The sequence below is a fragment of the Saimiri boliviensis genome, chromosome 18 (genome assembly GCF_048565385.1).
Source record: "Saimiri boliviensis isolate mSaiBol1 chromosome 18, mSaiBol1.pri, whole genome shotgun sequence".
NCBI classification, from domain to species: Eukaryota; Metazoa; Chordata; class Mammalia; order Primates; family Cebidae; genus Saimiri; species Saimiri boliviensis.
The window spans coordinates 41,536,847-41,608,935 of NC_133466.1; the positions used below are offsets into that span (position 1 = coordinate 41,536,847).

The window sequence follows — 72,089 nt, forward strand, 5'->3', positions numbered from 1 at the left end:
ATTTTCCTAGGTGACCTTGAATCTGGGCTTGCATTTGCTTATAAAAACATTTTTAAAAGGTTTAAAAGCCAAAGACTTTCTTGTTCCTATTTTGTCTTCATTATCATCTGCCAAGCACCAGTGATTCCAATCTTTTTTCCACACCCCTTTCTAGTACTCCACCTAAAGTTTTAAACTTTTTCTGAAAATTCAAGCTACCTCATTTGAACAAATCATTTTTCTTTCTGTTCTCTCATTTCAAAGACAAGATGAAACGGTGAGAAGGTCACAGGCTCTATAATGGAGAAACGGCTTTGAATCCTTAACTACCTACTGTTATTTAATTTATTTTTCTAGTTCTATGATATCCTGTTTTTCAGATGTAGGTACAAAAAACCCTCAATCTCAAATTCCACCCAGTGTTTCAAAAATATAATTAGATCTTTTATGTGCTCAAACTGCAGAAAATTCAGGCCTCTGTCCCTCTTCAGGATGTTACTTCTTCATTTGGCAAATGTCATCCATGTGTTTATCTAAATCACAAGTGCTGTTTACTTCTGTCTCAGTATTTGCGCCAGGTTTTTGAACAACCACTCCTGAAAATTTGCAAGTTCATAACTACTTCTGGAAGTAGGTGGCTCCGAGTGTCCTGCTGCATCGTTCGGTATAGTCACAAAGCTGGAGGTATCCAGAATGTTCACTATCTAGAGAAATTCCTCCCAAGTGCTGCCATTGTCTTTACCCTGGGGGGATGAGGTCATCCAGAATGCTCCTGCCCCAGGGTCAACACGGATTGCTTCTGCTATAACGTAGGAACGAGAACTTAGCTCTGCCCTCTTCAGCTGGTAGACTCCTCAACTACAAATAAATTATTTATGCTGCTGTGCTGTTACAAAAGGCAGTAATGCTGAAAATGGGGGATTGGGGGGAGATTTGTCATTTTACATTGACGGTTTTGAGCAATAAATAAGCTGCCTTCGCTGTTGTCAGTTCCTATACCAACCTCATTATAGCTCAGCATAAACAAGTGTTCCATAATAAAATTTACTTAGACTTTTAAAGTTCTAATTCTCTGTCCTCACTTTCGATTATTTCTCCAAAGCACGTTCCTTCTCGGAGAAGATGCTGCTGAGGCCAAGCTTGGAGGTCTGCTTAATTCCTGCAGTGAGTTTGTCTGGTGGGCATTTGGTTCCACATACATAGTTTTGTTTCACCGCCTTTGCCTTAACTGAAAGGTTCCTATAACTATGAATTTCCGAAAGGAGTGATTATATACTAAGACCATTTCTGCTAGTAGATTACTTGCAGGTTTTATGGAATTTTTAGTCTCTTGCTCCAATAAACTTGAAAATTTGCATTCTGAAAGTTTCTTAATTTTTCCTCATCAACAATCTTCCTGACTATCATATTTAGATTTTTCATGATCACCTTCATCAATAGCAACCACAATAGCAGCTCTCAATTATGTCAGCAAGTCATCCAAATGGATATGTTTATGATTGCTTTTAACTCTAACAGTCTACAAACTTTGTCCAAGACTTCAATATTATATTAATCAAAGAATGGACTTTATAACATAAAGTTACTATTTCTCAATTAAAGAAGATTTTAAAAATTAAAAATGAATTAAATAGCAATAATTACTAATAAATTATAAATTATTTCATTTTTAACCTGTGTTTTAATTCATTTAACATTCACTACTAATTCATGCTTTCAATATTATTTCCCTTCTAATTAATTTATTTATATAGTGGGTTTTTTTGTTAAATTTTTATTTTTAGCTCTGGGGTACACATGGAAGCTGTGTAGATTTCAAACGTGTGCTATCATGGTTTGCTACACCTGTCAACCCATCACCTAGGATAGTCATGGTTTAACAACTCATGTTTTCACATATTAGTAATATGCCAATCAACAAGATATAAGGCCTTTTTCTCATGTAGCAGAGTACCATACAGTCCTCTTACATGTATATGTATATGTGTATGTAAAGGGGATAAAAATTAGTTTAAGCTTCCTGTGCATTTTAGGAATTATTTTAGTAATCATTATTCAGGATTTTAAAATGTTTTTTGTTGATCTTGTATAATTTCTAGCACAATACGGTTTTTCCCCAAATATGTCATTGGCGACTAATCATTTCCAGTGCTCTAATGTAACAGACAATGGAATTACTTAAAAGCATAAAGAATAAATGTTTGGGGTTTCTGGCTTTTATTTTCTCTTTACACCAAGTGGCTTTTAGAAGTAAAGACCCTTAAAAGTAGATGAAAATATTCTGTTAGAAATAAATATGGTAGTAAACTGTTTCTTCTTCTAACAATATAATGTGTACAAAAAGACACTATTGTCATTTTATGTTACAAAACTATAAAAAATGTGTAGATAAGCCATCTATAAATGCTAATATGGCAGAAAATTTGAACAATTTTTTCTCTACAAATATTTTAATTCATTTCCTGTATTTAAAAATATGTAGCCTTGCATAAATACACCATATGCATATCCCAAAATTAACTCTTTTGTTGGTTGGGAAAGATTTATCTCATTGAGTGAAAAAGAAATCTGCTTTCAAATGAGACTTTCTGTTTTAGAGAGGACACATACGAATTTTGGAAAAATACTAAATACACTCTTCTCTACCTGTGTACATTTCACAAAGGAGATGAATTCTGTGATAGGTTAATGTGTACTCCAGCTGCTATGAAAATCTGAGAAAGAAAAATTCTTGTGATTTTTACTATCAAAGTATAGTGTAAATAATTCATTCTCAACATTCTCAACATGCAGAAATGCTTCAGTCCCATAAGCAGTATCATTTTTTCTGGGTTAACTGTTTTAAAAGAAGAACACACATCCTATTTTATTTTTGAAAACTTGTCTACATTTCTGGAATTCCCTCTCATAAGCTCTGTAATACACAGTAAGGGGAAACAGTAACAAAGTAAGCTTCTCACGAAAGCACTTAAATTTTGCTACATAAAATTTTTTATTAAGATTCCAGACTGTTTGAGAATGCGATTAAAAATCTACAGAAATCTGTCCATTTAAAAAATGCTCTTAATTCCACAAGTTTAACATTCTACATGTATATCTCTTTACTGAAGTACACATAGTATTTCTCCATTTAGGTAGAACATATGTAATATTTTAAACATACATATCTTCCATAATAATTTTACCATGTGAAAGGCCATCAACTATCTGAAAATGAATTAAAAAGAATGTAAGTTTGGCAAAAAGTCTATTCTTTTCAAATGTTAGTTCAACTTGAAGACTACCTTGGATATGAATTGAAAACTAGGATGCTCAAGGAGATATTTGACATGTAAATATACATACTATCTTTCACATATAATTAATTTTTAACAGTTATTAATACCTTAAATTCACATTAGGAGTATAAATTATATCAAAGTTCCCAAATCACCATGTGAAAGTTGTCATAGGATTGGCATATAATGATAAAGACAAGATTTTCTAAAGCTGAGTTAAATTTATATAACTTCAGTTTACTTTCCTTGTGTAGATTAAATCATCTTTAGGAAGGCATGCATTACTAACCCTGACTATGTCCACAAGGAAAGGATTTTCAATGAACATTTAAATAATACCATATGTGGAAACCTAAACTTCTATTCATTTCTCATTGTTTCCAAGAGTGCAAAGTTATTATTGCAAGTAAACTCACCAGGATTTCTTATTCTTAACTCATTGCTACAGAAGATTTTCTTCCATAGTTCTTACATCTACATTCAGATTCTTTTGCCAAAATCATGACTTGGCTAAAGAATACATAGTTTTTAAACCATATCATAAACAGTCATTGCAAGACTTTTAGCTAAAAGGTTTGTCTCATTGATGTCTAAAAATACTTGAAAATTAAAGTTATAAATATCTTTGATTTCAAATGATGTGAGACTCCTTTGTTGTTCAAAAACAAAACTCTTTATAACATAATCAAATAAATCAAGACCAAACATCAAACATCTAGAAAGCCAGTACATATATAAGTTTTATGGAATAATAATACAGTTAGCCTCCATTTCTTGCCAAATGTTCTTGAAAAAGTAGTGATGATTTTGAAATTATGGAAAAGGAGAGGAAGTAGGGACAAAATGCAAGATTTTGTTGAAGATTTTTATATTATTTTGTTGCCAACCCCAATTTAGAAAGCATTGAAATATTATAGTACATGAAGCTCCTTTCAGTACCAAAGGGGGAAAATAAAACATATCTGTTGTCCAAAATAAAACATTTTTTCATCCCTGTAGAGAAAACCACGCTATTTTCTTCATTTTTTTAATTTTACTAACAGATAAAACTTTATTTCTTGTCACCATTTCAAAGATTGGAAGTTGCTAAATGTTTTTTAAAAATGCTAACAGCACTAAACAATTTATTTTCTCTGTATTACAAACAGAACAGCTCAGAAAATTGTAAAGAAAAAATTGAATCAAATCAAGAAACAAAAAATTAAAATGTAATTGCGGGTTGGTATTGTCTGTCTCTGTGTCCCCCACTGAAATCTTATCTTCAATTATAATCCAAATTGGAATCCCATGTGTTGGGAGAGAAAGCTTGTGGGAAATGATTAGATCATAGGAGCAGTTCACCCATGTTGTTCTTGTGATAGTGAGTTCTCACAATATCTGATGATTTTATAAAGGTCTTTCCCTGCTTTGCTCTGCACTCATTCTCTCTCCTGCCACCCTGTGAAGAGACACCTTCCGTCACGATCGTACGTTTCCTGAGGCTTCCCCAATCATGCAGAACTGAGTCAATTAAACACCTTTTCTTTATGAATTACCCATTCTCAGGTATTTATTCATAGCAGCATGAGAACAGACTAATATACTGGTAATATGAAATTTCATATTTAAAGAATAATTGTTTTAGGCTGGGCATAGTGACTCACTCCTGTAATCCCAGCACCTCCAGTTTTGTCCAGTCTTACATGTTGCTTTCAAAATTCTGATGCCAAACTCATTTACTTTAAAGTTTCTAAAACATTGTGCTTTGAAACCTACAGGATTAAAGTTTTACCTTTAAGTCCCAAAGGTTTCACTTTGGATTCTTGAAGTAGACCATCCCAGGTCAAATTTCCCACGTACAAGTAGGGTTGTTATAAAAACCTAGATTCAGATCTATTGTTTTTCAAATTTTTTCTTATACTTTATCTTAAAAATTAGAATCCTTAAACTTGTTTTAATTCTTCAGAAACTCCAAGATACACATGTTGAATATTCTTATGTTGTCACTGTATCTATAATTTTCTGAGTCATTTTACCTCCCAAATATTTTTTAAATATTTTCTACTCTATTAGCTATTTTATTAATTTTCTCAATTCTTCCAATTAAATGTTCAATAAAGTCTATTTTCATTTGGTCATATTGAAATTTAGTGTTAAATTTTAAGGGATTCTTTTTCATCTATTCAGTTCTTTAAGTTCAGTCAACTATCATTTAATATCTTCCTGCTTTTGTTAAACTTCTGCGTTTTTCATATGAGATTTTTTAGACTTTTGATTTAAGTATAAATGCCTGTTTGAGGATATTTGATTCATGTTTCAAATTTTTTTAAGAGAGTTTTGCTCTATTTTGAGTGTTTTTGGAATTTTAGTTTGTTGCCAAAATGTTTGATTCTTTTTTTTCTGTGTAGAGGGGTTTGGAGAAAGTAGACTGAAAATAATCAGTAAACTTCCTGGTCAGGCTTTTTAAATTATATTATTCCTTCCTCCTTTCTGACTTTCTTCTCTTGTCTTCCAGCAAGAATCAAAGGATTCATCTGAGATCCATAAACCCAGGGATGGTAAAATCTCTACCAAAGTACTGGAGTGAATATGTTGTACAAAAAGAAAAAAAAAAAAAAAAAAAAAAAAAAAACTTCTTCCACCTGCTGTCTACCTTTGGACTGTGTTATAAATTAATAGCAAACCTTCTTTCAAACCTGATTCCCAGTCTCTATACTCCCTAATTCTTCCATCATTTTTTAAATTTAATAAACATAGACATGGTGTTTACTATACACCGGTAGATACTTTGAAATCTCAAATATCATATATCTGGAAGTGTTGGCAGCAGTCAAGTTTGACCATGCTGATTTGCTCTCAAACATGATCATTGTACTGTTCTCCATTGAACTCTTTTCTCCAGAGCTTCTATATCATTCATATTTTAATATATTGCATATTAATATGTTTGAGGAAATAGAAATTTAATTTTGCCTTGTAAATTTTCAGTAAAAAGGGACTCTTTTAATATTACTTTGAGAATGTATGATGCTCCCTTCAATTTTAATAATTCATTTCCATCTTTTATTCAGGTATAAATCTACTAAGATCTTTCACTTATCTGTTATTTCATATATAATTAAGAATGCATAATGTGCACTTGAACAATGTAGGTAAATAATGAGGAATAATTTCGATCCTTATAAAATATAACATTTGGAACAATATAAAAATAGTTTGTAGATAACTGAAATAAGCTGTACTATGCAGAAAATATTTTTATTTCTCAGTAAAAAATCTTTACCTTTTGGAGATTTTTGTTTTGTTTTCTTGAGGCTTTCTGGTTTTTGTTTTGTTTTGAGAAAGGATGTGACATTCTGATCTTTGGAGAGAGAAATAGAAAGCTCCACCAGTTGTCCTTGATGTCCTGGCAATGACATCAAGTTAATAACTAGCTACTCAGAAAAACACCTTCAAAATAAAAAAAATTAGGTGAGCACTAATTTTTAAAACCAGTGCCTGGTTTTCAATTTATGTCTCTGAGAGAGGCACTGAAGAGATAGGGAAAGAGCCCTGGATCTCAGATGCCACCACTCCCCCGTCCCCAGCTGCGACTGTCCTGGTACAGAGAGCTTTTCTGGGTACTACAGGAGAAGGAGCACAGCAGTTGTGAGGCGCTGACCTTAGTGCTGTTCTGTTCAATCAGAATAGAAAACCAGACTCAACTCAGCTGATGCTCAGCTGAAGGAGGGTTTAAACCAGCCGTGGCTAGAAGGGAACTGCCGATCCCAGCTGTCAGAGTGCTTGCAAACCTCATCTCCAAGAGGCACAGCACTCTTCATTTCTAAGCAAACTTGAAAAACAATCTATTCCATAAGGACTGTAACTCTAATGAAGGTTTTAGTGCCGAACTAGGCCAAAGGGTAATGGACTGAAGGGGCACTGAACATACAACTGGGGCAGCCAAGAAAGCCTTAGTATCACCCCTACCCTAACCCCAGGCCGCACGGCTCTAGGATTCAAAGAGGCTCCTTCCTTCCGCTTGAGGAGAGGAGACGGAAAATGGGGGGGGACTTTGTCTTGTATCTAGGACACCAGTTCAGCCACCAGCAGAACAGGACACATGTCAGAGTCATGAGGCCCCTGTTCCAGACCCTCGCTCCCAGACGATATTTCTAGACACACCCTGGTCCAGAAAGGAAGCCACAGCCTCAAAGGAAAGGACCCAGTCCTGACAGCATTCGTCAACTGCTAACTGAAGAGCCCTTGGGCCATGAATCATCAGAAGCACAAAAAAAGCACAGAATATTATCGCACTGTAACTGTGGTGTGTAAACGACTTTTATCCTAAGTAGAAAGAGTAAACCAATCAAAATCATAACTACAACTTCTACCTAAATAGTAAACCATTCAAAAATAAGGACTACAACTACTTTTCAAGACATAGCATAATAAGATATATATAGAAACAAAAACAGTTAAAAAGTAGGGCAATGAATTTAAGATGTAGAATTTTTATTAGTCTTCTTTTTGGTTGTTAATTGGTTTATGCAAATAGTGTTATCAGATTAAAATAATGGGTTACAGGATCATATTTGCAAGCCTCATGGTAACCTCAATGCAAAAAAACACAACGGAGACACAGAAAATAAAAAGTAAGAGAATAAATCATATCATCCGATAAAATCCGCTTCCCTAGAGGAAGACAGGAAGGAAAGAAAAAGGAAAACAGAAAAAACCAGAGAACAAATAAGAAAATGTCAGGGCATTGAGCACCAGCTCAGCTGGGGAGACCCCAACCCAGGCAGCCCTGAAGGCAACGAGAGGCAGACACCCAGACAAAACAGCAAAGTGGGTCTATTGGTGATGGGGGCAGCATCCTACCAGGCTGAAGATCCCGAGCAGATTCTCATCCATGTATTTATTCTCTCTTAACAGGTGAGTCACTACTAATAAACAGGTGTTCTGTATTTACTCGTAACTCATAAATATTCCAAGCAGGCAGCTGTTACCAGCCTACCGCTAACTACAAACTCAAAGGCATTCTCACAAGGGACCCCCGGGAGCAGGGCAAATTCCGTGTTTATCGACATCTCTCCCCTTCTTTGTTTCAACAAATCTAGGTCAGCAAGTAGGGCTCTATCTTGGTGAACCATTTCTCAGAGGGTTCTGGATGCACCTGCAGACGACACAAAGAGAAACAAAGCAGATTAATAACATAACAATGGCCATCATAGTTCCTCCAAGTGTTTTCGTCCAAATCTTAGGGCTGCCAATCCAACAGCAGCTTTGTCAAGCACCTCAGAACCTGACTGCCTAATCTTACATTTCTTTCTAAAAGATTTGGGACCCAGAAATTCTTTTGGGAAATAGGGCAGACGTCATTCTGTAACTACTTCCTGTTGAAAAGGGGTGTCGAGGGTCTTCTGGGTCCCTCTTCCTTGATTGCCATCTAAAGGCCTTTCCAGGTGCTTTTTTATTCTCTCTGATTATGTTCAGTCTCATTACACTTTTAAAGTTAATAAAGTCAATTTGTAACTCTCTCACCAACACAAGATATGGGGGATTTAACACAGCTCTTAATCTAAAGAGCTTTTATTTCTTGTAACCTTCTAATGAATAAGAATTAGGGCCTGATTCTCTATTATTTTTTTCCTTCCCAGAGTTTTATTAGTTTTAGGGCCTGGGTATTTTTCAAAGTTCTTTTTATTCAGCTCTTATCAACAGCCATACTATTTTTGGTTGCGGTTCTATTAATTCCCCATCTCTCCAGAAAATAGAATTGTTAAGCTATGTATAAATTCTCAATAATTGTACTTCTTTATCCATAATGTTTTTAACTTACAGGACTATTTTTTACCTTATCTGTGTTCAAGTTTTGATGGCTGAAACATTTTGATTTCCAAAATTATTATAGGAAATACTAAGGCCAGAGATCACATTCCAATAAAGGAAGGAAAGAATACATGTCCAATATGTGAAACTTTCTTCTGCTTCTCTCCCATCCCAGAAATACTCACTGTAATCATAATAACTGTCATCATGATTCCCATAACAGGCTGTCCTGCTTTCTTCAGATTTTCCTCCACTACTTGTGAAAACTTCTGAATTTGACCCCTAGTCAGTGGTGATGTTTGGTGTGCTCTCGTTTTGGGAATGGTACTCCACCTCGATGTTAGTCTTGCCATCTCTGTGACTGGGAAGTCCTCTGCGGGTCTCTCTTTTGGCATCTGGCACATGGTACAGCTTCAAATGTCTGGATGGCACCCACACTGGTTGTTGATCTGTATCTGAAGAAACACAGGCAAATCCTCTCCTTCAGGTTATCACATGACCTCTTTCCCAATTTTTTGTGAGCGGATCTCACCACCAGGTCGATTGCCCTAAATTCTCATCCCTGGGTTGCTTTATCAAATGTTGTTCAGCTGCTGTTAATGGCCGTTCCCTTGGCAAGCTTAAAAAATTCAAAGCCAGCAACACCAGCTTTAACTGCACTTGTGGGGTCTTATATTCCTTGTCCCTCCTTACTGTTTAAGGGAAAGATTCATTTGCTCCCCAATGGCCTGCCCTTGAGAGTTATGTGGAATACCTGTTATATGTGTGATCTTCCACTGAGTAAAGAATTCTGTTAAAGATTAATATATCTTGCGGCATTATCAGTTTTTATGGAGAACAAATACACATAACAGTCAAACATTGTGTAAGATGTCTTTTGACACAAGCAGATGACTCACCAATCTGACATTTAGCCCAGACAAAGGGTGAAAAAGTATACATGCAAACATGTACGTATGCTAATTTCCCAAAAGATGAGATGTGAGGAACGTCCGTTTGCCACAAAGTATTTGGTTTTCATCCCCAAAGGTTTACACTCCCATGAGTTGGGACGAGAATTGACCAAGTGACAAGTTGGACAATTCTGAACAATCTTTTTAGCCTCTTTCCAAGTTAAGTCATTTTTTTCCCACAGCCCCGTCTCTATTAAAAATACAAAAAAATTAGCTGGGCGTGGTGGCGCACACCTGTAGTCCCAGCTACTCGGGAGGCTGAAGCAGGAGAATTGCTTGAACCTGGGAGGCAGAGGTTGCAGTGAGCCAAGGTCACACCACTGCACTCCAGCCTGGCGCCTGGTGACTGAGTGAGGCTCTGTCTCAAAAAAAAAAAAAAAAAAAAAAAAAAAAAAAAAAGTGTCAGTGTGTGGAAATGTTGAGCATCAGATAGAAATGTAGCAACTAACCAATCTGCAGATCGATTACCTGCTGTGAGAGGCCTGGGAGAGTGGTATGAGCCCTAATATGTGTAATATAAAAGGGATATGTTCTTTTTCTAACTTCAGCTGTAATTGAGTAAATAATTCCTTTAGCTGACGGTCTGTATTAAAACATCATTAGGCACATTCAATTAGATGGGTAGAGTGAACAATGTTTGTGGAGTCAGAAATTATATTTACAGGATTTTTAAAGTTTGATAATACTTCAATTACCACTACGAATTCTGCTTTTTGGGCCGATGTATAAAAAGTTTGAATGACTTTACTCTTTGATCTCAAATAAGAAGCCTTCCCATTGCTAGACCCATCTGTAAAAACATCTTTCTGCTCCTTCAGTAGTTTACAGTAAGATCCAATGGGTCAACTTCAAAAATTGAAAAATCTTATTTTTTGGATAATGATTATAATGCCCAAGAAATTTGCCAAGTGTGTTTGCCACAGAACGCTGTTAATATATACCCGATGAATTTGAATTTTTCTAAGAGGTACTATTATTCTTTTTGGATCAACTCCACGGAGCTTCACAATTCAGGATATTCCCATCCCAATCATAGCTGCAATCTGATCTAAATAAAGAGTAAGGGTAAGAACACTATTGTGAAGTGAAAATAACCATTCCACTAAGTCTTAATTTTGGATAATGACACCTGTTGGAGAATGTTGAGTAGAGAAAAACAGCAATTCTCAGGGCTCACCAGGATTAATTCTATTTACTTGGATTTTGTATAAATATTCCTCAATCAACCATAATTCTGCTTCAGCTTCCTTAGTCAAGTCGCAGGGACTATTCAACCTAGAGTTTTCTTGGAGGATAGAGAATAAGTTACTCATCGCCTAAGTTGGAATGCCCAAAGCAGGTGATATACAGTTAATATCCCCAAGCAATTTTCGTTAATCATTCAAAGTTTTCAACTTCTCTCCTAATTGACACCTTTTGGGGTGTTATACTAGTGTTATCCACCAAGGTACCCAAATATGAATAAGGAATTGTAGTTTGAATCTTATCTGGAGCTATTACTAACGCAGCACATTGGATAGATTTTCTCAGATGATCATAATATGTTATCAGAAGTTCTCTGTTTGGTGCAGCACAAAGAATGTCATCCATGTGGTGAATGATATAACGTTGAGAAAATTTCTTTCTAGTAGGCTCAATAGCTTGGCCTACATAAGTTTGAAAAATTGTGGGGCTCTTAGCATCCCCTGTGGGATTACTTTCCAAAGATATCTTTTAGCAGGTTTTTGCTTATTTATGGATGGAATGGTGAATACAAACCATTCACAGTCCTCATCTACCAACAGAATAGTAAAAAAAAAAAATCCTTTAAATCAATAAAAGTTAATGGCCAGTTCTTTGGGATTACAGTTGGAGAAGGCAAACCAGGCTGTAAAAGTCCCGTGAGTTGAATAATGGCATTGATTGCTCTAAGGTCGGTTAACATTCTTTATTTCCTTGATTTCTTTTTTTTATATCAAAAAAACGGAGAATTCCATGGTGAAAATGTGGGAGCAATATGTCCTTTTTCTAATTGTTCAGTAACTAAATTTTCTAAAGCCTCCACTTTTTCCTTAGTTAGCTAAATATATGATAAATCATCTTAAGTCTCAACATAAACAACAAAGCACCGAATAAGTAAACTACAGCTACATATCCTTCACAAAAATAGATGCAAAAATCCCTAATGATAAATTGCACATAAAATACAACAGTATATAGAAAGCTAATAAGTTTCAACAGGTAGGAATTTCCTCACACACGAAAAATTGATTTGACATCAAAATTATCAACAGATAGAATCCATTATATTATTAAGAAAATAAAGAAAAAGATGTATGATACTATCAATAGAGAGAAAAAAATGGCACTGAATAACCATTTAAGTAAAAAAAGTTTCACCATACTAGGACAGGAAGGAAATTGTTAAATCTGAAAAAATAGATGTACAAAAACCCACAGGTAATAACACCCTTGGTTATGAAAGACTGAGCCTTTCCCCTAAGATAAGGACCAAAGAGAGATTGCTGCATCTCACAGAAATATATTTAATGTTGTTTATATGTCCTGGCAAGTGTAATTAAGCAAAAAATAAAAAGCCCATAGAAATAAAGATAATAGCACCATCTTTATCCATAAATGCATGATTGTGTCCATAGACAATCCTAAGGGCTAGGGACTTGTAGAATGGTGAAGTAAGGAGCTTAGCAAAATGTCTCCCCTATTTAATGGGTGAAAATTATAAATATTAAGTCTCTCAAATATTTTGAAGGGAATCCAGCAAATGAAGAAATATGTATTCAATAAAATTAACCAAATGTCAGAAGAACGTGAGTCAGGGACACTTGAGATGTAACACATTCATATATACTACACCCAGGATAATTGTTTGCAGCCCGGTGTGATAGAAGCTTTATCTTAGGTGGGTGCAGACAAGAAGACAGAGCTTCCTCTTTTTTAAGCTCACAATAAAGAACTATGGTGTACCCTGTAAAGGATGACAACCAGCACCTCTCAGACCCCTCTCAGCTCTGAGATGTGGAATCTCTATTACAGGCACAAGCAGCAAAAAGGACTGGGGTTCCCTTCATCTTCCCAACTTACATTTATGGGGCAGGAGCTATAGACTAAGCATGGCAAAATGACAGTAAGGGCTCCAACCATCTGCCCTTCAGGTTGCTTGTAAGACAGAGGTTCCACACTAAAGGGGCAAACCAAGGCCAGCACAGTGAACCAGACTGTAGTCTTGTTTACCCAGCTAGCAGAATCTTGTTAACAGGGGAATCATGATACAAAGATTCTTCCAATGGAAAAAGCAGGAATTTTAAGCAGAGTTTCATGGCTCCATCTAAGGGTGCTGAATTTATTCAGAGCTGACTGAAGTTTATGTCCTAAGGGCATTGTTGAAAACAGTGAAAATATACAGGTGAGAAATTGAGAGGTTGCTAGTAGTTCCAAGATATTAGTAACAACCAGAAAAGTGATAGATCAGCTAGATGTTTAACAAAGAAAACCGGAAATTAGACAACCAAGAAGTGAAGTCTCAGTGGTAGTGAGAGAAAGTCTCAAACTGGCAACATCTTATCCCTGAAAAGGGGCCTAACTTTAATTTAATCAGACTGTATAGCAATTTATGCACAGGCATTTTCAGAATATTAGATCAATTAGCTAGCAATTAGTGAAGGCTAACAGCTGGGTGTGATACCAGTCGAAGTAGATTACTTAGAAACTTAATGGAGAAATCAGGAAAAGACAGTCAAAGGCAGCACGGCCACAACCACACTGATGCTGGTTTTCGACAACAGTGTGCATTCCTGATGCTATACCATGTAAGCAGTGACATTAGAGGCTGCATTCTGCAGAAAAAAATCAACTTTATTGAAGTAGTTAAACCAAATTATAAAGAAAAATATAAATAAACATACAACAACAATTATAACAAGCCCTAGACTGGGGCTGGGGGTAAGTCTCCTGAATTTCTACAATATAACATAAAATGTCCAGTTTTCAACAATAACAAAAAAACATCTCATGAGACATACAAGGCAAAAGAAAGTTTGACCCATTTATGGAAAAGCCTGTAGACAATAGAAACTGCCTTGGAAGGACCCCAGGTATTGAACTTAGCAAAGACTTCAAAACACCTATGAAAATTATGTTCAAAGAACTAAAACTACCCTGTTTAAAGAACTAGAGGAAAGTGTGGTGACAATAACTTGTCAAATAAGTAATATCGATAAAATGATAGGGGGAAAGGACAAAAAGAAAATCCTGGAATTGCAAAGTACATTTATCGAAATTTATACAATAGCAAGCATTAGGGAATGAAGCAGAAGTAAAGTATTGAAAACCTAGGTTTAGAAAGCCTTCGCCCAACCACTTTGGGTATAATAGTTGGGGGTATATTTGGAGTGGATAAATGTATTTGGCAGCTGCACTGCTATGTGGGAACATCTTTAGATACACGGGAAGTAAGATAGGTTGTTTTTTTTTTTTTTTTTTTTTTTTGCTGCTCATGCATACATGTACATGCATATTTGTTTCTTGTGAGTATAAGAAAGATAGAAAGCAAAGGATATGAACAAACACTTTACAAAAGAAGAGATACATGAAGCCAACAAACATATGAAAAAAATGCTCATCATTACTGGTCATTATAAATGCAAATCAAAACTACATTGAGATACCGTCTCACGCCAGTTAGAATGACAATCATTAAAAAATCTGGAGACAACAGATGCTGGAGAGGTTGTGGAGAAATAGAAACACTTTTACACAGTTGGTGGGAGTGTAAATTAGTTCAATTATTGTGGCAGGCAGTGTGACGATTCCTCAATGACCTAAAAATAGAAATTCCATTTGACCCAGCAATCCCATTACTGGGTATATATCCAAAGGATTATAAATCGTTCTACTATAAGGACATGTGCACATGAATGTTCATTGCAGCACTGTTTACAATAGCAAAGACCTGGAACCAACCCGAATGCCCATTGATGATAGACTGGACAGGGAAAATGTGGCACATATACACCATGGAATATTATGCAGCCATCAAAAACAATGAGTTCGTGTCCTTTGTAGGGACATGGATAAACCTGGAAACCATCATTCTCAGCAAACTGACACAAGAGCAGAAAATCAAACACCGCATGTTCTCACTTATAGGCGGGTGTTGAACAATGAGAACACATGGACACAGGGAGGGGAGCACTACATACTGGGGTCTGTTGGGGAGAAATGGGGAAGGGACAGGGGTGTGGGGAGTTGGGGAGAGATAGCATGGGGAGAAATGCCAGATATAGGTGATGGGGGGAAGGCAGCACATCACACTGCCACGTGTGTACCTATGCAACAGTCTTGCATGTTCTTCACATGTACCCCGAAACCTAAAATGCAGTTTTAAAAAAAGAAACATAGAAAAACAGATGAACAAAATGCAAAAAATATTGGATGGGTTTTCATGCCACGATATTTCTAAATTTGTTAAAGAAATTATGTAAATATTAATAAATTTTCAAAAAGGTAAGCCTCATATGCAGATGGTTTAACTGATGAATTCTACCAAATATTTAAGAAAGGAATGACACCAGTTTTCTACAACATTTTCTAGAAAACAGAAGCAGAAGGAAAATTTCCAAATAATTTGATAAGATCATATCATAATACCCAAATAAACAAAGATATTTTAAGAAAACTAAAATCCCATATCTCCCATGAACTCAGATGCAAAATCCACAGCAAAATATTAGTAAATCACATCTGAATATGTATAAAAAGAATTATATACCACACATAGTAAATTTACTCAACATAAGCAAGGTGGTTGAACACTCAAAAGTCAATTAATGTGATCAACTACATTAATAGTCTAAAGAAAAATATATGGTTATATCAATTAATTCAGGCAAAATTATTTGACTATATCTAACTTCCATTCATGATGAAACTGGAAGCAAATCAAGATTTGAGGAAAAGTTCGACAACTTGATGAAGAACATCTATGATAAACCTAGGGCTAATATGTTTAATGATGAGAAACTCAACACTTCCTTATTAAGGTCCAGAACAAGGTGAGAATTTAAATTCTCAACATTCCTTTTCACCATTACAATGGAAGTTTGAGCTACTACAATAAGACAAGAAAAGGATATAAAAATATACAAATTTGGAAGGAGAAAATAAAATTGCCCTTGTTCTCTGATGACATAATTACCTATGTAGAAAACCCCAAAAAACCTGATGATGAAGCTTCTGGAAATAAAAGGTGATAACAGCAACATCTTATTATGCAAAGATAATATACAAATATCAGTTACATCTTATATACAACCAATGGAATCAAATTTTGAAAAAGTTGAAAAAACACTGTCATTTATAAAAGTAACTCCCAAAATGAAATTCTTAAGGATAGATTGGACAAAATATGTACAGAACTTGTATGAAGAGAATTATAAAATTTTGATGGACTAATTTAAATATGTAATAGATAGTCCATAATCATAGATTGTAAGATTCAATATTGTTAAGATTACCATTCTTTCCCACTTGATTAATAAATTCAATGTAATCCCAATCAAAATACATCAAAGTATTTTGTAGCCATTGAAAAATTGATTCTAAAATGTATGCAGAAAGCCAAAAGACTTAAAACAGCCAAAATAATACTAAAGAATAACAATATTGTAGGTCTCACACTATTTGACCTCAAGACCTGTTATAAGCCAAATCAATACAGATGGCACTGGTGAAGGATGAATACAGAGCTCACTTGATAAGAATAGAGATCCCAGAAATGAACTCACATAAGTATAGTCAAGTTATCTTTAACAAAGGAACAAAAGCAATTCAACAAAGAAAAGATAGTTCCTTCAACAATTGCTTAGCCATGCTATATGCAGAAAAAAAATCAAAACACAGACTTTATACTTTTAATAAAATTTACTCAAATAAATTAAAGCTCTCAATGTAAGATGCAAAATACATTCTCCTAGAATAAACAGAAAAGTAAAGGGCCTTAGTTTTGACAATGAGTTTTTAAATTTAGCATCAAAAACACAAGCCAGTTTTAAAAGTTTGACTCTATTAAAAGTAAAACATCTGCTCTTTTAAACATGCTGGAGTTGTAAATTACATTTATCAAAAATTTTGTAACAATACTAACCATAAAAGAATGAAGTTGTAGTAGAAAAAAACGTTGAAAACCTAGGTTTAGAAAACCTTGGCCCAAACACTTTGGGTTAAGAGAATGAAAAGACAAACTAATGACTTGGGGAAAATGTTTGCAAAACACATTTTCCATTAAGGACTTGTAATCAGAATATAAAATTAACTATTTAAACTCAACAGTAGAAAGAGAATCCAATTTTTTAAATAGGCAGAAGATTTTAATAGTTGCAAAAAAAAAGTTATGGCAAATAAGAACATGGAAAAACACAACAGTATTTATCATAAGGTAATTACAAACTGAAACAATGTGATAACACTACGCTACTATTAGAATTACTAAAATAAATGTTTTAAAGCCTGAAAGTTTTTAAAAGAAATGTTTTTTAGAGTGACAGGAACTCTTATTCATTGCTCATAAAACGGTACAGCCAATTTGGAAGAAAGTTTCAGTTTCTCTTACAGCTAAACTTAGTCTTACTAAATGATCCAGCAATAGCCCTCCTAGGTATTTACCCAGCTAAGATGAAAACTTATATCCACACAAAAGTGAATGTGACTATTTATGTTAACAGCAACACTAGACATAATTGCCAATAGGTGGAAGCAGCCAAGTTGTCTTTCAGTAAGTGAATGAATAAATAAGTCATAGTTTATCCACTGATAGTGACAGGAGATAGATAAATTCCCAGGCAGACAGGGATGAGTCCCTGGTAAAACCCAACCTTCAAGCCAAGGACATTCTAAAGCCTGAAAACTGAACTGCCAGTTCTGGATAGAGTTCATGGCCAGAGTGAGAACTTCCATCCCCATCTTACCCACTCCTTCTTGACTGGTCCTTTCTGCATAATGCCTTTTAACCAATTGAATAATGCTTTTTTCAAGATGACTCATGGACCAATCAGCACACATTCACCTATTCTAAGCCCATAAAACGCCCAGACTCAGTCTCACAGATGGCTACCCACTTTCAGTCCCCACTCACTGTTGAGAGCTTTTCTTTCCCTCAATACAATTATTTTCTGCCCTACTCACTCTCTCGAGTGTGTGTGTACCTCATTCCTCCTGGTCCCAGAAAAAGAACCCAGAATTCACCAAACTGCAGGAGCAAAAAGAGCTGTTATGTCTCTGCTTGTTGAGCTATCGGTGGCCTGAGACAGCTGTAGCACTGTCTCCCAGTCCACAAACTAGAGATTAAAAAGTGCACTGGGTTACACTCCCTCCTGCTCACCGAGCTGTGGGTGGTAGGAGTAAAAAAGTTGTAAAACTCCCTCCCACTTGCTGAACAACAGGAGAGAAGAAGCCACTGAGTGCCACTCCCTCTCCTTGCTGAGCTATGGGAGTAACGAAGTGAAACCTCTGCCTTCAGGTGCCATTTCCTCCTGCTCACCAAACTGCAGGAACAAAAACGCCACAACAGAACCATCTGAGCAACAAAATAAATGTTATACAGGGAGGAGGGTGTAAGTTCACAGCGGAAAAATCTGGCAAACACTACCTCAACCAGGTAATCAAGCTCAACATGTGCCTAAATCGTGTTGATAGTGTGCTCACTTGATATGGTGTGATGAAAATCTTGCTTCTGTGACGAAATTCTACTTCTGTCATTTCCTCTCCAAACCTCCTAATCATAATATAAACATGAGGAAAGCACAAAGCAAGTTCCAATAGCAGGGCATATTACGAAGTATTCAACCAGTATGCCTCAAAATTGTCAACGTCATTATAAAACAAGGATGTTCCCTTCCCCCATCCTTCCAAAAAAATAGAAAAAAAGACAGTCTGAAGAACTGTCACAGCCCAGAGGACCCTAAAGAAACATAATAACTACATATAAAGTAATATCCTGAATGGGATCCTGGAACAGAAAAAGAAACATTAGGTAAAAAACAAGATAATCTGAAAAAAAGTATCAATTTTTATTTAATGATAATGTATCAAAAACGGTTCATTTATTGTAACAAAAATACCATATTAATGTAAAATAATAATCTGGAAAACTAGGTTCAGTTTATATAGGAACTCTGTACCATCTTCTCACTTTTTCTGTAAATCTAAAAGTGTTCTAAAATGTGTTTAAAATAAATTTAAACATGAGAAAAGATACCTTGCAAACATGATTTTTAAAAAGCAAGAGTGACTATACTATATTACATAAGGTCAGATGTAATTTCTTTGAATCGTTAATATTTATGAATAAAACTCAAGAAGCCTAAAACATAAGAATATTACCATTTGAGTTTCATGATATCTATTCACTAGGATTCCTTTTATACATACTAACTTGAAATCAACAAATTATCTCTATAATATGTTACTGTATTATGTTGAAATTCTAAAGGTTAAATTTTATGATGAAATATGCATTTCTCCATGTATTTGTCTTTTATGTGCTTGCAAATTTGCTAAGAAAAATGCCTAAGGTTCACACATTTAGAGAAAATAAGAAGAGAAATATTGGGCATTTGCAACAAAATTGGTTATTATATTTGAAAAGGTAAAAAATAAGTTTTCCATTTGCAGCAAGATATTTCTTATACTCAAACACAAGAAAAGACAATTATCTGAATTCAGAAGGCCTAGAAAACAATAAAGTCAAAAATTTATTTTAAATATAACCTATTCACATATAAAACTAATACTTTACAATACTTCTCACATTAAATATCATATGCTAAAGGTTATTTCCACTGCCAGTCAAGAGGTAATTCAAATCATTATATTACATTCTTGTTCCTCTTGTACCATTACTGTATATTTCCTTTTACAAATTACTGGAAAAATTATTTAATCATCATTTTGTTTAATGATTAGTAGTTACTGAAAGGTTTCTATTTCATGAAATAAGTAGAAATAAAAGTAAAAGAAATTGTCTATATCAAGTGGAAATGCTGTTTACATTAATTTCTTTTTCATTTAATTTATTTTTATATTTAGGAACTTAGTATAAAAGCAGCCAACTATATACATAGTTTTGAGAATTAGGCTGACATATAAAATTTATGTTGATTATATTATTTAGACATATATTTTACATTTATGTTTCTAGGAATTTTTAAAATTTCTACTTATATATCTGTGGAAACACTGACTAGTTAAACATTAAATACTTGAAAATTAACTCAAAATTTACAAGGTACTCTTGATTCCCACACTACCTCTATGACCTCCAAGATTTCCTGCCTTTAATTTGATGGGGAAAGAGGGCAAAGAGCACAATGTAAAATTATGAGAACCTAATTTATTTGCAGAAGCATAAAACACATCAATGAGAGGAACAAGAGTCCTCCTGGACACCTAAACGTTCAAACTCACAAAGTTGGTATGATCCTAATTATCTATAACTCACATCTGTTTCTATTGGATCCCATACATTCTTTCAATGGAAAAGCAAGGCTACATCTCACTCATCCCACATCAGCCCAATGCAGGCTCAGCCACCACCAATTCCTGTTTAATTTTTTTGAGTAATAGTATAATTATTACTCAATATGATATTATTATATCATTGTGAGAAAAACAATGGGTCTATTTTAGTTGAAACTTTCATCCTACGTTGTAAACTATAACAATATTCTTATTTAATCACTTACGAGTTCTCAATTATGTAAACACTGAAGCCTCCCAACCAGGTAACTTTCACCCATTTTCATACATCCTCTAACAAATTCCAGTTTTCCTAAATTTAACCATTTAATAAATAGTGTGTTTTATTTATAATAAAACCACTACAAAAAGAGGTAAGAATGAAATAAACTAAAAATGTGAAATGTACATGGAAGAAGATTAAAAAAATCCACTGGGATACATAATTGAGGCTGAAAGAGGTTTATAAGTTATCTCAAAAGGGGAAATGCATAAATTCTTAGTAAATTAATGTTGAAATCTACTGTGATTTTTATCAGGTATTGCTTTGTTCCTTTTTTTGTTTTCCTTACTTTAACTTTTATTGTTTTTGTTGATTCTGGAAACTTCACAAATGAGTATAAGTTTGATCTAGTAAAGCAAATATTTGTAAATAGCTAGCTAATTGTTTTATAAAATGTTGTGAAGGTGATCATATTATAGTAGATACTAAAAAGTGATATAAAATTACAGTAATTAAAACTGAATGGTAATGGTTTATGATTAAGCAGATTCAACTGAACTAGCAATCAGTAATTAACCTGAAGTATAAATATGCACTTGTTACATACTAAATATTATGTCAGTGAACTACTTTATAATTCCAAATGATTGAAACCAAAATGACTTAACCGCAATGGGAAAAGGACTCACTATTCAATAAATGGTACTGGGATGGCTGGCTAGCCCTATGCAGAAGAATGAAACTGAACCACGACCTTTACCCATATGTAAAAATTAACTCAGGATGGATTAAAGATTTTAATGTAAGAATTCAAACTAGAAGAATGCTAGAAGAAAACCTAGGAAATATCATTCTGGATATGTGCTTTGAGAATGAATTTTTGACTAACTCTTCAAAAGCAATTGCAACAGAAATGAAAATTTAAAAGCAGGACCTGAGGCCGGAGGGCGGGAGACGGGAGCGGGCCCGGAGCTGCTGGGCTGGAGCGGCGGCGCCGCCGTGTCAGACAGCGGGAAGCTCAACCTGGACTCGATCATCGGGCGCCTGCTGGAAGTGCAGGGCTCGAGGCCTGGCAAGAATGTACAGCTGACAGAGAACGAGATCCGCGGTCTGTGCCTGAGATCCCGGGAGATTTTCCTGAGCCAGCCTGTTCTTCTGGAGCTGCAGGCACCCCTCAAGATCGGCGGTGGCATCCACGGCCAGTACTACGACCTTCTGCGACTGTCTGAGCATGGGGGCTTCCCTCCGGAGAGCAACTACCTCTTTCTGGGGGACTATGTGGACAGGGGCAAGCAGTCTTTGGAGACCATCTGCCTGCTGTTGGCCTACAAGATCAAGTACCCTGAGAACTTCTTCCTGCTCCGTGGGAACCACGGGTGTGCCAGCATCAACCGCATCGACGGTTTCTACGCTGAGTGCAAGAGACGCTACAACATCAAACGGTGGAAAACCTTCACCGACTGCTTTAACTGCCTGCCCATCGCAGCCATCGTGGATGAAAAGATCTTCTGCTGCCACGGAGCCTTGTCCCCAGACCTGCAATCCGTGGAGCAGATCCGGCGTACCATGCGGCCCACAGACGTGCCTGACCAGGGCCTGCGGTGTGACCTGCTGTGGTCTGACCCTGACGAGCACGTGCAGGGCTGGGGCGAGAACGACCGTGGCGTCTCTTTCACTTTTGGAGCCGAGGTGGTGGCCAAGTTCCTGCACAAGCACGACTTGGACCTCATCTGCCGGGCGCACCAGGTGATAGAAGATGGCTATGAGTTCTTTGCCAAGCGGCAGCTGGTGACACTTTTCTCAGCTCCCAACTACTGTGGCGAGTTTGACAACGCTGGTGCCATGATGAGAGTGGATGAGACCCTCATGGGCTCTTTCCAGATCCTCAAGCCTGCTGACAAGAACAAGGGGAAGTACGGGCAGTTCAGTGGCCTGAACCCTGGGGGCCGACCCATCACCCCGCCCCGCAATTCCGCCAAAGCCAAGAAATAGCCCCCGCATACCGCCCCATGCCCCGGATGATGGATTGATTGTACAGAAATCATGCTGCCATTGGTGGGGGGGGTGGGCACGGGTGTCATACCAGCCCCTCAGGCCCACCTGTCACGGGGAACATGGAGCCTTGGTGTATTTTTTTTTTTTTTAATGAATTAATAGCAGCGTCCAATCCCCTAGGGCTTCTTCCTGCCTGCACCTGTGGGGCTGTGAGCAGGATCCTGGGGCTGAGGCTGCAGCTCAGGGCAACGGCAGGCCAGGTCGTGGGGCTCCAGCCGTGCTTGGCCTCAGGGCTGGCAGCCGGATCCTGGGGCAACCCCATCTGGTCTCTTGAATAAAGGTCAAAGCTGGATTCTCAAAAAAAAAAAAAAAAAAAAAAGTAGGACCTAATTAAACTAAGCATTTGCACAACAAAAGGCAATTATCATCAAACTAAACACACAACTTACAAAATGGGAGAAAATATCCACACACTAGGAACCCAACAAAAGTCTAGTAGCCAGAATCTATAAGAAACTTACACAATTAAACAAGCAAAAAACAAATTACCTCATTTTTAAAAATGAGCAAAATACATGAACAGATATTTCTAAGAAGAAGATATATAAGCTACCAACAAACATATTTAAAAAAATGCTCAGCATCACTAATCATCAGAGAAATGCCAATCAAAACCGCAATGAGATACTATCTCACACCAGTCAGAATGGTTATTATTAAAAATTCAAAACACAACAGATGTTGGTGAGGGTGTGGAAGAATGGGAAGGCTTCTACATTGATAGTGGGAATGTAAATTAGTTCATCCACTGTGGAAAGCAGTATGGAAATTTCTCAAAGATTTTAAAACACAACTGCCATTCAACCCAGCAATTCCATTACTGGAAACATATTGAAAAGAAAACAAATCATTCTATCAAAAAGACACATGCATTTGTATGTTCATCATGACTCTATTCACAACAGAAAAGTCATGCCATCAACGGTGGATTGAATAAAGAAATGTGGTACTTATGTGCCGTGGAATACTATGCAGCCATAAAAAATGAAATCATGTCATATGCAGCAATATGGATGCAGCTGGAGGCCATTATCCTAAGTGAATTAATACAGGAACAGAAAACTAAATGCTGTGCATTCTCACCTATAGGTGGGAGTTAAAAGTTGAGTACCCATGGACACAAAGTTGACAATAATAGACACTGTGGACTACTGGGTGGAAGAGAAAATGAGGAGGGAAAAGGCTAAAAAAATTAACTGTTAGATACTATGCTCACTACCTGGATGAAGGGATTATTCATACCTTAAACCTCAGCATCACACAATATACCCAGGTAACAAACCTGTACGTATAACCTCTGGGTCTAAAATAGAAGTTGAAAAAGAAAAAAAAAAAAAAAAAAGCAAAAGATTTTGGCTGACTTAGCAGAGTTTAAAAGGTGCTCAAATTATGTCTATGTCATCTGATTTTCTCTTTCTCATCTCCTTTCTCCTTCTCAGAGTTTTCATTTTCAGCCAGATTTCCACTCAAACCTTCAAGAGACATAAATAGCATAAAGTCCTATCTACATCCACTCTCGTGTAAATTTTGTTGGAAAATCGCAAAAAGACTTCAATAATCCTAGTTCTTTTGTGTGTCTGAAATGGCAATACTGAAACTAACTGATGTGCTAAATGACTGAAGCCTGAGTCATTTTCTGTGTAAATACAGTTTGGAGACACAGCTTCACTCATGAGATAGATAGATAGATAGATAGATAGATAGATAGATAGATAGATAGAGATAGAGATAGAGATATATTAAGTATTCCTTATAAGGCTGTTGCCTAAAGAAACTTTTATATCTGCAAATCACACATGTCTGGCCTTCAACTACTTTTCAAGTTTTACATTATTATTTAAAGGGTAACTATTAAAACGTCTAAATATCTATAAAAGAGAGAATGTTGTAGAACCATGTGATGTAAATCAAGAAGAAATGACATTGAAAATGAAGTTGAATATATTTGTTTTGAATAAAGGGAAGGAATATTTCTTCTATTGATAATAGAGTGATCAGTAAATATGCAGTAAAGCTGGTGGTTGGTAGCAGAAGTGAATATTGCCTAATGTCTTAAACAGCAAGAAAGTTTGCATAAGGGAAAAAAAAGAGAAAATTATGAGGTAAAAACCTTAATGAAAAAGTAAAATGTATTGAGAAACCAGGGTAATAGAAGATGGATTTAATAATCCACTTAAAATTAGAGAATAAAAATTTTACTTGTATCAAAGTAAGCACACAGTTGTGTTTTGTTTTGTTTTTCTGAAAGTGACCTTGGAATAAAAGATGCATCATATTTGTTTGACTGGGGGTTACAGAACAGCTGAAACACAAAGGATAGAAAGAGCAATAAAACAGTGTCACCATAAGAGATTGACTGATGTCATAGACGATGAGCTCTGGGCTAGATAGAAAAGAAAAAGAAAACTGCAGTGTAATAAGAAATAGAAAAGAAATTGGAGCCCTTGATGAAACTGAAAAGATGGCTACTGACATTGGGGAGTGATAGAGCAGCAAAAATCAGAGCCTGTTTAAAAAGAGTGCAAGTTTAATTCCAAATCTGAAGAGATTTTAGAAAGTGAATACTGGGTTGTGGTCCTGGGCATGAGGTTACTAAAGTGACCCACAAATAAAGGTTATTCAAATTTAGCTGAAATTCATGCAAGTTTTAATGTGTCTTCTCAACTAATCCAAGTTTAACACAATGTTGTGATAAAATGGTTCTGTGAGTGGTCAGAAGAATCTGATCTAGTTCTAGATTCTACACACTGTGTTTTCCAAAATAGATGTAGAAATATGGATGTTACCATTGATGACACAAAGATCCCTAAATAGAGTTTAAAGTTTCACTTATGTATGTGATAATTCACCTATTCGTTCTTCAAAAAATGTTTTAAGGGGCTGAATTTGTCAAACATATCTATATACATGAGGGATATAAAGAATAATATGGCAAGATCTCTGCTTCAAAAACAAAATGTATACTAGAGATACAAACATGGAAGTAGACAAAGAATATAGTGCAGAAAAGATTGAAGAGTAGAAGCCAAGAAAGAAATAATGGAGGAGAGTTATTCTAAAGTAACTGAAGGAAAGGAGAGGAAGGAAAATAGATGTTTTACGTGAGGGAAATATTTTAGGGATAGATTTTTTTTTTAACTATCAATTAAGACTAAGCCCATAATCATTTTAATCAAAGAGGTAAAGAATGCTTGGATTATCTAAAAACTACCCTAATCCGAAAAATTACTAGAATTTCTCTCATTAATATCATATTCAAATGATTATTAACAAGAAGCAGTGTAATGCATTAATACAAAATTTTAAATATTAAATTTCACATATTCTCAGATTCTCACAAATGAATAAGGAAAATTGTAAGGCTTAAGTCTGAGAACATAAAATTTACTCCACTTCATGACCAAAACACCAAAAGCATTGGCAACAAAAGCCAAAATAGACAAATGGGACCTAATCAAACTCCATAGCTTCTACACGACAAAAGAAACAGTCATTAGACTGAATTGGCAACCAACAGAATGGGAAAAAATTGTTACAATCTACCCATCTGACAAAGGGTTGATGGTATCCAGAATTTACAAAGAACTAAAACAGATTTATAAGAAAAAAACAAACAAGCCCATTCAAAAGTGGGCAAAGAATATGAACAGATACTTGACAAAAAAAGACATACATGAGGCCAACAAACATATAAAAAAATGCTCATCATCACTGGTCATCAGAGAAATGCAAATCAAAACTACATTGAAATACCATCTCACGCCAGTTAGAATGACGATCATTAAAAAATCTGGAGACAACAGATGCTGGAGAGGATGTGGAGAAATAGGAACACTTTTACACAGTTGGTGGGAGTGTAAATTAGTTCAACCATTGTGGAAGACAGTGTGGTAATTACTCAAAGACCGAGAAATAGAAATTCCATTTGACCCAGCAATCCCATTACTGGATATATATCGAAAGGATTATAAATCGTTCTACTATAAGGACACATGCACACGAATGTTCATTGCAGCACTGTTTACAATAGCAAAGACCTGGAACCAACCCAAATGCCCATCGATGATAGACTGGACAGGGAAAATGTGGCACATATACACCATAGAATATTATGCAGCCATCAAAAACGATGAGTTCATGTCCTTTTTAGGGACATGGATGAACCTGGAAACCATCATTCTCAGCAAACTGACACAAGAGCAGAAAATCAAAGACCGCATGTTCTCACTCATAGGCAGGTGTTGAACAATGAGAACACATGGACACAGGGAGGGGAGCATCACACACTGGGGTCTGTTGGGGGGAAATAGGGGAGGGACAGCGGGGGGTTGAGGGTTGGGGAGAGTTAACATGGGGAGAAATGCCAGATATAGGTGATGGGGTGGAAGGCAGCAAATCACACTGCCACGTGTGTACCTATGCAACAATCTTGCATGTTCTTCACATGTACCCCAAAACCTAAAATGCAATAAAAAAATAAATAAAATATTTACTCAAACTTAAATGGTAACACATATTATAAAAACTACTAGTAAAATAATTCTAAGACATACATGTAATATTTCATTTGCAGTACTTTCCAGCTCTTGTGTTATTCACATAATGATGGAAAAATGTTTTAGGGTATACCAGCCGAGAGAGCATGTATACTCTAACTTTTATTTCTAATGTCACATGTACTAAGAAGACCTTCAAAATCAAATTTATACTGTATTCCCATATTTCATTTACCAGGGTTCATAACTATAAATCAGCTTTTCTTTGTGATTTTAGAATGAAAATTGACACCCAGGTTGTTTGCTGCTAAGACACAGACATTTTGGGCACATCTAAATAACTCCTAGGACGAATCTCTATATACAGGGATATTGGGTGGGAGGTATGGTCAACAAACTTGATCTAACATTGAGTCTTATTTTTCTGACTTAAAGAAAAATGTTTGCAATACAACATCTATCATACAGATTCAACTTTTGGCTTAGACTTCAATGGATTAGTCTCTCAGTTCCTATGGCAGGCAGGAAACAGGAATTAAAAGATGAAAAAGGCATGGTACTACCTTTCTTAAAACTTTTGGGCACACGGAGAATTGTTTTGAGATCTTTCTAAGATTGTAATAAAAAAGAAAAAGAATGCTTTTCCATATATTTGCCAACATAAATTAAGCTTTGCTATGTAATGGATAAACACAGAAATCAGTCTGATGTGAGTTGGCAAGTATTTATCCAACCAGGCTTTCTCCAGCTAGAACATTTCAATCACGTCGTCTGCAAGGTCACAATATTAGGGGAAAAGAAGAAACCTAGGGAAGGCACACTAGCTCTTACCTTCCTTGGCTCAGAAGTGCCTTTGGCATTTCCACAGATAATTCAGTCCTGTTATTCAATTGCAGTGTTTCAACTAACTGCAGGAAAGTTTGCAAAGTCAAGTGTTCCCCAGAGTTCCAAAAAACCGCAACCCTGCAGTGTTTGCTGCAACCTAGCATTTTATCTTTCTCACACCAACTTGTCACTGGGAGGCTGATCAGTGTCTACTCAAGGTACAGTGTGCAAACAGGGTGCAAACATACCCAGAGGGCAATAAGTATTAGATTAGCAGGAAGTAATTTGGAAAGGCAACATGAAAGATTCAAGTACAAAGTTGAACTCCTTTAGAGTAACAGATGATCCATATAACAGGAGCAGCCGTATTTACAGGAGGAATGGAAACTTCTCTATGATTAGCAGAGTGGGCCACAGAAGGAAAACTCTGATGTCTGGGCTACAATACATGCTAACCAGCGCAAGTTAGTTGATGAAACTTGTTAATGAAAAAAATGCTGATGAGGAATGAAGAAACTAAAGTTACGCATGTTTATTTCATGCTTTCTCTAATTTCTACTTTTGTTCAATTTGTTAAGGGATCCTACGTTTGAAAGTCATCCTTGTGCAATTAAATAAAATTATTGGTACCCTGAAGGGTTTATTGGAAAACTCAAGGTGAATTGAATTTAAGTAGTATGTCTTTGAATTTCCAACTTGGAGTATTCTTATTCTATCGTGTTCTGGAAATATTTGTTGTTTCCTTTATATGTAGAACATTACTAGAGGCACTAAGGGAAATAGAAAGCTGAGTAAACGTCTCTTCTCCCAACAAACATTCAGAAAAAGAGAATAGTGAATTACATTCACAAATAATTATGCAGCAAAACAAACAATGGTATGTCTAGTAAATATGGTACAAAGTGATGTAGGAAATCAACAAAAGACAATGTGTCTAATTCACAAATAAAGAAAAACTGAAAAAAAAAAACATTTTTTTCTGAAAAAATACTCTTCTCTCTAAATTTCCACCCAAAAATTCAAATGAATTTAAACATAGGCTTTGATGGAATTGACAGATCAATTCCTGGTTTTCCCAAACCCCAGAATATAATTTCCAACTTCTTGCTGAGCATATCTAATATATTGCCCTTTCCTCCTGACTCCTACTGGTTCCACTGTTTTTCCAGTCAAACTAACTTAGAAAAAATATGTTAACTGTCCTCTATGAATCATTTTTTATATTTGATCAGTTAAGGTTCATTTTCTCCCATTCGCACTCAACTTTATCATAACTGGATATGATTTCTCCGTTGTATATTATAATATTACTCCCCATACACTCTATCTATTCTTCTCTTGTTTAATATCTATTTTTGCATTCTACATCACTGCATTCAGCTGTCCTAACACAAACACCACACGAGAAAATTATTCCTAGTCTTCTTAGCCAAGCGGAAAAATAAATTATTCAGAATTCATTTAGTTAATAACTTTTTATTCTATTCAGTATTACACAGCTTTGCTTGCTTGTTTTATAATTAACCCCCCACCCACGACCCCCACCTCTAGTATTTATCTGCTTGAAGACAGGAAACATGAATGACTATATTTTGAGCTTGTTAGGTTCTTAATACTATGTATTTTGAGATGAAGTGAACTCTATATTGCTTGAAATTGAAGGAGAAATCACAAATCCAGCAGCAAGAGACAGTAAAATACTTTTAAAATAGTCTCTTCAATATACTATTGTGTATAATTTAAACAATGATAATTAGAGAATTGGTTGTATAGTAGCACATGTTCAATTTTAAAATACAGATATTTATCATTGATAGTCCCTTGTAATACTACAATTTACTAAAATAATGACAGTTTTCATTTCCCCAAACAAGAAAATTATCTACTTAGAACCAATATTTTCTTCTGGCCCCAACAAATATAAAAGTTTTAGAAACTGAAAAAGAAAGTACTCCTATTTACCACTTTCCAACAGTGAAATATTGCAACATTATTAACTCTAGTACAGCTTGCCAAGTCCCGCTGGACCTTACAGGGAAAGGTCAAATTATTTATACATTATTTTATGCTCCATTATTAGTAATAGGTTAAGGGAAAGCAACAATTTAAGAAAAAAAATGAACCTTTTAAAGTTCTGAAGTAGAAGTACTGTCACGGAAAAAAATTATGGGATCACACAACTCTAGTAAAAATGTCAACTTGCCTTTTTCTGTGTTTTATACATTGGTTAGTAATAGTGCCAAGATATCTTCTCACAATGGAAAAGAATAAATTATGCCATTATTATCTGAAATGTATGGGCCCCCACAGAGAATGCTTTTCTTTATAGATCCTGGTGCACTGTGGCCTCAGTTCAGCTCATAAAACATGGACCTGTCAAAATATCTTATGATGAGTAGAGAAGTATATTTTGAGTGTTTCAGGGGGAGGAGTTGGTTTGTCATTCAGAATACAGATTATATTTCAAGAAAAAATGTCTCACACTAGAAACAGTAAAATTATGATTGTATGATGTTATGCATTGTCTTTTGGCAGAATATGAGCTCATTCATTAAAGTAAGATACTTAATTCTCTTTAAACATATTGAAAATTTTATACGACTATGATAGCAATATAAACCATAAAGTCTAAATCACCAAGTTTTTAGTTTGTAAAAAAATAAAATCTATTCATATCCTTCATGCAAGTTTTGATGGGATTGTTTTTTTCTTGTAAATTTAAGTTGTTTGTAGTTTCTGAATGTTAGCCCTTTGGCAGACGGATAGATTGCAAAAATTTTCTCCCATTCTGTAGGTGACCTGTTCACTCTGATGATAGTTTCTTTTGCTGTGCAGAAGCTCTTTAGTTTAATTAGATCCCATTTGGCTTTTGTTGACATTGCTTTTGTTGTTTTTGTCATGACGTCTTTGCCCATACCTATGTCCCAAATGGTATTGCCTAGGTTTTCTTCTAGAGTTTTATGGTTTGAGTTCTTAACATTTAATTCTTGAATCCATCTCAAGTTAATTTCTGTATAAGGTGTAAGGAAGGGATCCAGATTAAGTTTTCCACATATGGCTAGGCAGTTTGCAAATACCATTTATTAAATAGGGAATTCATTTCCCATTGCTTGTTCTTGTCAGGTTTGTCAAGTATCTGATGGTTATAGATGCATGATGTTATTTCTGGGGATTCTGTTCCATTCCATTAGTCTATATATCCATTTTGGTACCAGTACCATGCTGTTTTGGTTACCATAGGCTTGTAGTATAGTTTGAGGTCAGGTAACATGATGCCTCCAGCTTTCTTCTTTCTACTTAGGATTGTCTTGGCTATATGGGCTCTTTTTTGGTTCCACATGAAATTTAGTTTTTTTATAATTCTGTGAAAAAAGTCAATGATAGCTTGATGGGGATAGCATTTAATCTATAAATTTTCAAGGCAAGCATTTATGTGGCCGAGAAACATATGAAAAAAAGCTCATCATCACTGATCATTAGAGAAATGCACATCCAAACCACATTGAGATACCATCTCACACCAGTTAGAATGGTGATCATTAAAAAGTCAGGAAACAACAGATTCTGGAGAGGATATGGAGAAACAGAAATGCTTTTGCACTGTTAGTGGGAGTGTAAATTAGTTCAAACATTGTGGAAGACAGTGTGGCAATTCCTCAAGGATCTACCAGAAATGCCATTTGACCCAGCAATCCCATTACTAGGTATATACCCAAAAGATTATAAATCATTCTACTATAAAGGCACATGCACACGTATGTCAACTGCGGCACTGTTCACAATAGCAAAGACCTGGAACCAACCCAAATGCCCACCAATGATAGACTGGATAAAGAAAGTGTGGCACATATATACCATGGAATACTATGTAGCCATAAAAAGGATGAGTTTGTGTTATTTACAGGGACGTGAATGAAGCTGGAAACCATCATTCTCAGCAAACTAACACAGGAACAGAAAACTAAACACTGCATGTTCTCACTCATAAGTGGGAGTTGAATAATGAGAACAATGGACACAGGGAGGGGAGCAACCTACACCAAGGGGTCAGGGGCATAGAGGATGGGAAGCATTAGGAGAAATACCTAACATAGATGACGGTTTGATGGGTACAACAAACCACCATGGCATGTGTATACCTGTGTAACGAACCTGCACGTTCTGAACATGTATCCCTGAATTTTAAGTATAATGAAAAAAACAAATAAATCTAGAAAATTTCTTTTTTCTGGATTCATAATCTTAACTTTTATATTATAATTAATAGTTCATATATGCATTAAAAAGTCATTATTTAGTCTCTCTCTCTCTCTCCCTCTCTCCCCCCCCCTTTTTTTTTTTTTTTTTTTTTTGGCAAGGTTTTATCCCCTTGCTTAGGTTACAGGGCAATGGTGCAATCCTGGCTCACTGAAACCTATGCCTCCCAGGCTCAAGCCATCTTCTTCCCTCAGCTTCCTCAGTAGTTGAGACCACAGGTGCCTGCCACCATACCTGACTAATTTTATATTTATTGTAGAGATTAGGTTTCACCATGTTGGTCAGGCTGGTCTCAAAGTCCTGGGCTCAAGTAATCAGCCTACCTTAGCCTACCAAAAGTGTTGGAATTACAGGCTTGAGCCACTATGCCTGGCCTATTCATTTATTCTTCCATAGGTATCTTAGGTAAAATGGTGAGAAGCTGAATAGGAATTAACATGCACCTAAAGATGAGATGGAAGATAATTTTATCTTCCCTTATGGAAAAAGATAATGTATGAAGCAGAAACTCACTTGCAGGTAGAAATCTATACAGCTAAGAAGTCTTTCATAAACAATGGACAGAATCCCAACATCAACAGCTGACATGAAAGAGATATATGGGTCCCATTCCTTAATCTACAGGTATTTTTGACAACCTATTAGGTACATTTCATTTTTCAAAGTAGTGGAGACAGAATAGTGAATAAAAGGAAGAAACAAACAAAAATATTTTCTCATGGGGTTTACATGATACTGAAGAAAAAGTAAGCAAAATTATAAATATATAATTATCTGACAACAATACTCTAAACAAATAAATAAAATTGGCTAAGGGCATAGCTGGCTGCTGCTGGGCTGTATGAATTGGGAATGCTGGAGAGATTGGAAAGGTGGAGAAGAAAGGAGTCGTGCTGTTTCCTTCCTGTTTCCAGAAGAGTCGTCTTAACAATGGGTTTTCCTCCTGGCGGTGACAGTAGAAACCAGCCGTGGCCGTTGATCACAATTTGTTGTCTTGCCAACAATCCAAGAAATAGTCCCACTGGGTCCCCTCAGAGAAAATATAACCAACTTCTAGCATCTTCTACTTGTTCCTATCCCCACATAACACTCTCCTTCCTACCCTCGACTTCAGAATACTAGGAAGAGCCAACCAGTCTTCTCCCTTCATGTCTGTGACCCAGCTTCAAGGTGCCCTCTCCCAAGTTTTTAATTTTCAGTAACTTTTTCTCTTCTTTCCACAAGACAAGGAGAGATAGCTACTTCCTGCAGTTACTGCTTCTATAATGCATCGACATTCGCTTTTATCTTATTTTGCTCAGATGTTCAATACCTAGTTAATAATTCTACATATTATACTCTTGGTGTTAAAATAACTTGTTAAAATGATTCTTCATATTATATTCTTGGTGTTAAAATAACTTGTTAAAAAATTATTTCTGTTTCCTAACATAACCCCTCATTGATGTGCTCCTAGAATGCTAAACTGAAATTCCTTTCCTTAATCATTACTTACAATCATGTACACACACACACACACACACACACACACACACACATAAAAGTGCCTCTTCTAGCACTCAGTATCTCAGTTCGCACTATCACACACTTTATGAGACAGAAATCCCCAAAAAATGTTCTTGAAAACTTTACCTCTTCCCCACATACAAATTATCTCATTAAAATTCAGTTAATTTTTCTTCTTAAATATCTCTCGAATCCGTTCTCTTGTCTTGTGTTTCTCTGCCACTTCCCTGATGAATACTTCCACTATATATGCTCCTCACTGTCTTTTCCTGGTCTGTAGGTAGAATAACGGTGAACTGCTGAGCTGTTTTTACTCACTGTACATCTATTCCCTTTTTTTTTTTTTTTAGATGGAGTCTCACTCTGTCACCTAGGCTGGAATGTAGGGGCATGATCGTGGATCACTGCAACCTCTGCCTCCCACACTGGGGTCTGTTGGGGGGAAATAGGGGAGGGACTGGGGAGTGGGGAGGTGGGGAGAGATAGCATTGGGAGAAATGCCAGATATAGGTGAATGGGAGGAAGGCAGCAAATCACACTGCCACGTGTGTACCTATGCAACAATCTTGCATGTTCTTCACATGTACCCCAAAACCTAAAATGCAATAAAAAAAATAAATAAAAGGAGATTCTCCTGCTTCACTCTCCTGAGTAGCTGGGATTAGAGGTGCACACCACCATGCCTGGCTAATTTTTTTTTTTTTTTTTTGGTATTTTTAGTGGAGACGGGTTTTCCCCATGTTGGTCAGCCTGGTCTCGAACTCCTGACCTCGTAATCTGCCCGCCTCGGCCTCCCAAAGTGCTGGGATTACAGGCATGAGCCACCACGCCCAATCACGTCTATTCTTTAGTTCATACTGAAACCATTGAAATATTTAAAATAGGTCAGCTCAGCTTCCTCAACTCTCAGTCCCTTCCTTAAAATACAAACTGAAATCTGACATCATCTATAAAGTCTTCCAGCATCTGTCCCTTGTTTGTCTCTGCTGGTTCATCTTTTTATTGTGTGTGCCATATACGTTTTGTACTTCATCACACAATATTCTTGTAGCTCTTTGGTTGTTGCAGGCATCTTTCAAGGCTTTCGTATATGCTGATTCTTCTATCTGAAATGTACTTCTATCCACAAACTCGCAACTAATTATCCATCACAAAACCTGCATAGCTCAGTTCAAATGTCCTTTTCACAGTGAAGCCTTTCCTGAATCCCCATATTACCCTGAGCCTTTCTTTTTTCACAGCTTTCATAGCATCAGGCATATTTCTTCAGATTCCAACTCATTGCTCTGTAATAACCGTTCATACACTAAGTGTGAACAAGAATAAATTCCATTCAGTGTCGATCAAATATGAAGGTTTAAAATACAAATTAAATTTTATGTTGCAAGAGACTATCTGAACAGTGGTTAATGCATGGCTTTATCGGTCCCTAAGTCAAAACTTTCAAAGAAATTTTCAAGGTTTTCAATTAACATGTTAACTGGATTAATATTGTTTAAAATGATTTACTGATCTATCATTCTGAAAAAAGAAATATTAATGTAAGATTCATAAAGTTAAACAAAACTGATGTTTGGACTTATCAAAATATATCATTTGTTAATGAATCTAAATATGTTATATTAGTAAATCTTATAAATACAAATTAATATTCAGTATTTTTAAAATATCTTTTGTAGGGCAGTAGGATTCCTGCTAATATTTAGGATATATTTCTTAGAAAACACTTAGTACTGAGGTTTACATCTGCCTTTTATGGCTTTTTGTGAGTACTGTAATTATAACAAATAATGATTCATACATTTTAATGTTTAAAAAGCATATGTTATACTAAATAAAATAAGTCTAGAGTTTCTAAATTATATGAAAACTCTGGGGTTCAATTTTAAACTTTTGATAAATCACTCAAAAAAGCATTTATTGATTTCAATCAGTTGGGTGAATGAATGCAATTCTAATCAGCTCTTGATATATAATTTTTTGGTTCTGTCTGGCACCATTTTCTCTTTTTGGCTATTTTTGTAATGTAGGCTTTTTATTCCATTATCATCACAATCAGTTCTTATCAGGTACTTATATTAGGTAATAGGTGAAGTATTTATAAACTATTTAATAAAATGTGGAAAATTAATTGTTTATTAATATTTTCAGAGTTCATTATAATTCCATTAAAAGTTTTACGGTATTATATAACAATATTTGAATAATAAATATATAAAATTTATGGTAATTCCTAGAAAAAAATAAATTAATTTAACTTTAAGTATTTTCTTTTATTTTTTGCTGAAACAATATGTTCTGCTTAAAAGTAATATAGTTGTGGGCCGGGCGCGGTGGCTCAAGCCTGTAATCCCAGCACTTTGGGAGGCCAAGGTGGTGGATCATGAGGTCAAGAGATCGAGACCATCCTGGTCAACATGGTGAAACCCCCGTCTCTACTAAAAACACAAAAAAAATTCGCTGGGCATGGTGGTGCATGTCTGTAATCCCAGCTACTCAGGAGGCTGAGGCAGGAGAATTGCTTGAACCCAGGAGGCAGAGGTTGCGGTGAGCCGAGATCGTGCCACTGCACTCCAGCCTGGGTAACGAGCAAAACTCCATCTCAAAAAAAATAAATAAATAAATAAAAATAAATACATTTTAAAAAGTAAAATAGTTGTAAAAATGTAATACTATCAATATGACAAAGGAAAAATTAGTAATATTTAACATATATTTTCTCCTTGTTTCTTTCTCAAGAGGTAGATAATTTTTAACAGCTTAGCTGTTTCTCCTAATATTTATTTCCTTATTTCTAAATTATATGCTAGAGGGATGTCTGAATATTTCAATTTTATTCATAGATATTTAAATAGATTAAAATTTTGTTATCTTACACTATTATTTTATCTACTGCATTCTTCTAATTCTAATGTCAGTCATAATTAATTAAATCAATATAATAATGATGTAAAGACGATTCACTGCTAATGTAATTAATGCTGTCTGATTTTTTACCTTGTGTACAGTCTGGGGGCTCTTGGACATTATTGTCTTAATTTTACATTCATATGTTTTAAAACTTTTCTTTCAATTTTTCCAATTTTTCTATCAAATTTATCATTTGCCTATTCTCATTTGAAATTTCTAAGTACATGAAATATTCTGTGAAGTCCTCCTTCTCTTCTAATTTGCTAATATCATTCTCCCAGATATTCTCCTATTCTAATATAAAGCAAATGATATCTAGGTGGTTGAAATACTGTCAGACTTGAACTTCTCAGCATTTCCGATTGTAAAACACTATTCAATTCATCCCATATGTTTCCATTTATGGTTTTACTACATTGTTCTAGTGGCAAACAAAAATGGATAAAAAATGATGATATAGTATATAAGTCATAAATTCTTGAGTCATATCAAATTTAAACAAATCTTCACTCTCACCTTGCATGTAATACATAATTTGATTGGGCATAGTATTCAAGATTTAAAATCATTTTTTTCCATTATTTGAAAAAGATTATTCCACGTGTCCTAGCACCACGTATCACTGTTGATCTTTTCAATATTATTTTGATCTCCCTTTCTTTGTGTTTGACTTAATATTTTTTATTAGCTTAACTATCTTCTTCTTTTCTAAAAGTACTGTTAGATTTTGATCATACTGGTTTTGTCTCTACCATCTAAAAAAAATCTCTCATGGGTTTAAAATACTCTCTTGTTCTATTCTCTGAAAGAATTTTTTTAACTCTTCTTTCAATATTCCTCTTTTGTGATATATCAGCAGTATTAATTTATTTGTAAAACAAATTATTCTTGTCCTCTGAGTTTCTCATAGCATCCTATATCTTCCTGAGAATATCAAGTAGAGAAATTTGAGGTCATTTATACCTTCTAATTTCTGTCTTTTTTCTGCCCCCAACCCCCTTTTCAGCTAGTTTATTTTGGCGACTCTACCAATAGAATCCTGCCCATATCCCTCTGCATTCATTGTAATTTTCTTCTACAGTAGCTTCCTGTTGTAAAAACCCGGAAGTGTTTTGCTTGTCTACAATCTCCAGACCTGAGTTCTTACTCTAGGTATGAGGCAGTTTTTGCTGCAATTCCAGGAAATTAATGCCACAGCAAACATCCCCAGCAATAACTGATGGGAGTACATGATAAATACGCAGCTCTTTTCTTGGTTAGGACAACTCATATTTTTATTTATTTAATTTTTGTTTAAAAAAAAAGAAAAAGAAAGAAAGAAAGAAAACAGAATTAAAAAAAGAATGAAGGAGAGGAAGAAAGAGGAAGAGGAAGAGGGAGAGAGAACGGGGGTGTTGCTTTATTGCCCGGGCTAGAATGCAGTCTAAAAATCGGTATGCCTATAACTGTGCTTAGTAATGGAGACACGAAAAAAATGAGGGAAGAAAATAACAAACAAGCAGCCAACCCATATTTCATTTAAAGCTGTAAGTAGGTGTGATGTGTGTATTTTGTGTATTTAAAGCAAAGAGTTCTATAATGTTAATTAAGTTTACTTGTTCTGGATCTGAGTTCAAGTCCTAGGACAACTCATATTTTTAAACCCTCAGAAATTCTCAGGAAAAATGAATAAAAATTGCCCATAATCAGAACATGTTCTGTTACCTAACTGTTATATTCTTCTTTCCCTTCTTTTTCTCATCCTTCCGTTCAAATATCAGAATTTCCTGTGATCCCTTCCCAAATGGACTGCTTGTATTCACATCTTTTTCTGAAATTTGCTCAGGGAGAACCTAAGTTAAGATATTCTTTATTGTGAGGTCTTTGCTCAAATATCAGGTGATCATTGGTAGTTAGTTCATATTAAAATTAATCTCACAAAAGTTAACAGAAATTTCTGTGTGTATGAAGATTCACATAAAGAAGTGGTCAATTGGGTATGATTTTGCCTCTGCCTCCCAGAAACACTTGGCCATATTTGCCAACAATTTGTACTATTACCACAAGATGGAGAGCTACTGACATTTACTGAGTAGAAGTGAGAGAAGCCACAAAACATCTTATAATGCATGTATGCCTCCCTACACAAAACAAAAACATCCTGTTCAAAAATCAATACTGTTGAGAATCTCTGATTTCCAGTAATATGGCTGGGAGTCAGTAGCATGTCTGTGGTATTTATAAATGTATAGCTTTAAAATGATTGTATTACTAGGAATGCAACTAACAAGAGAAATGAAGGAACTCTTCAAGGAGAACTGCAAACCACTGCTCAAAAAAATCAGAGAGGACACACAAATGGAAAAACATTCCATGCTCATAGATAGGAAGAATAAATATAGTGAAAAGGGCCATACTGCCCAGAGTAACATATGGATTCAATGCTATGCCCATTTAATTAAACTGTTTTGGTCATTCTTCATGAAATTAGAAAAAAAAAAAAACTATCTTAAAATTCATATGGAACAAAAAAAAGAGCCCAATAGCCAAGACAATACTAAGCAAAAAGAACAGAGCTAGACACATCACCCTAACCAACTTCAAAATATACTGCAAGGCTACAGTAACTCAAACTGCATGGTACTGGTACGAGAACAGACACATCAACCAGTGGAACAGAGTAGAGAACTCAGAAATAAGACCACACACCTACAGCCATCTGATCTTCAACAAACCGGACAAAAACCAGCAACAGGGAAAGGACTCCCTGTGTAATTAATGGTTCTGGTAGAACAGGCTAGCTATATGCAGAAAATTGAAACTGGATCCTTTCCTTATATCACATACAAAAATTAACTCAAAATAGATAAAAGACTTAAATATAAAATGAAAAACTATATAAACCCTACAAGAAAATCTAAGTAATAACATTCAGGACATAGGCATAGGCAAATATTTCAATGCAAAAATGCCAAAAGCAATTGCAACAAAAGCAAAACTTTACAAGTGGGATCTAATTGAACTAAAGAGCTTCTGTACAGCAGAAGAACCTGTCATCAGAGTGAACAGACAACCTGCAGAATGGAAGAAAATGTTTGCAATCTATCCATCTGACAAAGCTCTAACATCCAGAAACTATATATAACTTAAACAAATTCACTAGGAAAAAAAAAAGCAGACAACTTTAAACAGTGGGCAAAGGACATAAACAGACACTTCTCAAAGGAAGACATATATGCAGCCAACAAACATGAAAAGAAGCTCAACACCACTTATCATTAGAGAAATGGAAATCAAAACCACAATGAGATACCATCTCCCACCAGTCACAATGGTCATTAAAAAGTCAAGAAACAACCGATGCTGATGAGGTTATAGGAAAAAAAGGACACGTTTACACAGATTTGGGGGTGTAAATTAATTCATTGTGGAAGACAGTGTGGCAATTCCTCAAAGACCTAGAGGCAGAAATATCATTTGACTCAGAAATCCCATTACTAGGTAAATACTCAAAGGAATATAAATTATTCTGTTATGAAAATCCATGCATATGTGTATTCATTGCAGCACTATTCACAATAGCAAAGACATTGATACTCATCAATGACAGACTGGATAAAGGAATTGTGGTATGTATATACCATGAAATACTATGCAGCCATAAAAAGTAAGGAGATTAGGTCCTTTCCAGGGACATGGATGGAGCTGGAAGCCATTAACCTCAGGAAACTAACACAGGAACAGAAAACAAAACATCTCATGTTCTCACTTGTAAGTGGAAGCTGAATGGTGATACACATGAACACATGGTGGAAACAACACTCAATGGGGCTCGTCATTTCAAGGGCAGGGGGAGGGAGAGCATCAGGAAGAAAAGCTACTGAATTCTGGGTTCAATACCTAGTGATGGGATAATTTGTGCAGCAAACCATCATGGCACACATTTATCGATGTAACAAACATGATGGCACATGTACCCCTGAACTTCAAGTAAAAGTTGAAGGAAAAAAATAAAATAAAATTATTGCATTAGAAAAGAAGAAAGGTCTATAATCGAATACCTGAATCTCTCCTTAAGAAGAGATTTTGTTAAATAATTAAGACAAAAGTATATCTGAAATTTATAGAACAAAGAAAATAATAAAAATTAAAATGGCTGAAACAAAAAGACATAATAGCCAAAATTAACAAAGTCAAAATTTTTTTAAATACCCACAAAATCGATAACTATCTATCGATACTGATTAAGAGAAAAAGAGAGATACCACAAGTTAGCAATATCAAGAATAAAATCTGAAAAATGACTATTCTTTTGATATTAAAAAGATAATAAGTGAATATTATTTTTAAAAACTGTATTCCCCCAAGTGGTGTGACTACTTCAACCGAATAGAACATACTCTTACAGAAGTAACTTATAAAATCTGACACATGATGAAATATAAAATCTGAGTATCCCAGTTTCTATTCAAGAAATTGAATTAGCTATAAAGCATGGTCATACAAAGAAAACTTCAGGCCCACATGATTTCACTGGTGAATTCTAACAAACATGATTTGAATATTGTATTAGTCTGTTCCCATGCTGCTCATAAAAATATATGTGAGACTGTGTAATTTATAAAGAAGAAAAGTTTTAATGGACTCACAGTTTCACATGGCTGGAGAGGTCTCACAATCATGGCTGATGGCAGTGAATGAGGAGTCATGTCTTACATGGTGGCAGGCAAAAGAGCTTGTGCATGGAAACTCTCCCATATATAAAACTCATCAGATATTGTGAGAGTTACTCACTACCATGAGAACAGTATGGGGGAAACACACCCATGATTCAGTTTTCTTCACTTGGCCCCACCCTTGACATGTGGAGACTGTTACAATTCAAGAAGAGATTTGGGTGGGACACATCTGAACCATATCAAATAAATATCGGTAATAGTACAGAGATTCTTCTCAAGATATACAATGAAGAAATACACCAAATGCATTATATGAGAGCTACATGACTTGAAACCAAAATCTAACAGATATTAAAATCAAAGAAAATTTCACACCAATACCCCTTCTGAATGTAGATGAAAAAATACTTAACACGTTAGCCAAAATATCCAATAAAAAATTGAAAAGACAATAAACTATTAAGGCAAAATTGGTTTAAAATGTGAAAATCTGCTCTCTTAAGGCATACTACGAACAGAATTAAAAGAATAAAGCATAAGGTCATTTTGGTAAACCTAGGAAAAGAATTTGTTAAGATGCAGTACACAACTAGGGTAACTCAGCCGGTTGCAAATACATAAAGGCTTCCTTCAACTGATAAAGACGTGCATGAAAAATGTATAGCCAACATAATAATTAATAATTAATAGATACCCATAAAGGAAGCATAAAAGTTGTCAATAAACATTAGAAAAAAGTTCAACATTATTTTTTAGGAGGCAAATAAAAAATAAACCCACAATGAGTGCTCGCATCCATCAGAAAGACAGAAAATAAAAACAGACTAACATCACCAAATATTGACAAGGATGTGCAGCAATTGATACTCTCATACATCATTGGTGAAAAGAAAACAAACTAAAGCAAAACAAATAAAAATTTTTATTCCACGTCACAGTCATTCCACCTGTAGTTATTTAACCAAAAGAATTTGAAATATCTCTCCTCAAAAAAGCCTTTACAAGAATGTTCCTCACATCCGTATTCAATATATAAACAAACCTGGAGGCACTTCAGGTGGCCATCAACAGAAAAATGGCTATTAACTGTGAAATATTCTTACATTGGAATAGAAAAGAACTATTGATATGTGCAACAAACAAGATCAATTTGAAAAGCTGTTATGATGAGTGCTCTATTAACTAAAAGTATGATGTGCTGCATGTGAATATACAAGTAGAATAAAGGTCCAGAAATAGACTCAAGTACATATAGAAATGTATCATATAGTGTATGATAAAGGTGGCATTTCAAGTTACCAAGACAACGAAGGACATCTTAATAAATTGTTCAGGGACAATTGGTTAACCATTCAGAAAAAGATAAAATTAGATCCATACTTCACTACCATATTCAAGAAATTAACTACAAATGGGTTACAGAGCTAAATGTAGAAAAAAATGTAGCAATACAACTTGTGGAAGAAAATACCTGTGAATTCCTACTTAATCTCAATTTAAGCAAAAGATTTTCCAGTTAAATTTCAAAAGTCAGATAAATAAAATATCAATAACTTTACTTACAAATGACAGCAAATGACCACTCAAAAGACAACTGCAATAAATAAGAGAAATATTTGCACTACATGCTACAAATGTTACTAATAATATAAAGAACTTTCAAAAATTAGCAACACTAGACAAAAAATAATTGGAAATTCAGAGAAAGATACATACAGAAAACAGATTAAAGGTATGTAACTGGACTCTTAAACACATGTAATGATACTTATTCTCACTTATAATTAAAGAAAAGCAAATTAAAACATCATTAAGATAACACTTATCGTCTATCATATTGGTCAAAATGAAAAAGAGTGACCTCGTATTATCTGGTATGGCTATAAGTAAACTGACACTAGAATACATTGCCATTGGCAAGACAAAGCTGGAACCATTCTAACAGAAAATTTTTCAATAAAATAATTCAATTAATTCATTACTTATTTATAAAAGTCAATTATTTTGGCTTTTATATCTAATATCATAATTATATTCAGTCAAGTTTTTAAAAGTGCATTTGGCTGAATGTTTAATGAAGATAACTTTCAAAGATGTTTAAATTTTGCTTCCTATTTGATCAAGTTTTTATAAAGTTATATTTTTAGCATAAGAAGATTCAACTCTAACAGATAATAATTTGCATGCATATTTATTTCATAAATTCCATCATTCTTAGGTCAATAACAAATTCCATTTGTGAAAGGATATACTCATTCTTAGTAAATCACCTGGCTTTACATGAATGCTGTAAGAACATGTACTTAAAATATTTCTTTAAGTACTTTAACTTGGTTTTAAATTCACTGCTGTGAATAAAAACCCCGTTTGTATGTGAGCAGTTGCTTAACAACTAAGAGTATTTTATGGACATTTCATTTTTAACTAAGCCTTGCATATCTGTTCTACCCCAAAATTACAATTTCAAAATGATCATAATTCAGAATTTGGCCATAAAAGAGTAAGATTGAGTGATTTAAATGCATCAGTATAATCTTTGCTCAATGCAGCATATATTTATAAGGTTTCCTCAGGTTTAAGATGTAAATTACACAATATATTCTCTTTATTTGTAAATTAGCTTCACACGAAAAGAGTTTTATGATTGCTACATATTTGTGACCATCCAGACAGCAATGTAAGGTTAAATTTAAGTTCAAATTTTTAAAATGCAGAAAAATGAATGATTTCATAATCTCTCTTTCTCCTGTCTGTAACATCATAAGAAAAGGACAATTCACATCTCCAAGGGGAAAAATACAATTGAGATGACAGTGATGCTTCAGCCAATAGGACTTGGGCCTTTGACGGCACTTATGCAAGCAGAAGCGCACTAACATTTAATTTGGAATGTAACGATTGCTGAGAGAGAAACACCTCATTTAAGCTGTTAAGTGACTACAGAATGTTGCTGGTAACCAACTGAATGAATGAGTTATAAAGAAATTGGTATTTTTTTAATGTATAAAGCTGTTTCTACAAACTTTTAAAGGTATATATTTCTAAGTATTTTCTGCTCCCTAGAAAGAATTTAATCAACTATTATAGCACAAACCACTTCAATAACTTGTTTTTCATTATTTAGTCTTCACATGTAACAGCCATCTGTTCAATTAAAATTTCAGTCACATAGATACTAGATGTTTTTCTCACAAGTATAAAGTTAGCAAAATACTACTTAGTAATTGCAGTTAGTGTAACAAACCGTGCAACATATTAAAATCACTAAAATGCGTTACAATGTGTTTTATATCTAAGGAGAAGCCGTGACCTATGTGATCAGTTCAGTTACATTTTAAATATCAGGTAATCTTACTGAAATCATTGTGTGTGTGTGTGTGTGTATGTGTGTGTGTGTGTGTGTGTGTGTATTTTTAATTAATGGCTCTAAAATGTTTTTAAACATTTAAAACTCAATTTTGATGGATGGTTTTAATGGTGGGTATGTGGGTAGATGACTATCCAGACTTAATTTAGTTCATCTTTGCACATGGAGAACAGTCATTTCATGCACATATGAGTTTCGAAATATAGGAACAGGAGGATTAATTAAATAGTCATTTCTGAGCTGTAGAAGAAAACTCCAGAACATCTGATATAATTCCCAATTTAAAGTTTCCACCCACTCCAGAATATCTCCAACTAGGGTTTAACAAGCCTGTTTATGAAATCTGCATTATTAATAGGAAGCCATATCTTTCTAGCCAGTCACAGCAGTATTATTGCATAAAATTGAATTTGTTTAAAGCACTGACACAGAATGCCAAATCTCAGTCATACAATATGTAAATACAAGCTGAATTGATTGAATATGTATTATTACAAAGCAGTGAATATATTTAACACTATGGTTATTTTTCAGAATCAGAGTAAATATGACAGGTCCAAATAACTACAAAAATAATCGGATACAGTCCACTTACAGTTATAAGCCATTGAACAATTCATTCTGAAAATGAATATTCAAGGTGTCATTCATAAGAATAACAATAAAATGACTCTGAGGTGGAGGTATATACTACTACGGGTGGAATTATGTTTCCCCCAGATTCATAGGCTGAAGCTCTAACCCCCAGTACCTCAGAATATGATGGTATTTGGAAATTGAGACTTTAGAGAGGTAATTAGTTAAAATGAGATCATTAGGGTGGGGTCTAATCAAATATGACTGATGTATTTATAAGAAAAATATGTTTGGATACAGGTAGAGAAGACAACATGAAGACACAGAAGATGGTTATTTGCAAGTGAAGGAGAGAGGCCCCAGAGGAAATCAACATTGCCAATATCTCGATCTCAGATTTCAACCTCCAGAATTGTGAGAAAATAAATTTCTGTTGTTTCAGACGCCCTGTCCGTAATACTTTGTTATGGCAACTCTAGCAAACAAATACAGCGGCCCGGGAAATCCTCTCTCAGGAGGTAACATTTTAGTCAAAAGCAGAAAAGTTCAGTGGCTTTATAACAGTACAACTAGAGACCTTCATAACTGAGTTAATTTGAGCAGAAGGAAATTATTTGAGGATATAGGCTGAGGACAGATAACATTACTGCCTGCAAGTCACTTTCCCAGGGTCAATGATAAAAGGAATGCACATTTATTATTCATAATTTCCTATCTCCTTTTGCAGAGTACTAATCCAAAACACAAAATTGAATAACTGAAAACTAACCTTCTAGAATTTCCAGCCTCTGAAATCTAATTACAACCAGTGCAGCAGAGATTGAAGTCCCAATCATTGTTGGTTAGAATTTGATCTAGTAGTCAAATTGACACAGTAGTCTCATCTTTAAGCATCTTTTCCAAAAATGAAGACACAAATATTGAAGGACACAAGTACAATGATATTTGTTATACCACTGGGGTCATAGAAAAAAAAATGGAAAAATATTGACTAAAAATAAAAAACATAATACAGAGCTTACAAAAACACATATAAGCTAAATATCCAATAGAAAGAACACCTACTGAGAAATAATTTGTTTTTTTCTTTCTCCTCAGGGCATAATTTTAATTCCTGCTGTATATGATCTATTATAAACTGAAATATGGTCCTTTATAACTTTCAAACTTTTTTCTATGTAATTTTATATTTTGATGGCAGCAACACTGAGAATTAGATATTATCTCTGTTGTAAAACAGCACAATATAATAAGATTAAGAATGATAAAATATGTGATTTCAAAACTAGGGAGGAGATTTTAAAATCACCACTTCCCAGGTAAGTTGGATGATGGAAAGAGATGTTCTCAGATGCTCACCAAATGAAGATTCTACCAATCTCTGTGGAGCAAGAAATAAACTACTGTTGGATGCAAACACGAAGTTTTGGCTTCTCCGTTACAGCACTTTTGCCCTTTCTTGTACGACTAGCATCAAGAGAATTTTATGGTTTGAAATCTAAAACTACACTTCTGGTCTGTCCCTTTGGAATGATTGGAATATTGAAAAATTACAGATCATATCATAATGTAAAGCATTAAATATTCAGTTCTAAATGAAAAGGGAATTCTACAAAAATTGAGATAGGAAGCAAGAGATTCTTAGAGTATAATAGCTGTAATACTTATATTGGAAAAAAAGGAAAGATATAAAGTTCATAAACTAAGTATTCAATTTAAGAACAATATAAAATCAAAGAAAGAAGGAGGAAAATGTAAACATAAAAGCAGAAACAGATGAAATGGAAAGCAAAGAAATAAAAGATCTTATCAACAAAATCATACGCTAGTTCTTCGTGAAGACTAATCATTTGAATGTAGAGCATTAGTAAAGAATCTACTCACAGCGATAACACCATGACTATATTATATAGTTTACAGTTGATATCTATTGGAAGTTTTAAGAAATGAATAAATTCTGTCATATGTAAAATGTTGATTAAATATTTTAAAAGACAAAAAACTACAACTATTTTTACATATCAAGTTTAATGTAACAGTAAGAATCGAGAAAGGCGTTTGTGATGGTTACTTTTATAACTCCAGTGGGTCATAGGTTGCCCATATGTTTGGTCAAACATTATTCTGAGTGTTTCTGTGAGGATAAGTTTTAAGTGAAATTAATACACGTATTTAAACTGGTTGACTGGATGCTAGTGTGTTTCCTGTTGTTTTCACTTGGATGCCTAGACTGTTACAAAGTAAATCCCCATGTCTCTGGTTGCGCTTCCTACTTCTGGGGCTGGGAAACACTCCTTGCATCAAGGGGTCACTTACAAAACAAAGAATCTTTTGGGAAAACGTCCTCTAAAACCTTCTCATGCATAGACAGCTTTCATTTGAGGGTATTTTTTTTCTTCCAAGATGGTGCTACTGTAGTTGAAAGTGCAATATGAAAAGTTATTTTCTTAATTGGACCTAACAATAGGCACAGCTATGTGCCACTGTATTCCATCTGGACTCAATGTATACTCTAACTTAAGAAATAAATAATGCAGAACAAGAAAAAAAGTTTTTAAAATTAAAAAATTAAATAAATAAATTGGTAGACTAAATAAATCAGTTTACCCAACCTAATATTGATGGTTCAGTATTGAAAGCATAGAAAATTATGGGGCAATTGCTTTTATTAAGATAAACACAAAACCATAAATAAAATAATAGAATACCAGTGATGTAAATGCCTATATGTTTTGGTACATGCGCTCACACACACACACACACACACACACACACACACACACACCATGATCAAGTGGAATTATTTCTAGGAATGTAAAAAGATCTAATTAATATTAATTCATGAATATATTTAAAATGACTTTAGTGGGTAGTTAAAAGAATTAGGTGAAATTTAAAGATCAAGTATGAAACAGATACAGAATTATAGGAAAAACTATTTTACTGAATATAAGCTACTTATGAAAACATCTGTAGCAAACATCAGTGGGATAAAATAATTACAAAAATATTATCTTCAAGCAAGAAACAAAACAAAATTACCCATTAATGTGGATTCTACTCCGCAGCAAATTTACTAGAAGTCTTATGTAACTCAACAAAACTAGAAAAAGTAATAAATCATACAAGAATTGCAAAGGAATTATTTTAAATTTTATCATAATTTTCTACAATTATTGGCAATACAAAACACTCAATAAAATCTAAAGACAAAATAAAGCCAAATTAACAAAATTAAAATATATAAAGTCAATATAAAAATCACTATTTTATATTTAGGAAAACTGATTTCAAAATAAAAATTTTAAAAAATGAACTCACAGAAACAGCTGTCCAAGTGACATATAGGAATAAGTCAAATTAATTATATTTAAGATCTTTATAGATAAAATTATGTTTTACAAATATCTAATATAAAAAGAAGACATATATGAGGCCAATAAACATATGAAAAAATGCTCATCATCCCTAGTCATTAAAGCAATGAAAACCAAACCCACATTGAGATACCATCTCATGCCATTTAGAATGGCAATAATTAAAAAATCTGGAAACAACAGATGCTGGAGAGGATTTGGATAAATAGGAACACTTTAACACTGTTGGTGGGAGTGTAAACTAGTTCAACTATTGGGGAAGACATTTTGGTGATTCCTCAAGGACCTAGAAACAGAAATTCCATTTGACCCAGCAATCCCATTACTGGGTTATATATCCAAAAGATTATAAATCATTCTATTATAAAGACATGCATACATATGCTCATTCAGCACTGTTTACAATAGCAAAGGCCTGGAACCAACCCAAATGTCCATCAATGATAGACTGGACAAGGAAAATGTGGCACATATACACCATGGAATACTATGCAGCCATCAAAAACGTTGAGTTTGTGTCCTTTGTAGGGACGTGGATGAAACTGGAAACCATCATTCTCAGCAAACTGACACACGAACAGAAAATTAAATACCAAATATTCTCACTCATAGTCAAGTGTTGAAAAATGAGAACACATGGACACAGGGAGGGGAGCATCATACACTGGGGTCTGTTGTGGGGGAATAGGGGAGGGACAGTGGATATAGGGAGGTTGGGGAGGGATAATGTAGGGAAATATGCCAGATTTAGGTGAAGGGGTGTTGAAGGCAGCAAACCACATTGCCATGTATGTACCTATGCAACAAACCTGCATGATCTGCACATGTACCCCAGAACCTAAAGTGAGTTTAAAAATATATATATGTAGGTTCTGGGATACATGTGCAGGATTGCCCCTATTTATTTCTTAGATCTTTTGATATATATATATATATATCTCAACAAAAAAAGACCTAAGAAATAAATGGGGCAATAAACCAGCTTAGTATATTGGAAGACTCAATATCAAAACAATAATAATAGATCATGATGAGTTTCAAAACTTCCAAAATACAAATTAACACACTAAAGAAATGTAAATGGCACAGAGGTCTCTCCTTTACTTACATATTTATTTATTGCTTCAATTATTTTTCTTTCCAGAGAAATGGCATAACCTTTTGAAATGTCTAGGTTAAGGTTTGTGGTGACAAGAACTCTTTAAGTGTGGAGGATCTCTGAAATTATTCAGAAGTTTTTAAAGCATATTTCATAATTAATTGCTTAAAGATGAATGTGTAGATTTATTTAAGTTGGACTCTGGCAAGGAATGCTCTATTCCAAAGCTAAATATTCACTTTAGATAAATGTAGTGAAATTAGTAAAAATGTAGGGTATTATAAGCTGGCACACCTTAAAAAGTAACCTTCATAAAAAATAACCAAACATACATATTTAATAAAGGAAATTTAGCACAGTAATCTCTTTATTATTTGTTTATTAGCCTATTCAATGTAAATTTCTTTTTACTTTTAATTTAACTTAAAGAGAAATCTAGGGTGATTCCTAGAACTCTATTTACAGGGATGTAACATTTCTGCTTTAATGCTTTATTGACTAGTTGGATATTTTAAGCTTCTATTTCTCTTGCTACTAGCACCAATTAAGCGTTGCAAATATAATTTACTCCTCCTTATTAACATTTATATATACTCTGCAGCCTCCCCGTCCCTCCCACAATGCTCAAGCCCAGGATTTCCCTGGCTCACCTGCCCATCATGGCCAAGAAGGATGTAGCCTTTTACAACGCAGTGGAAGAACATGTGATCAAGGAAGAGTACAAAACATGAAAAAATAACACCTCCTTTCCTTATGATTAGGTGATGATTCATGCTTGGGAGTGGCCCAGCCTAACTGCACAGTGGCTTCCAGATGTAACCAGACAGAAGGGAAATATTTCAGCATTCATCAACTTGTCCCAGGTGCACACACATAAGTTGAACAAAACCACTTTGTGCTGCTTCCTAATGATGATGCTCAGCTTGATGCATCACAGTACAACAGTGAGAAAAGAGAGTGTGGAGGTTGAGGTTCAGTTAGTGAAAAACTGAAACAAAAATCAACACCAAGCTGAAGAACTAAACAGAACCTGATATATTCTCCAATACCTTGTATCATCACAACGAAGACTCTATCTAGTGATGTTCTTGTCTTTGACTACACAAAACCTCCTTCTAAAACAGACCATCTGGAGAGTGAATCCCAGACTTGCATCCCTGTGGACATCAGAAGGAAGGCTGTGGGCTTTTATAGAACCCAAATCTCGGTGGGCACTTATTGCTTCAGATGACCACACCATCTGTCGATGGGACATCAATGCTGTTTCCAAGGAAGGAAAAGTGTCGGACGTAAGAACCATCCTTACAGGGAATACAGCAGTAGTAGAAGAGGCTTCCAGGTGTTTGTTCCATGAGTCTCTGTTTGGGTCAGTTGCTGACGATCAGAAATTTACAATTTCGGATACTCATTCAAACAACAATTCCAAAACAATCTACTCACCTGAGGCTCACAGTGCTGAAGTGAACTGCCTCTCTTTCAGTCATTTTAGTTAGTTCATTTTTGCCACAGGATCAGCTAAGACCATTGCCTTGTAGGATCTGAGAAATCTGAAACTTCAGTTGCATTCTTCTGAATCACATAAGGATGAAATATTCCAGGTTCAGTGTTCACCTCACAATGAGACTATTTTGGCTGCCAGTAGTACTAACCACAGACTGAATGTCTAGGATTTAAGTAAAACTAGAAAGAAACAATCCCTAGAAGATGCAGAATGTAGGCCACCAGAGTTGTTGTCTACTCATGATAGTCACACTGCCAAGTGTCTGATTTCTCCTGGAATCCCAATGAGCCTTGGGTAATTTGTTCTGTATCAGAAGACAGTATCAGGCAAGTGTGGAAAATGATAGAGAACATTTACAATGGTGAAAACCCTGAAGGAAGCATGGATTCAGAAGGGCAAGGATTTTAGATATGTCTGTACTTCTTGTGAGTTCAGACTCCCCCTTTTCTTCTCCTTTCAACATTAATACTGATTTAACACTGGTTTTGAAACACACAGACACACTAACAGCTCTCCATCTATAATAGATACTACCAGTTATGCTATTAGCTTAAACAGGGGGTGTTTTCTATATATTAATGGGTGGACTGGATTCAGGAAATCCAGTCTTACAGCAAAATTTTCTTCAGGAATTTTTTGGTAAAAAATGCAGGACTAAAGTAGCTATAGAAAGGGAAATATTATTTGTGAATTTTTTTCTTATGCTATATCATGTTGAGAAATGCCAAGTTATAATAAAATATATTGTTTGCTAAGAAGAACAATGACAAGGAAAGCCTAGCCAGCCTCCCCAAGTGGAAAACCACTTGGGGCATTCTAAAGCAGCAAGACTATATATATATATATATATATATATATATATATATATATATATATATATCATATACCAGTTAAACATTTCTTTAAGCACAGGGTAAGTGACAATGCCATCATGACTCCCTCATGGAGAATACGTTCTGGTTTGTCCATGATCAGTGGTAAGCAGGCACCAGCTGCCTACCTAGCTTATTTTCGTTCTGTCAGAAAACACCAGATACCTGTTTGTTAATAATAATCACCTATTCAGAGAGAATAAATGCATGGGTCAGAGTCTGCTTGAGGCCCTCGGCCGGAATGCTTTTAGCCCCCGAGCCTCTCAGCTTGGAAGGCTGTTGCCCCTGGATAGTCCCACTCTGCTGTTCTATCTGGGCGTCTGCTTCGTAATGCCTTCAGTGCCACCTAGGTGGGGGTCTCACGGCCAGGATGGACTCAGTAATATCCCCAGGTTTTTCAGGCTCATTGAGGTAAAGTCTAGAGTAACTGATAGAGCCAAATGAGGTAGGCATCTGAGCCATGAAGTGTAAATACTGAGAGATGTCATTTTTTCAGGAAGTAGGGGAGATTCAAGTAATATAGATTCCTAATCTATACTCTTGACACCTGACTTTCCAGGGTGCACATTTTCATCTGTAGGCCAGTTTCCTCTTGGTTTCTTCAGTTAAGTCAAAACTACACATTCCTCTTTCCCCATAAGTTTTTGCTCATTACTTTATTTCTTGAGCTCTTTTTATAGTGTTTCTTTCCTTTTTTGTAAAATGGTGTTTTGTTTGTGTTTGAACTTGGGACCACCCAGTTGTAAAGATGTATGTTTTTTATCTGACAGTTACACCACAGGGAGATGGTCAAGTTGAGAAGAGTGAGTCAATAACTTGTGTTTGTTTTTAAAATTAAGTTAATCCTTGATAAGTGTTGCTTGTTTTTTAGAAGTTAGTCCTTAACCATCACCATAGTTTGATGCTATCTCCATTTTGGGTGACCTGTTTCACCAGCAGGCCTGTTACTCTCCATGACTAACTGTGTAAATGCTTAAAATAGAATAAATTGCTTTTTTACATTAAAAAAACAAAAAACGTGTGTGTGTGTGTGTATGTGTGTGTCTATATGCCTTTGTGTCTGTGTGTGTAACTTATTAAATGCACTGTCCGGAAGTTAATGCTGCAGAGAGTCTTCTGTAGTCAAGAAGGTTTCTGAATCACGGTGTCCACACTTTGAGAATGTCTAAGAAACATCATCAAAGAAGAACTTTGATGCTTCTGAGTTTATGTTGTTTCCAAAGATTTTTAAAAACTGCACAGCATTGCACTATAATTTAGTGTGTTTCTTCCAAAGTTATGACTTCTGAGTATTTCAAAATCAATTAGGATGCAAAAGTTTTTAAGTCATCTGGCTTATGGTGAGCATGAAGGAGCCCATTACAGCTCTCCACTTGACACAGCAAATCTTCTGGATCACCAAGCATCCTGCATGAAATACAATTACATTAAATTATAATGATGCTCAGCTTCATAAATAAGCTTACAAAACAAATCCTCAAATCCATAGATACAATAAATGCCACAAACACATTAGAGCCTGACTTTCTTTATCTTGTGCAAATACTATTTCCAAGATATCTTTGAAAGAAATACCTTATTAACTGATGAAAAATTAACTTTTTATCTCAGAATCCATGGGTACAATAATACCACAAAAACTTCAGAGCCTGAATTTCTTTATCCTATTCAAATGTTATTTCCAAGATGGCTTTGAAAGGAATACCTTATTATTAACTGATGATAAATTGTCTTTTCAAATAAGCAAAATGGAAGACTGTGAGGTATTAATAGAAGTATTTAACTCGAATGAAAAATCTAAGTACTCCTCCTTTCTCAGTTAAAGTTTCGTACTATTATTTGAACTAAAAGTTCAAGTATTTCATTTTTCTTATAAATGCATAGATTCCTGTTTTACATTAGAGCAAAAATCTTAAAGTTCTTTTGTAAATAATAATTTCTGTTCAGGGAGCATATGTCTGAGATACAGGATAGAGGGCAGGAGGGACCAGGAGAAATCATTTAACTATTTTTCTATTCATTCAAAATATTAATAGAATTATTCTGTGTTCTTGTCACTCTGATAGCTACAGTAGTTTTAGAAAGGAATGAAAAAGAGAGTTGGATATACCTAAATGAGTTTCTTAGTATCACCCACATAGAGCTGGTACCATCACTAAAGAGCAAAATATGAATTTTTAATAATTTAGATCTTCCCTATGGTCTCCACTGAACAGCAGAGTATGAGTTTACACAGCTCATTACTTATTAAATGTTTCTAAAAATCATTTTTAGTCTTTCTCTCTTCCCAGTATTTCCAATATAACAACTATTAAAATTGCTATCTTTCTTATACTAGTGCATTTCATGCATTGTGACATTACTATAAATCCAGGCTCTCCCTCCTCCTGTCTCTTGGCATATACATCCAAACCTGACAAATACTTCCTGTCATGTATAGCTCTCTAGAAACATGGATTTCCTTCCCCTCTACTGGTTTTCTTAGACATCTCTACCACCATCATTTCTGCATTGCCCACAAGGTCTAAAAAATAAAATTATCCATACAATAAAAATTCGTTTAGTGATGTTTGATGAGGCCATTAGCAATTGGTATGTTGATAGTTCTATGGAGGAAACATGAGCTCCAGTGGCCTCCCATGTATGTGTCTGGACTCTGCTCCTTTATTGGTAGTAGAGAAACCAACTGCACAATTCTATGTGCTCTGAATTAAAAAATAAACCACAGTGCTAAAATGCTCTGCTCCCTCTTTAGGTTCCATTTCCCCACTAGCAAGAGGGAAGACAGGGTCCCAGGATTCCATTTGCTTTTAATAACACCGTCATTACCTGACTTCATTCCAACAGCAGCAATAGTAAAGAGGGATGTGAGAGGTCTGCTTTTACCTGGCAACCTCTTTCCTTTCCTCCTATTCACAACCACTACCACAGCCTCCTATCCACTATTCACCTGTGTTCATGGGAACCTTTCTCATTATGCCCGTTATCCTAATCAGTGACTCCTAAGGAACCGGGTCCATACGCCTCTGACTCTCAACCCCTCCTCTCCCAAACTTCCTTTCATGTCATTCTTCCTTCTGCAACTGCAGCACTTCATCACCCAGAATCATCTCACTCTCAGCTACTTCGATACTATCTTCACCGTCCCTCTTACTTTTAGCCAAGACCGAGCTTTGTCCTGTGAATCCCTGGGAAACTCTCAAGTTAAATTATCTTGAAAGAAGATACTCATTACTCATGTACCTCATTACTGAATCCAAGTCATTCTCCCTGCCTCGTCCCCAAAACTTAAATTTCAAATCATATATCAAAATGCTTACCGCACTCATAACATTTAGTTATAATAATATCTACATAGATGACTCTCTCAATACTCTGGCACATTTTCAGGAACATTTAATACTCTTAAAATCCCTCTGAGGTAAGTATTCTTAATAACCTATTACAGCAAAAGGGCTTGAAAGCACCATCTCTAAGTTTTCAGTCACTCTCCTCCACTGTCTTAAATCAATTTCAAGAGGTCTTCCTCTCGTGCCATGACATGATGTTGACAAATGTGTATGTCTAACTAGATCCTTAACTCTCGAATGTAATGACTACATACAACTGATTATCTAACACCCTTAAGAACATCTCAAATTCACCATGACTAAAATTCTAACACCCTTCTGCTCTTCGTGTGACATCACATCTCAATAAAGAGGAAACATATGTTTTCAGTTTCTCAGGAAAAAACTCCAGAGGTCATTTTTGACCCATTTTTTCCTCTCATAGTCTTTACTCAAAACAACAGTTCATCCTTTTGGTATTACCTTCCAAATATATACAGATTACAACCAGCTCTTACCACTTCCAACACCGTCATCCTCCTCTGCATAAGGCCACCATCATGTCATCCCCACTGGCACATTTTCAGGAATGCTACATAAGCAATTATTTGCCAGATAAACAGGTACAAACTGAGACTCCAGACAGAGCAGAACATGTGGTCACCCTAAATCAAACTACTGTCAAATTCTAGCCATAGGCTCCTAAATGATATTCTGTGTTACCCCTGCATTTAATTAACAACCAGCACTCACAGCGATCACACCTCTGCAAAAACTTTATACGATCCAACGGTTTCCCAGGTCATTAGATTTAAATCTAAAATTCCCATAATTACCTAACGGCCCAGGTGAAGGTAGTCAACAATAACTTCCCCACCACCATTGCTTCTTTGGCCTCACCTTCATTGCTTGTTTTATATTATTGTAGCCATCCCTTCACCAAGCTAATGATAAAACATGCCAGGTCATTGTACTTCCTGTTCTGACTGCCTAAAACGCTTTCTTTCTCCAGATAGTCCCTGACTTCATCCATCACTTTTGTGCATTCTCTGCACAAATGTCACCTTAATGCAACTACTTAGAATAGCAACTCAAGGCTTACCATTCCTGTTCTCTGATTTATATTCTCCTTAGCACTTAGAACTCCCTGGCATACGATATTATACTTAAATATTTGTTGTCTGTAATACCCACTATTATGTAAATTCTGAATGAGTATTTACAAAAATAATAGATTTATAAATTCTTGAAGATTGTCTAGCTAATATTAGAGAGTCAATAAACGTTTGTTAAATAATTGAATAGACAAATGAGACTCCGTACAAATTTGATTCAAGAAAAATGGTAGATATTTCTTCAAATATTTTTGTATTCAATATGTTTGGTATTCATGAAGTTAGATGCATGTCTTATAAATGCCCAGATTCTAGTAGGTAATTTCTTATCAAGGAACTCTAAGTGCAAAAAAAGTTAAAATTGATGTTTTTAATTTCATTTAGATTAAGTTAAATCATTATCATAGTATAGACAAATCTCCATCTAGAATTATTACAAATAATTTCGGTAGATACTGTTTTCAAGGAGGTAGAACATAATTCATCACTTCATATGTGTAGGCTGTGCTGTGCATAGTAATTACTTTTCAAAGAGTAAGAAAAAGGAAAAGGAAAAGTAATTACTTTTTAAAAGGAAAGAAAGGAAAGAAAATGTGAATTTTGCAGTAGAGAAATTTGACCCACATTACCTCAGCCAAGTGACCAAGGTTTGCATAAACAATAACAGCATTTTGGAGGAATATATCCTTAAGATAGCCCAACATGGAAAATGATATCAGTTACTTTGAACGGATACAAAAGTGATGATTAAGTCTAAAAATTATTCCATATTCTACAGTGTTACATACCTAATCAATGTAAAACTTATAAGAGGGAAAAAATCAAATAAATATCATATTATGCTTTCAGCCAGAAAGAGGAATAAATAAGAATCAAACTTATTAATATGTATGTGAAGGTTATTTAATATTTCTAACTCTCAATGAGTGCACAACATTGTTAAATAAAAATTAGAGATAAAAGGGGCAATCGCTTACTAAAAAGAACTTCAAATTATAGAAAGACATATTTAAAGTTAGGAAGTATATACATTTATTAGGGGGCAGAGAGCAAGGAAAATGGGGAGACAAAATTCTTGTAAAATACATAACCCTGGAAGTTATATAATCCTGGGAAAATATTAAATACTGTAAGAGTGAAATAACAGGACTGCACAATAATAAAAATTTTTTAAATTACTTTACAACAGGAATTCAGACAGTGTTTCCAATAGCTATGATTGTTATTGCAACTCTAATTTAGGGTGATTTATTTAAAAGTTAGCAGCATTTTCAAAGATAAAACAAATTAGAGAAGGGTGTGATCATTCTTTACATCCCTCTTCCAGTGCATACTTAAAATTTTAGTAGTTCATACCAGAAAAAAGATAAAATGCAATGATGCAGCCTATGGTTGTATCTACATTAGGCACAGGTTACTATTACAGTCAAACAAAAGTCAAGTCATCATTTCTTTTCATATGGAATTTGAATAAACGAGCCCTGAAGAATAGTTTCCGAGTGAACTTTATTAAAGATTAGTTTTCTAGTGATGCTTTCTTATTACAGGATCTCTCTAGTGTTTGCTCTTCTAACATCTTTCCCTGCCTGAAATTTTGAAGAAAAATCTAATAAATTCTCAGTTCAAAATATCATCACTTTCTAACTCTCTCCTGTGGTTAAAACATATTATTCACTTAAGGTCAGCATTATGAACATAATCGAAAATACAAGATCTGGGGAGTCTGATGTGAACTAACTATAAAAATACATCAAAGCAAAAATAGGCATGTTCATTTCCTAGTAAATTCAGTTTTTATGACAAGATTACCTCCAGAAATACTAGTATATTTTTCTTCCTTTAAGAAATCTCTACTGTTCCCATTATTTGTGGACATCCTATCATTTAATAAAAGCAATCATTTGGTAGTTTTACCTGGAAACAAATCTAATTTCAGTGAATCAATGTTTTTGTCATTAGTTTCAATAAAGTGGACATTCATATTTAAATAAGAATTGCTCCAACAATAAGGTTACAATGATTCTCTTATAACTTGCCAGTATTTCATAGTCACTAAAGTGTAAGCATAATTTAAACGCACATTTTGCTAATTATTATTGATAGAGGTTCAATTAGTATGGAGCATAAGACAATCTCACTGTACAGTTATTAATATAATAAAATTTAAATTTTATTTCATATGTATTTACTCCAATTCAAGTTACAGCATTCTGGGATAGCAGGGTAAAAATGAGGCTAACTCACAGTAATTATATTTTCTTCTTTAGTAATTTGAATTGACATTTAATGTGACTCATTTAAAAAGCAAAACATCAATAACAGAAACATTACAGTTAAAAGAAATAAGCAACATGCAAATTATTCCACTGGAAGACAAAAACTGAATGTATTGCACTCTGCATACCAACCTTGCTATCACTTTTAAACTCAAAATGACGCTCTGTGGCAAAGAAATTTACTTAAAATTGGCCAAATTACATCTACTCCGTATCTCCAGAAATCTCCTGGGGTATTAAATTCTGGAAATAATAAAGATATTTAACAACCAGCATAAGTACTAACCAAACAAAATCAAGACAAGCCACAGAGCTAGAACAGGATCTTAGAGGTGGCTGGAATTAACTACTTAATTGCTGAGTAAAAGGGAAGCCCTCTTACAGAGGGACAACATGGCTGGAAGTCAGAACTGAAATACTTCAATATCTTAACAATTATTGTGATGGTTGTGTCAACTTGATTGGATTGAAGAATACAAAATATTATTCCCAGATGTGTCTGTGTGGGTGTTGCCAAAGGAGATTAACATTTCGAGTCAGTGGACTGGGGGAGGCAGACTCACCCTCAATCTGGGTGGGTACCCTCTAATCACTCGCCAGCACAGCTAGAATAAGGCAGGCAGAAGTTGGAATCTTCCAGTCCTTATCTTTCTCCCATGCTGGGTGCTTCTTGCCCTCAAGCATCAGACTCCAAGTTCTTCAGATGTTGGGTTCTTGGACTTACACCGGTGATCTTCCAGGGGCTCCCATGCCTTCCCCCACACACCGAAGGCTGCACTGCCAGCTTCTCTGCTTTTGAAGTTTGGGGATTTGGACTGCTTTCTTGCTCCTCGGCTTGCAGACGGCCTACTGTGGGACTTCACTTTGTGATCACGTGAGTTAATCGTTCTTAATAACCCGCCCCTTGATGTATCCATCTATTCTATTAGTTCTGTCCCTCTAGAGAACTCTAATACAATTACTAAGGCTGAAGTACATACAACCTGAATATAAGTTCTGTCTGTAACACAGCCTTGCTTTAAGGATATGACTACTCCGAACCTAAATCTGTCAAATGGCTCCCCTCCCACGGGTCGCTATAGATGCTAAAGAACATGAGTCTTGACAGTTGAAACCTCCCGAGTTGTGTCTCTCTAATATTCATGGTGTCTCTGGGCAAGGGCTTTTGAACTACCTACTTTTAATTTCCTGCAACACAGTGGTTTGTACAGCTTCCTCTTAAATTACTTTATCTTGTATGTAACTTTACTTAATTCTCCAAAGTTCAAATACTTCAATTAAGTATTGAGCTTATTTTATCCACTATTACAGGAATTTGTGCCCTATGTTTCGAATGTCTTCACACCACTGCATGGATCCTCTAGAATGGTGATGACCTACCTGGACTTTATACACTTTAGGGCTTCTTTGCTACCCCTATTCTCTTCTAAGAGTTTATTGATATCCTTCTTTCCTTCTGTCAGGAAATACTGTTAAAGCGATAAGAGGATGAAAACAAACTTCCTGACCATGGCATACTATATATGGTAGTAATCTAACAAATTTCAGCACTCTTAAGGAAGTACTGTAGGCTAAAAAAACTGTGATTGACTTACTCTGATAGACAAATCGAGATAAAAGGTATCGGTCATCCCAGCACTTTGGGAGGCTGAGGCGGGTGGATCAAGAAGTTCAAGACCAGCCTGGCAAACATGATGAAACCCCATCCCTACTAAAAACACAAAAATTAGCCAGGCATGGTTGTGCATGTCTGTAATCCCAGCTACTCAGGAGGCTGAAGCAGGAGGATCACTTGAACCTGGGAAGCGTTAAGTTGCAGTGAGCCAAGGTCGTGTCATGGCACTCCAGCTTGAGCAGCAAGAGCGAAACTCCGTCTCAAAACCAAAAAAAGACATGGGTCAAATAAGTCTTCCTGTGTAACTGAGACTCTCATTCTCCTATAACGATCATTTGAAGTGATCATTAATGGAGGAATTGTACTCTTGGAGCGATCAGATTTTATGAAATGATAATGATCATTTCAAAGACATAGCAATTGGAGAAACCACTTTTACAGACTTCTATAACCCACTGCCTATCTTCCATATCTCCTTAGGATACTTCAGATGCATTGTGAGAAAAACTGAGTTTTGTTAAGAGTGTTTTGTGTTTGTCAGGACATAATTCTCATATCTGCATGATTAGCAAAAAGATCGCTTTATCACATCCTCTTAAATGTGGTGTTTCTCTGGAATCAGGGAACCTCTAGTAATTTCCAATATACGTTTTCCTTCAATGTTTACCTAACCTTTAAATTTATGACCCTTATCCGTAACATTCTTTACTCCTCCAACTGTGAAGCCACAGTCAGTTTAGTACAAATTTGATTTCTATTCTACTTCATGCCCCTGTGTAAAATCAACACTAAATACTCCTGACTTGATGCACCATGGTGATGTTACTGAAAGCTACAAAGGTCAATTATAATTTGACTCCTATTTTCTGATAGTCCTGGAAAGATTGCTTACTCACCCAATCTCAAAGCTTTGAAGCTAGATAAAGGTTTCAAGACAGTGCACACAGGCCTTGCTATTATTCCCTCCGTTTTTATTAACCTTCCCTGATTAGAACTCATATGGTTCATCATCCCATGTATTAACAACCAAACCCAATGGTACTTTTTATTGAAAACTCCTGTTTTCTTTTTATTGTGAGCTGTATTCCCTACTAATAATTTAATAATGCAAGCTTGTTTTTACTTTCCTTTATGACCCTACATGTTATCATTCCTTTTTAATCCTAAAAATGTCTCACTACTCTCCCCTTTGCAAGCCTTGCTATTTCAGTTACCTATAGCTGTGTAACACAGGATTTCATTACTTCACAAATTAATGGCTTAAAACAACAATAATTTTATTATGTTTTATAGTATTTGGGGACCAAGAATGTAAGCATATAGTGACTGTAGCATTCCACAGATTTACATGGTAGTGACTAGTCACCCGACGTATGAAGATGAGCTGGGTTTTGATGGGGATGGCTGGAACACTGGTCTCAAGTGGGCCTGCATCCAACTACATGTAGCCTCAGACCCCTTCCACATTGTCTCTCTAAGCTGTCACCAGCAGGTCTTCTTAGCTGGTGGCTCAGAATTTCAAGAGCAAGTGTTGAGAAACAGGAAGTGTGGAAGCTGTCCATCTCTTATGACCTGGGACCAGAAACAGGCAGATCATCACTTCCAGCACGTTCAAAGCAGTGTCAAAGCCTGCCAGCTTAAAGGAAAGGAAATATTCACCCAACCTCTTCATTGGAGCAGCATATTAAAAAAATTGTAGCGATCTATAATCTACCACACAGGTATTCTTTCTGAATGAATGTCTACTCAGTCATTACTCAGGTGATATTCAGTATTTGTAAAATCAGGCCAACACTGGAGCATCAGGAAGCAAGAGCACCATACCCAGTGATTTCACAAGTGATGCCTAGTTCTTTTGTAAGTTTTGCACCACCATCCCCACACCCCTAAGAAAAATATTACTGGATTTTTAAGGGCACCATTAGTGGTTCATATTTGGCATACCTAAGTCAAGGAGATTCCATGAAAATCATGTTGACACATGACAAAAAGGAATTGATTTGATAGCAACGATTTGTTAGACTGTCTTAATGAGCGTATCTCCTATAATGTGTACCATTTGTCTATATTTTTATAGACCACATAGAAAGAGACTTGCAGAACTGGCATAGCTTTTCCTAGAGGACATTCCATAACTTATCAGTGATAGCAACAGTCTGGCCCGCAAATTCTTGCCTGCTTTTTGATCAGCAGTTCTCTCAAAAATAGCCACCAGTTGAGGAAGACTAAGTCACTATCCTTGAATACCCAAAAGAGGGATATACTCCTCCTACTTTGAAGATGTAACTATCGTTCCAAGAGGGGAAGAAGGACACAGACCTCTTCGTTCCCTGAGCTGTCCAATATTTTTCTCCTCCTTTCTCCAAAACATCTGCCTGAATGGCCACCACCTGCACCCATCTGAAGGGAGAGGAAGAAAAGGTTGTTCACTGTGATGCTCTTCGACTCCTCTTTTGGTGTCTCCATTCCTTGGAAATTAGGTGGTTGTTCATTTCCTTCCATAAACTTTCTAAAATGGGATAGGCCAAATCCATAAACAGTTGCCATGTGTCTCTGTCTTCCTGTCCTTTCCCTTTACTTTCTTTTCAGTCCTACTAGTTGTTACCTAGCAGTTCATCTGGACAATTACAGTTCATGGAACTTCTGTATGTAACCACAGCTCTTGGGCCAAAGAATATTTCACTGGTTTAATACAATACGGGTTTGTTTATCACTTAAAGTATCTTTCCCAATCTGTCACTCAGTGATCTAAGCTAAAAGAAACTCCGCAAATTTACACGTCTAGAATCTGAAAGGTGTAGATTCCTTGGCTGCCACAATGGAGGAAAGGTATTCTTTGAGATATCATACCTTGGGGATATTACAGTTAGTATGGGCCAGATGTGACAGTCCATAGTATAGAATGAGTTCACGGCCCTGATTCCTGATTTCTGAAGGGTGAGTAGGAAGGGTAGTTTCTTCAGTCAAAAGAAAAGGAAAACTGGATACAGCTGAGCATTCACAGTATGAACCATGAGTTATGTGACAAAATTTTTTTCTTTTAACCTTGACAGCAAATGTGGAGATAAAGTCAAAATTTGAGGCAGTATATGAACACAAGGATTCATATGCTTTTTTGGCTATAATTTTAGGCCTTAGGAAATAATGAAAAAAATGAAAAATACCGTTATTGATTCAATGATTGCGTACCCACTGAAAATGTATATGTTGAAACCGAATTCCCAATGTGATGCTAAGGCCTTTGGAGGTAAGGCCTTTGGAAGGTAACTACATTGTAAGAGTGAAACCCTCATTATCAGAATCAGTGCCCTTATAAAAAAGACCCCAAAGAACTTCCTGCTCCTTTCTGCAATGTGAGGACCCAAAAAGAAGACAGCCATCTATGAATCAAGAAGCAAACCCTCACCCAAACCCCAAATCTGCATACCTTGATTTTGAACTTCCCAGCCTCCAGAACTATGAGAAATAAACTTCTGTTATGTGTGAGTTACACATTCTATGATAATTTGTTGTAGCAGCCCAATTGGACTAAGACAAATCTATTATTTTTAAACAATAAAAAAAACAAATAACTTCTATATGCATCACATTTATTTAGGAAAAAAATTTTTAAATTAAAACATCAGGAATTTATTAAATAATTATTTTTAAAAATAGCTGGGTGTGATGCCTCGTGCCTGTAATCCATAATCCCAGCATTTTGGGAAGCCAAGGTGGGCAGATCACTTGAGGTCAGGAGCTCGAGACCAGCCTGGTCAGCATGGTGAAACCCTATCTCCAATAAAAATACAAAAAATTAGCCAGGCTTGGGGCACAGACTTGTAATCCCAGTTACTCCAGAGACTGAAGTGGGAGAATCTCTGGAACCCAGGAGGCAGAGGTTGCAGTGAGCCAAGATTGTGCCACTGCACTCTAGCCTGGGAAACAGAGTAAGACTCTATCTCACACACACACACACACACACACACACACACACACACACACAAACTAGATGTCATTGTTTCAAAGCATCTTTATCATAATACCAAATTGACTTCCCTATCTTATTTACAGCATTGCTTAAATGTCACCTCCTTAGAAGCTAAACTTTTTGTGATAAATCTTTTGAAAGTTACAGTTATATTGCACTTCTTTCTCCATACCTTATTCCTTACGCTACTTTGTGTAATGTGATCATATTATATATTGATGACGCTTTCCAAAGGAACAGTACATTATACATGTGTGCTATACCTGCTGTTTGTCTTTTTACCGAGAATGTAAGTTCACTGAGGAAGACACTTCTCTTCCATTCTAATCAACTAGAACAATATCTGAGAAACAGACAGCCAAAATATATTTTGTTAAATGAAAACAACTTCAGAAGAATCAATCTACTACAAAATAGCTTCCATGCCAGCCTTTCATTGAAACAATATCCTCAACAATATATGGCAGTCTCCTTTATAAATCACGAGATAACCAATCATCAAAAGAACAAGAAAGATTTCCTCCACTACTCCTTATCTTTGTGAAGAAAAACCACTTTCTTCTTTAAATCTCTTATCTCTTCAATTTTGTGATGTAATTTCTCTCCCTTTAAATTATGTATTACTTTCTTCTTGAGAATATTTGATGTCATCTCTTCCTCTTCTTGATAAGTCATAAATGATCTGCTAAATTCTCTTTTGTTAATAGTCTCTTCCATAATTATGCTTCATTTAATTTCTTTGGTTTGCATTACTCTAAGACCCAAGATTCAACTGTATCCTAAACTGATGATCATTCTAAATTATTTATGGATTTAAATGGCTTTCATTTAAACTCAAAATATACAACTTAAAATTTGGGGACTTCCAGATCAAATGACACACTGAGAAGACATGAGAAATAGTACTACAAGAATACATAGCAAACACATACACTACATCTTTACATGCTGCACACACACATTCCAATTACTATCAATATTATAAAATAGTAGATTTTTTTTTAATCACACCTATCTGAGTTTGAAAGCAAAAAAAGAAAATCTACCCATGTCAGGGATGAATGAAGAAACTCCTTGCCCAATGCAACTGGAAGCTAAGCTGTAGAGCTCAAAAGTATAGCAAGACAGGAAATATCCTTCAAAGCCTAGAGTTTTAATGTGTTGCTTAATGTAGTGAAAATTTGGTTCTCCATATAAAACCGAGAACCTGGGTAATTCTACTACATCTCTGAAAATCTTCATGCCTAGGGTCTTAGTACCAAAAGAAGTCTAAGACCAAAAAAAAAAAAAAAAAGGAAATTATTGAGGAAAACAGAGCCAAATTGCAAAATCAGAAACCTGAGGCAATACCAGATTCAAAGAGATTTTTTAAAAAGACAGCATACATCAAATAATTCACTATCATTACAGAAAACAAAATTTATCATATAAATTTTATAGGTTATCTCAAAATAAAGGCCATCATTAAAAAGGGGAGTACAAATAGTGACTAACCATGAGGAAAGCAATACAGGAATATGAACAATACATGAGAAGGAACGCTGGAAGCTGACATTGACTAATCGAATTTTCAGAGGAAAAGAATAGAGAGGGTAAATGGAAGTAAATTTTTAAAAAATGATAGCAGAGTTTTCCAGAATTAAAAAAAATGCATGGTTCTCATGAAGAAAATGCACTAACATTTAAAATAGGGTAAAACAATCTAAAATCCACTTTCGTATAATACTTGAGGATGGTAACAAAAAATTAATTTTGTCATTAATAGGAAGAAATACAATATATTTTCAAATTCAATGTCATTAGTGGTCAAAATTCTACATAGTATTATTAAATACTATATAAAACTAATAATTGGATTTGATTAATCTATCTAATGGTTTAGCTCTCCACTTCCGGTGTCTATGATGGATTCACATCTTCACCTCATCATTAAACAATTGTGTAACTATGAGATTATCATTTAAACTTTGACAGCCTCAGTTATATCAACTGTAAAAGGGGGATACTCATAGCATCTGCATAACAAAGATACTACACAGATAAAATTATATGATATTAAATTATATAATATCTATAGCACAATACCATGGATAAGTTATGTTTGCAAGAAGTATTAACAACTCATATTAAAATGAAATATTGAATTTTATCTATAAGGAATAAAGTGTATTTTTTACCAACTAGTAACTTATGAATTATGTATAAAATGTAGTATTTATAGTTGTTTTAAATTGGCTTTTTAATATTCAATGTGGTTATGTAATGTAATAAGTATATAAAGTATTTAAATTGGGACCTTTTGGAAGCAAAGGGAAGCTTTATTAATGATTATACCAGTTCAATCTTAACATAATCCCGCACTTTCCAAAGTAAAGCAAGTTGTGTGATCATTCAATCCGTAATGTAATTGGTTTTCACTCATGAATTTTGCACAGCTAAATTGAATCATGTAATCAAATAGAAATTGGTACCTCTGAAACAGCTGAGCATACCCCACTGGTACCATATACGAATCTTCCACTAAATTGAAGTCAATGAAGAGATAAAAATGTATATTCTTTTTGCATATAAAATATATAATGAGATGTCTGCATAATTCCAGTCTTGCTAAAGTTATAGGATTCTTTAACACAATGAAAAGACTTTTCACAAATGCATAGTATATTATTTATCACTTAAGAACCATCCCAATATAGCAGACTCACTCATAGTTCAGTGCTAATTTGGAAGAAATATCAGATGCAGTAGAGAGTGAATTGAAAACTTATTGAAAAAAAAGTTACCATCTAATTGAAATTGAACCACTCAAAATCTTTTTCAATAGAAGTAATCACTGAGAATGAGCCTTTTTAAATGATATCAAACTCCTCAAACTTGAAATGTTAAAAAAAAACTGATATTTTACAGTGATGAGCTTTTAAAGAAATTTTGGACAATAAATTAACTGCTGCAGGGATTCATTTTCTCACAGTAAATATATGTCATTTATTTTCAAAAAAATTCTAAATGAAACAAATTTAACAATGTATTTTGCTTCCTAAATAATGCAAAGGATGATTTGTACATCTTGGCTAATCAATGAAGACAATTTACTAGATTAGTTATGCTAAAAATCAACTTTGGTTCTAGACACTATTTGATTTTTACTATAATCAAGTTAATTAAATTAATATATTATTGCTTTTGGCTCTCTTAATAATTAGCAAAGCACAGTATTAGGGAATTCATTTTTAAAATTATTTTAATATTCATAAATGCTCAAATAATCATATAATAATTGAATCTGCAAATTTATTCAACAAATATACAGTTATAAAACTAAAGGAAATTGCCATATGATGCATGCCTTTCTTCTACATTGAAGCAAACACATTCATAACAATACGTGATTAATGAAATTACGCGTCCACAGAAGAATGGGTCAGAATGAACTCACAGGCCGCTAAAATTTCAAATTGTTTTTCTCCATCAGAAAGTACTAATACTAAAATGTACTAAATGAATCAATCTGTCAGCATGTCAAGCATCAAAATTTATATATGTGAACTTATAGAATGAAGGTGGTGGACAAAGTAGGTCTCTTAGAAGAAAGGCTAATATTGTGTGTTAATCTAATATTAGAGAGGCTAATGTGCTATCACTCTGAAAATACCAGGTTCTGAGAATAAAGTCTCTTCATGTCCATTTAATGGCTAGTGAGTAGAACTTACTAGGGCAGAAGAGCCCCTTGTGAATCCTTCAATCAGTGCAAACTATAGGATCGCTTGAAATTTATTTTGAAATGAAAATAAACATGACTTCCTGTATAACTAGTCAGCTGGCATTAATAGTTTTGGTTTTTCTTTATAATGGAATGTTCTTCCTTGATATTCAATGTTAGAGGCATAGTAAAAGGTTGCTCAGGTCATTTACAGTTAGGATCTCATTTGAAATCCCATACTTAATTAGGGAATTCAAAAATTATGGGTGGGTTGGAAGAAAGAAAATACTGTGAAGGACAATCTTAACGCAACGGTAACTGGGCACATGCTTATCAAATTCATTTTGTATTCTTTCTGGACACAACTAGAGTGTATTTCATACCCTCCCCTGCAATTAAATGTAGCTAAAGGCTAAGTTCTAATCAAGAGAATCTGAGTGGAAGTAACGGATATTATTTATATATACAGTGCTCTATGCCCTTTACATTTCTAGCAGCTTTATACAGGTGAGCAGAATGACCTTGTATCCATGTACTGAAAATGGCATAACCACAAGATAAAAAATGACTCAGTGCTTGGGTCATGACTTGAAAGAGAGCCACGCACCAAGTAAGAACACTCATTTTATACTTCACAAGAATAACAACTTAACTCTCACTGTGATGTGCAAACTATTGTGTATATTCGGGTTTGTTTAGTATTGCAGCAGGTGGTGCCCCAACTTATACAAAGGTTGTTGATAGAAGCTGAGTGCATCAACTGATTTTTCTTAGTTCTTCCTCCTCTTTGAAAGTAGGTTATTGGATCTGACCGTTAGGTAGTCGTGCATGGACTGTAAGAAAGCAAGTTTAGGGCCGGGCGCGGTGGCTCACGTCTGTAGTCCCAGCACCTTGGGAGGCCGAGGCGGGTGGATCACAAGATCAATAGATCGAGACCATCCTGGTCAACATGCTGAAACCCCGTCTCTACTAAAAATACAAAACATTAGCTGGGCGTGGTGGCGCGTGCCTGTAATCCCAGCTACTCAGGAGGCTGAGGCAGGAGAATTGCCTGAGCCCAGGAGGCTGAGGTTGCGGTGAGCCGAGATCGCGCCATTGCACTCCAGCCTGGGCAACAAGAGCGAAACTCCGTTTCAAAAACAAAAAAAAAAAAAAAAAAAAAAAAAAAAAAAAAAAAAAAAAAAGAAAAAAAAAGAAAAGAAAAGAAAAGAAAAGAAAGAAAGAAAGAAAGAAAAAAAGAGTGTTGAGGAATTGAAGATTGGTGTCAAGTGGTTGGCGGGCTTAACTCAGTTACCATTAGAGTATACAATACATATATGGAACAATATATAGAATTTTTCATGCAGATTATGCTTTATCACACAAATACTTATTCTCTTACTAAGAAAGTATAATTCCTTTCAACTTATTTCTGTCTAACTTCAGGGACATAGAAAATTTTTCCTCAGCTATCTCTGAGGCATATTGTCTTCTTATTCATCTACATATAAAATGTGGTTATAAAGATATTAAATAAAAATTCCAATTTCTTAGATATGAATAAGGTTTTTGAGTGCCTGGATTTTTATTCGGCTATGGCTGCATATTGGAAAATGGTTTAAAAGGGAACACATTTTGAATGCATATGTGAATCTGAGCAGCAGTATCTCAGAAAGGAATGTTTTTCCCTAGAGAAATATGTTAGGAATACGCTTCTTCCAAATTGTTCTCTTTGATTATATAGAGTTTTTCTCTCCAAAATATTGGTTTTCTCTTATCTAATCAATAGAATGCTCTGCCTTTTCTCTCAAATGAATGGTACGGAGACATGAAAAAGAAATGTGAAAAACGAGAAATAATATGTGATACATTTATATCAGAAGGCAACCCAGGAAATGCCTTAGCGATTGTCCAAAACACACATTACAAACAAAGCCTCATAACACTCTATTAATTGCAATAAAAACAGTTGCTCTCTATCCTTTACAGTGAAGGGACTATTGAAATATAACCTAAATAGTTGAATAGGAATGCTTTCCAAGCTAATATGTCAGAGGGGAAAAAGCAAAGGATTCTTAATGGTTTTACGCAGAACTCTGTGAATATGGCTACTACATTATCCTGTTTAGCATAGACAAGGCAGATGGGAAAACTTCTTTACAAAAATCTTACATCACTGCGACTATTTTCTGCTCTTTTTGCACATTTTATACATATAAACTATTATGTAAATTTAACATTGGCAACCCTATCTATTATCATAAAACAGACAAAGTTTATTATGAACAGTTGCTAGGTTTTAGAATAAGCAGACATAAATCCAGTTTCTTTGGTACTTGATAATTATGTAACCTATCTTCAGTTTCTTCATTGATAAGTTGCAATATTCATGTAAATAAGATCTAAATGAAAAGTTTAACTTGATAAGATATGTTAGTTGCAGATATTTTCAAAGGTCCTACATATTAGACAATTTACTCCAATTACTTCGCTTGATGATGAATTAAGAAATTACTTATAATATTGTGTGTTTTTATTTGAATGACAAGAACCTTTAAAAAGGTAAGAACTTCTTGTACTGTAACTTAATTTACATCAATTCTCATTTATTTTCTCACATGAGCTAAGCAGATGGCTAGAAAACCCATATGTCTGTGTATATAAAAATGTTTTCCTTTACCAAAGACCTCTACTAATTTTATTTAATGATTTCCAGGCAGATTTTCAAAATGCATTCTAAAACTTCAAACACATTTTGTATTTATTTCCTCAAACATTAATTAATCTAGCATTCATTACAGACACTAATGGGACTAATTGTTTCCTTCTTTACATTTATTCAATTGAATGTCTAGTGTACCTAAATCAACATCTATTCCTGAAAGGGAAGAAAGATATAAATGCATTTATTGGATACTTTAGTCCCAGAAGAACTGGACAACAATATTCAATGATGTGTCCCACATGTTTTACTTTCTTTTGTTTCATTGTCTGTCTTTTCTATTCTTCTTAGCTGTCAGTATTCACAGGTAGCACACCCCTGTGGATATGCAATATCCACTATTTAGACGACTGTTTAAGCAGGATGATAAAGGCAGCCTTATACATCAACCTTGTGGTTTACAATTTAAGTATATAAGTACAATTTAAATTAAGTATTTAAGTACAATTTAAGCACATTCTCCAGAACCAAGAGCTAGAAAGTTAGCTATGAGTCCAAAGCTCTTGGGTGGCTGTCAAAATCGACCTCCATGCAACCCCGTGGGTTCATCTCCAGCCGTATCCATTATGTGTTTTGTTCAAAGTGAGCTCTAACCCGTAGCTCAGCCTCCCAACAGAGGCATCCCCAGCTCTTTATCACATCACTCATCTTGTGAATTACAATGTTATCCTGCTCCCCTGCTCTATTGACGATCTGGTTATTCTGCCTGGTAGTCTAATCCCTTTCCAGATAGAGGGCTCATCTACCCACAACTACTTCCCATTAGTCTTCCTCCCTTGGTGTTTCTGTTTTGTCTTAAAACCCCCACGTTGGCCTCTGGGCCTGTTTTTGACAAATAAGTCTATCTGAAATCACTTTCTCTCCATATGCTGCTTCAAGTGACGATCAACTGCATTTGCCTCTGCTCTTCTCTGCCTCGTTTTGGGTTATCCATCCCAATTCTAAGGGCAGCTCTTTGTATGCTTTGCCTTAGATGTTCTATTTCATTTGTCATGCCTGTACTTCTGCTGCCGGCTTTTTAGCTCCTGATTTTCTAATGCTGCTAATGATCCACCATAGCTGTGCCACCTTCTTTTGCTTCAGCTCCAAGAAAAATTCTATCTAATTTGCAGTAGTTACATTTATCTTGATTTATGTTTACATTGCAAT

General features: G+C 35.1%; 1 protein-coding gene and 1 pseudogene across 1 annotated transcript; both read left to right on the forward strand.

The window, feature by feature from the left end:
• The first annotated feature begins 15,970 nt into the window (after positions 1-15,970).
• Positions 15,971-23,082, forward strand: LOC101030626 (serine/threonine-protein phosphatase PP1-alpha catalytic subunit). The gene is made up of 2 exons (XM_074389254.1): positions 15,971-16,053; positions 21,635-23,082. Exons 1-2 carry the CDS (start codon positions 15,971-15,973, stop codon positions 22,725-22,727), a joined length of 1,176 nt encoding a protein of 391 aa, XP_074245355.1. The 3' UTR covers positions 22,728-23,082.
• Positions 23,083-50,943: 27,861 nt separating this feature from the next.
• Positions 50,944-51,770, forward strand: LOC101044722 (histone-binding protein RBBP4 pseudogene; annotated as a pseudogene).
• The last annotated feature ends 20,319 nt before the right edge of the window (positions 51,771-72,089 follow it).

Bases quoted from the DNA above. Each gene is read 5' to 3' on its own strand.
- LOC101030626 (XM_074389254.1), top strand. From the start codon at position 15,971: ATGAAGAACATCTATGATAAACCTAGGGCTAATATGTTTAATGATGAG. The intron at 16,054-21,634 runs GTGAGAATTTAA...ACTCTTCAAAAG, and splicing joins TTATTAAGGTCCAGAACAAG to CAATTGCAACAGAAATGAAA.